Here is a 67151-nt window from a genome sequence, read left to right as displayed (position 1 = left end):
GTCTCTGATCGGAACGCTGAAATTCGAGGGGATTCAAGAGGGTCGTCCCACCTCTGCTCCCGCTGGCTGACCGTGCTGTTGAAAGGTGTAGTGGCGCTTACAATTAATCATGAGCGTGTCCAACCTATTCATGGACGTGTACTAACGTAAGCGTAAAAACTCATGAATTGGCTAAATCAATGAATGGCAGACGCCCGAGACAGACTGACCAACACGGCCACCGTGCACATATTATGACAGACAACGCAATGCGTTGACATATTTTGCAACGCATGGTTAAATTTAGATTGGTTTTAGAATTACGTAATTTGTTCAGTGCATAAGTGATGAATATTATTCACATAGATAAGACAGTAGTATTAGCCTTATTCCTCGGAGAGAAACCAGGAAAGTAGAAGCATAGTTGGGTTGATTTTTCGGAAGCATGTCTTTATCGAAACAATGTATTTACTTCTGCTATTGTTTCGATAAGGGCATATTGCTGAAATATCAACCCAACTTTATCTCCATCCTCCCTTTGTTGTTTTTTAGGAATAAGACCAAAAACCACTGTCTTATTTAAATTGATTTTGCTAAATCATTTTACTAAACGTCATTGTTAAAATCAGCTAAGATTTTTACGTGGGGCTTCTCATCGCATTGGTCGAACCTTTGAAGGCCCGATCAGTGCAATGCAGAAACATGGTTTTGTTTGTGTGATTACTCTTCTAAGTGCAGCGGATGGTGGCTCAACCGTTCAGTGTTGGCGGGTCAACCAGACGCATTATGAATTGAAAATTGGTGAGGACCTTGACAGGCCTGAAACGGAATCAAACAGAATTTAGTGTTTATAATCAATGACTTACTGATCACGCTGTTGGTGACTTTGGCGAAAAATTAAAAATACACATTATTTTTGGCTAATTACTTGAAACCGGTTTTCGCAGCATGAGTTCCACACCTTCAACTAGTTGCCACATTTTTGCGAAATTCGCTTTTGTTGAGTGTGGGAAAAGGCTCATCTTCGAAGGAAAGAATCTGATTCGATTTACACGCATCCTTTTCATTTTGTGTACTTTCCACCAACTCCAGTTTGTTGGCAATGGTGGTGTAACAATGCGCCATGTTTTGTCAATATTCCGTGGCGTTGTCCTTGAAGGGTCTTTGAACTTTGAACTTTGTGAACTTTGCATATGCCCATATCTAAACATAATTACACAGGCATTTAAACATAACCACGAATAGAACAACTTGGCTGTCTTCACCACTGTTCAACCACAGTTCCATGAGTTGAAGCCAGGCGAGTGATGAGTAGTAACACTTTGGGGTGCTCCAGAAAAAAGCATCCGTCATGAAGCTTGTATCTTAAAAGGGGTCAGCCCTGAGGAAAATACTGCGACGGAGATATTTCAAGATAGCAAGTGGGCAGACACCAGACGTGAAAAATATTTTCTATGCCGGTATATTGTTTCACTGAGTGAAACGTGCTAGTGGTGAGACTACCCACTACACTAATGGTTGGTGCAGTTTTTCTCTCAAATATGGTCGGGCCAAAGCGCGTTTTATTCGAAATCACTCTCAGAAACGATGAAGGTTGCCTTTTCGAGGGGACTATTGTAACGCACGGGCGTCGGAAGGTATTAACAACCGTTCTAGATACCCATGTTTTTTAAGTCATTATTTTATCCAATATGAACAAACTGACAGCCTTTCACCATGTGCCTGTGGTCCAAGCGCATTCAAAATGTACCTTAGCATTCCCAAGTCTACTTTATGTGTAACTTGCAAGGTGTGACCCACATGACTTCGGTGGACACACTTTTAGTCGAATAATGGGCATAACTGAGTAAAATAAAATCTAGACCTCTGCTTGGTTTTCAGTCATTTTATTCTTGAGTCTGAGGCAAGAAAACGAATTGTAAATGTTCCGGTCCGAGACTAATTCATTTCCTTGTAGTCTGAGGCCGAGTCTGAGCCAGAGTCATTGTCTTTCGATTCCCTTTTTAGCCGTCCACTTGGAGAGTCGCAGCCTGTGTCTGCCTCGTCTGCGAAATGAGCCAACCCACTTAAGTCAGATCCCCAAATGATCGTCGACTCCGAATTTGGTTGGGGTCAGACCGACGCCTGGCAGTGGCTTCATCTGTACGCCTCGGAGCAGGCCAACATGCGATTGTTAGCGCAAGACGCATAATGTCCCCTGCATAATGCATGAATGGCTGCTACTGCAAGCGCACACCAAGCATGAAGGCCATGGCCGTCAGAGACAGCCATTCTTGGAGGCTGAACATGATACGAGTGAGCCTTCTGGCTTGCCTTTGTGGGATGGAGCGCTGTCATTGCAGTGGGTGCAGTGATACCCATACTTGGCTTCAGGTCGTCAGTGATGGTACAATGGCGCCCAGCAGCCCACCTCTGGCACCTGATCTTGCTTTGTTGTCACGCGGTGTCAGAATAATCCTAACGAACTGTCCTCAACTGTTATTGTTTTTGAAGAAAGACCCTCAGTTCGTGGTTTTTGACAACTTGAGTTCAGAATTATTATGCTGAGTTATCGCGTTCAATATATCGGGGGATAATGGTAAATCGACGTTATAGAGCCAACATTGGTTATTTAACGTCGTTTAGCCAGTGCCGCCTGTCATGACGAGGGTCGATAACTGAACATAACATGTCTGACTTATTACTGTTTTCGATAAAATATGAATGGAAGGTCGCATGCAGTATGTTCAGAAAAACTATAGTGTTTTCAGATCTTAGCTACGCACGATTTATTGCTATGATGGAGATGATGCCGTGGCGGTAAGAGCATGCACCTTGCAAAGGACTCACACAATGTGGGATTTCAAACACGTTTTGACGCCGGTAATGAAAGAACAGCAGCGACTTCCGACACCTACATCATGCTCAGGTGCAATAGAGGGAGAGCGAGAGAGAGAGAGAGAGGAGATAGAGAGAAAGAGAGAGAAGAGAGAGAGAGAGAGAGAGATAGAGAGAGAGAGAGAGAGAGAGAGAGAGAAGAGAGAGAGAGAGAGAGAGAGCGAGAGAGAGAGATAGAGAGAGAGAGCGAGAGAGAGAGATAGAGAGAGAGAGAGAGAGACGAGAGAGAGAGAGAGAGAGCGAGACGATAGATACTGAGAGGAGAGAGGGCAGGGATGCTTCCCTAGTGCAGACGCCACGGTCAACCAGTGGGATCATCTCCAGAGGTCTGAGGAAGTGTTGCGAGCGGCACACGTCCACATTCCGAGACGTCAGAGGCTAAAACATGGCGGCAGAGGAGAGAAGCATACAAAGCACTGCGATAAGCAGAGTCCGGTACATGTCACTTGCCTCCCGCAAGTCCAGACAATGCGCCTGGAACTGACCGCAAATGGATGTACCCAACGTGGGTGTGGGGCGCTCTGACATGGGTGCGGGTGCACCCTGAAAAAGTTGATGGGTGTGCCCTGGCGGGGCGCACCCGCTTGTCTGAGGCGCGCGTTGGGTGCTTCTTCTTCCATACGAAGTGTAAGGGTGACCTGATGGTGGCCGACAATGGCTAGCTTGTAGACACAACCAAAAGAGGTCAGTTAGGTCAGGGACATCTAGTCCATGACATTGCCGGCCTGTGAGGCGCTGCCTGAATTCAACGCTCTTTCTACTAACTTTAGGATGCAGCATCGACCAAAGCAGCAGGGTGTTTGCAAACCGTCGATGGGGAGGGCTATACCCTTATGCACCATTATTAGTGGTGAACGGGATACGCTGCTTTTTTTTGCTGCTGCTGTCTGTACCAGGCTTGATAAACAGACATTTCATGGCCGACTGGCTCCAGCCTGGCATCTTTAAGTAGCGATTTAGTCATACTTAGATCGAGTCGTTTGGCCTCATTCTTGGATATTATCAGTGTGAAGGCTTCCACGAGTTTCGCCAGTTTTCACGCAACCGGTGATTGCAGTGATTGCTGTGATGAGTCATTGATCTGTGCCACTAACTTTCGTAAAAATTATTTGTTTCGGATTCCGAGAGTCGTTTAGAGCACATCTTAGAGAACTTAACATATTTAGAGAACTTACATATTGAACGGTGTCACCGAAGCACACGGAAATGGGTTGAAATGAACAAACGTTGCAGGGAGCGTGCATTTAAACATGCGCACACCAAGCGGTACAACTGAAACATGCAGATTTAAACTTAACCTGTATTTCTAGAGTGGTGCCACTCAAAATACAGCGCAAAGGAGGTGCGACAAGGAAAACCATACGGGCTGTGATGGCAATAGCCTGTCATATTTCCTACAAGGATCAGCTCTGAGTGATTGATGTGCATGTCTTGGTTGTCCATGCATCCGTTATGATCGCATCGAGCTTGTCGCGTGGGCCGTCATCCTGTCACCGACATGGCCTGATCCAGCCAATCGAACGGACTCACCCTCTGCCGTCTTCAGGCGGACCGAGGAGGATTTTACGGGCCGTGCATGCTGTGGAGCGGCGATCCGGCCCAGGCTGGCGGTCTTTGGCTTACCGCCATGAGCTTTTCACGGTATGTGTCCCATGCTAGAGCCAAGCAATGCTTCTCTTGGGGCTGCACAAGTATCGCTGGTTAACCAGTCCGGCACGTTTTCATATTACTCTCCCATAAGGCACCAGCTCTCGTTAGCCGTTGGTATAGTTGTGGATTACTGATCTCAATTGTGGGGTTATTGGCTTTATAACGCGTAGCTGCTACGTTGTCGCGCGAAAGGCAGGTGCATTCGGGGTCAGTGGCTCGCTTTGCTCCTCACTGTAGCACTGCTGTACCCACAGCACTATGTTATCGCCGTTTCCGGTGAATTGATCAATGATCATCAACAGGCCGTGCCCAAGAGCAGGCAAACTTGTATATCACTGGTATGCTGTGATCTAAATCACATATACAAGAAACCATGAAAGGACGAGAAATTATTCAACATCGCGAAGGGATTACGGGCATCGCCGTCGATGCCGACCTGCACCAATGGTAATTATGATGAATTTCATACGGTGAGCTGTAAGGAAAAATACAGATATGTACCGCTGGGAAGTGATGTAAAACCTGCAAAAGCCGCCACTTTCCCTGGAGGCCGATTAAATCGCGACTTACGCGCTCGCTGGTTTCAAGTTTTTTTAAGTGTCGCTTTATTTTTCTTCATGCACACTGGCATGAAGGCTACAAGTCGCACTTACGTTAAGATATAGCCATTAACTGCCCTAAAAAACACCGAACATTTTTGGCAGCACATCATATGTTGCACATTGCCGGTCAGGCCAGTTATCTCCAAACACTGTAAGCTGATTTGGCCAAATTTGGTGACAGGCTGGTCATCGCTTGCATTGCCTACCTGGCAACACTGAGATGTAATAGAAATAGGCTACTTGACTGGCCAGCAGAAGACCACTCACAGGATACAAGATGCAGTTGACAGTGCAGCAGCTCCTACAGCGAAATATAGATAGACCTACATAATGCGTATGACCTCAAGCGTCCCAAACAGACGCAGGTTGGCACACCTGCAAGCACGAGCACTCGAGCAGCAAGAGTACGTCACGTCATGGCGACTGATGACCGTCACGTCACGTCATTGGTGATCGACGTCACGTCGCTGGCGACCGACGTCACATCACTGCCGACCGATGTCACGTCACGGCACGTCACGTCATTGACGACCGACGTCACGCCCGCCATGTCGACCGATGTCACGTCATTGGTGATCGACGTCACGTCGCTGGCGACCGACGTCACATCACTGCCGACCGAGTCACGTCACGTCACTCACGTCATTGACGACCGACGTCCGCACGCCATTGTCGACCGATGTCACGTCATTGGTGACGACGTCATGTGGACCGATGACCGTCACGTCGCGTCATGGATCGACGTCATCGCCGCGTCGCATCACTGCCGACCGATGTCGCGTCACGTCATCACATCACGTACCCACGTCACACGTCACGTCACGTCACTGTCGACCGACGCAGCCACAAGTGGCACCGCCGCTGATGGATCGACTGCGGGCTGACGCTGTCGTGCCGTGCGACGCCGTGCCGTGCCGTGCCGTGCCGTGCCGTGCCGTGCTGTGGCCGGGTCGTGCCGTGCCGTGCCGTGCCGTGCCGTGCCGTGCCGTGGCCAGCAGTATGTCAAGGTCGCACGGACATCGCGGTTCCTCTGCCGGAGACAGCCGGTCCCGGTTCAGCCGGTCTGCGGCGTGGCCGCCGCGGGGACCGGTCCGACGCTCTCTCCCGTTCCTGCTTGCGGTCCGGTCCGGTCCGGTCTGGTCCGGACCCCAGCCACCAGAGCTGCAGAATGTCAGGCTCGCGGTGCCGTCGGTGCCGGGGTGGGGCGCTGACACGCACTGCGCCCCGAGGCTTCGGCAGTGCCAAGAAACGTAGAGCGGTGTTGAACGCATTGATAACTTGCACCATCGCTGCCGCCAGCCAAACTATGCCGGTGTGAGGCAGGCGCTGGTACATCTAGACTGCTGTCGGCATAGTTACACTCGCAAGACCTTCTGATAACAAAGTGCTCCTACGCCCAAAGGGAAATATACGCAGGAGGGTGCTGATAGTGTAGTGATCACCGCGTCTGCGTTTACCAGTAGCCCTCTGGGAAAACAGAGGTACGGAGCCCGATTCCCTGCGTTGCCCGCCCTTCCTGCCAGGGTGAGCGGCAGGCGACACCATGTATAGCCTCAGCAGCTGAGTGCGTCGTAAATCCCCATTGACAACGAAGCGCACGCAGAACAGCGCTGGGCGGCTGCGCGTGCTCGGCGGCGTGCACTGTGCGTCGGGACGCCAGATGCATTCAGGCTGTGATGCAACTTCGGCCGATCTGCATAAGCACGTGTGGACGCCTGCCGACGAGGCTGGCAGCGAAAGTGAATGGCGTCGGCCCATTTGCATAAGTTTCTTTTTTGCAGACTTGCGAGACAGGCACTGGGATTTACGACACCAAACATAGTTGCTATCGTTCGCAGACATATGCTTACTAGAGACCTGGCATGATGCTTGACCTTTCCCACACACGACGCCTGTCTCATCGAGCCACCCCTCCACCGGATAACGAACGACAACTGAGGATGCCGCCCGTGCATTCCCTGTTCTTGATTCAACACCACCTTGCCGAACAAAACGACTTCACTGGCGGTTGCACGACCAGCTTGTGTAGCCTCAATCCCAACAGCAGCGCCTGTTGCCATCGAGAGGCATGTGAAGCTGGCGAGAAGCCGCCGGCTGCGGAAGAGAAGGACCGGTCGGCGCCGTCTGCCGGGGTGATCCAACCGCCGGCTGCAGAGAGGTGGACGGTATCGATTGAATGTTACGGCACGAACCGGTCCGCCCGGTGCTCGCCCGGTGCTGACCACGTGACCAGTCGTGTGTGGGGGGGGGGACCCATTGACCTGGCAAGGGGGCGTTGCAGAGAGTGAAGCTCGTGACGTCCGAAGCACGTGCTGTGTGGTCATACCACAGCGACTTGTGCAACTACACAGAGCGGTTCCGGGCGGGGCTCGAAGGGCGACGTCCTGGTGATGGCAGCGTCGACCAGGTGCTGACTAAAACAGCGATCAAAACTGCTGTAATATGCCCGGAAGTATAATCAGCTCACGTTTTGTAAACTTTTTCACACCTACAAACAGATATTAAAAGCTTGATGTAAAAAATTAACGGCCTCCTTATCGGTACCGCACACCGTAAGTCCATGTCGGTATTTATACCACACCAGGCGCTACTTAGCCTTCCGCCACCAAGTTTGTGCCAATGCTCCCGTTGGGCGCCCTTCGGCGTTATCCGACAAACGCTGTGCTAAATCAATGGCATAACGTGGCCTCCAAAAGTGCCGACGAGAACCGATTGGCTGGTCGCGGACCGCTCTCCGTTTCAGATAGTAGCAGTGAGCTGACGCGGTAGAAAGGCTCCGATGGCGCGCAAGCCTAGTGGAAGGCATCACGCGACACTATTTTTGAAAAGTTAGTTCTTAAGACATTCACAACCAAATGAAAATAACTCGACTTTAAAAAAAAAACCGGATGGTTTCGACATGTCCGGAAACAGTAAGCCACCGACATCAACGTCCCAATAAACGTGGGTAAGTTTTGCCACGTGATACTCGAGCTTGCACGTGAACCGGAACCAGTAGAGCACAGAAGTGACTCGGGTTGTATCCTGAAACTTTCGTCTCAGTGGGATTGGCTAAATTGAAAAAATGGCACATGGCTTAAAGTATGAGTGTCGTGTTTGAGAAAGGCGGAAGAATCAAACCATTTTTAGATATTCTAAAAACAAGGGGAAGCACGCCAGCCTATCAGGGTATTCATCGAAAACGAAGTTCTCCCGAGAGGTCGTTTTGGAGGCTGGGCAGCTGGAAAGGTAGGCGAGCGTCCATTGAGGTCCTGAAAAATTTTGCAGTCACATTTTTCGAGCAGGAATGTAAGACCAGACAAATGCTTGGATATCAATTAGTGGGCACTTTCTACGTAAGAACAGAGACTACGTACCTTAATGCACATGAAAAGGTTTACGGAACTTGAGAGCAGCCGTGGCATGCTGCATTTAGTGTCACGGAGGAACCTTGAGTCATGTCCTTCATGACAAATTCCTATCTGTGCACCAGGATGGGTAATGCTAGCCCTCAGTATAGGCTATAGTACACCAGTCATCTGATCTGATAGCACATTCAGCCTGTTGGGGAATCGGATGCCTTTTGGGAACCTTTCCTTCACGTTATGGCCCTACCGGTCGCACCAAGTCACGTTCATGGAGATAGCGCCGATGCCTATGTGGTGCCTGCACTCGAGCTTGGACGGCGGCCAGCCCGGGACGGTGACGGCACGTGGTGCTCGTGCTTCGCGGGCGGCAACACCGGAAGCAGGCGAGAGTGGCGAGGACGCTCCGCAGCCTGACAGTCTACAGCACCACATCGAGCTGGGCGAGGAAGCTGACATTGCTACAAACACACCGACAGAGCGTGGACTCCACAGCGTACCGCACTTCCACATTTCTGCCGCATTTCTAGCGCCTTCATCCAGACGCCCGATACTCGGCTCGCACAACGCTGAGGGCTGCACGAAATAGCGAAACAGCCAGCGCCCAGCCCGTGTCCTCTCCTCCTGCCAGGATGAGAGACATGTGATGTCAGATAGCCTCACCAGTCGAGCAGGTCATACAGCGCACGTCTCATCTCCCCGCAGCTGCGGCCACGGCGGGTGGAAGGCCGGCCTTACAACGCCGGCACCGAATATGCAGACATGTTTCGAAACGCTGCGGCCTCGACTGCACTGGGAGCAGAGCTGCATACATTGCCGGTGTTTTGAATATCCGAACACCCTGCGGAGGTGCCGGGGAGCGCAGCCCGTTCTTCGAAAGCGCGGAGCGCATCTGGTGCCTAATTTGCATCTCCCCGTCGCCGTTTTTAACGGGATTAGCTCCGCACGTACGCTCCAAACCAGGGCGCTGCTGCAAAGATCCACTCGGGCTCACCGATTTGCATGGGGGCAGTGTAAGATGCTCATTCATATCCAAGTTGTGTATGTGCTACCATGGAGCTCACAATTATATATGCTAACTTAACCCAACCTCACTCCACATCGTTAAATATGCTACTCACTGCTACATATACTATATTGCGCAACAGACAGCACGAGGTCCGTGTCCGCTTCTCCTGCCAGGATGACAGGCATGTGACGTCAGATAGCATCAGCAGTCCAGCACATGATAAAGCGCATGTCGCATCGCCAAATTGAGACCAATGGTACACAGGATGACAGGCATGTGACGTCAGGTAGCCTCAGCGGTCCAGCACATGATAAAGCGCATGTCGCGTCGCCAAATTGAGACCAATGGTACACAGGATGACAGGCATGTGACGTCAGATAGCATCAGCAGTCCAGCACATGATAAAGCGCATGTCGCATCACCAAATTGAGACCAATGGTACACAGGATGACAGGCATGTGACGTCAGATAGCATCAGCAGTCCAGCACATGATAAAGCGCATGTCGCATCGCCAAACTGAGACCAATGGTGCAGCATCTGAGCCAGCTGGACCTGTGCAGTGTTCTGCGGGACAGTCCACCGGCAGCGGCACTGGCTGTCGCCGCCGGGGAGGGAGGGGGGGGGGGCGGACAGGAGGGGTGGGGGGCTGACCCACTGCGGCTCGAGCTTACCCGAGGCCAGGACGGCAAGACGAGGTCGTTGGCATCGAGCAGCCGTTCGAAGCGATGGTGCAACAGAGCTAAGTTGGTCTGGAAGGACGCCCCATTACTGGGAGGTAGCAACTGGTCCGTACGAAGGTGAAGAGATTGCAACACCGATTACAGGATAACGGGAAGACGCTTAGTCACGCTCTGCCCGCACCCACCCCGCTTGCATCCCGCTTTGCTCACCGCCGTCACCGACCCGCACCTAGCAATGTCGGACCCTCCCCCAAGCAGGACCGCGCCGGGGTGCTTATCCGCCGTGCTTGCAGCCCCATTGACCGCAGACGGCAAGTGATGTCCAGGATCGTGCTGGGCGGAGGGCGAATAGGACGTGTGCGAACACAGGCTCAGAACTCCGAGTTCAGTCGGCGCTGTCAGCCAGCGCGCGTCGCATATGTGTCATGAAGTGTGAAGGACCACGTCAATGAAGGACCACGCCAGTGAAGGACCACGCTACGCCGAGAACAAGCAAAAATAAATATGGATCGCGTACAACGATATGGCTTAATGCGCGAAGGAAAGTGCCTTGGCCAGGGGATTCATCTCCATGGACGACCATAATGATACTAACGCCTATCATTTTCACGCAGTATTCAACGCCGCCATATATCAATATATCAACGCCGCTCTATTCACGCAGTCTTGACACGCCAGCTTTTTGGCTGTGCCAGTGGTAGACCCTTGTTACAAGAGGTGACTGAAATTATACTCAGAAGGGTAAAGGTAGGCGGACAAAATTTACTAACAAGCTTAGTGGAAAGCCTAGTAGACATGTCCGGTACGCAGCTGAACGAGTTGTTCTTGGCACCAGGGCAAACCAGCATCGATAGCCCATTGATACGCTAGGTACTGTGCCTATTAGCCTTTTGGGGTCTGTTGGTTTGTTCGCGGCGCGTAGGTACTATCAATGGGGCTGAGACTCGCTCACAAAAAAGGACCACTGCGGCCGTAAATCATGGTAGTACCCGTCGCAGGTTCTGGCTGCGCTTCTGGTTAAAGATTATATGCCGTCTCTGAAGTCACATATACAGACAGAGGAAACCATTCGGTGAAGGGAAAACTCCATTGACAAGTTGCAGGAGGCGGATATCGCGAAGTTTCCATTCACGTGATGTAAACTGAGGGGGGGGGGGGGGATGACAAAGTCCTTTCATTGCAGGCACAAGTGCCCTCTCCCCAATTAACCCATTATTCGAGGTCCTCAGCGTGCAGCCATCACTACTGAGCTACGTTGCTGACCCTGCCTGTTCCTACATGCTCACATCACCCCGCAACTTTGTTTGGAGTGAACTATCTGCTCGCGAGCATCCGGAAAAAGGCGATATGAAATGATTGGGCTACACACCTGTTTGCCGCGCGTGTGACGAACACCTATGATACGCCACTTCCGTTGGCATCCTGGCCGCGGCGATGTTCGGACGCCGTCGCAGATGTGCGGATGCTTGTGAGGTTTGCCAGACATGAATGCAGGCACCAGCTTTCGTGTGATGCAGAACGGACTCACATTTCTGCACCTGCTGTGCCCCGGCACCGGCAGCACGGACAACGGCGACGGAAGGCTCGGTACGGGTGCGTGATGCCTTCGGTGTCGACGCCGCCGTGGCATGCACCTGTCTCCCACACTGTCCTAGTATTCTGGGGTTGATGCAGTACACCATGCTACACTGCTGCACGCCGGGTGAAAAGCTCAAACCTCTCGCATGATTAAATGGCTGTCTTCACACGTGTTTGGGCACGTTTTTAACCGCAAAGTACCGATTTTATTTGACTCGGCACGTGCATCTGACCTGATGCGGTCGGGGGTGACGTCACTGGCTTAACCACAGAGGAGAGAAGGCATGTGGATGCGGTTTTATCTCCTGCACATCGTCTTGGCCTCAATAGCAAAGTAGTTGCATAAGTAGTGAGGCAATGAGTACGCTGTATTCTGGCCGGATATTCCAAATCCGGCAAAGTTTAACCATCAAACGGAGTCTAGTACAGAAAAACAACAATGCATGCGATCGCGAAAACACGAACTGACCGCTGACCAAGTTCAGTCGTAGAATAACCGTCATTGAGGGAGTCTGAGAACTTTTGAACCTTATAAGAGACGCTGAGTCAACCAGCACTCAGGCCATCGCAAAGAGCTGGCTGACCGCACGTTGCTCTGTATGTTCTCGATGGCTCACCGCACGTTACTCTGTATGTTCTCGATGGCTGACCGCACGTTGCTCTGTATGTTCTCGATGGCTGACCGCACGTTTCTCTGTATGTTCTCGATGGCTGACCGCACGTTGCTCTGTATGTTCTCGATGGCTGACCGCACGTTGCTCTGTATGTTCTCGATGGCTCACCGCACGTTACTCTGTATGTTCTCGATGGCTGACCGCACGTTGCTCTGTATGTTCTCGATGGCTGGCCGCACGTTTCTCTGTATGTTCTCGATGGCTGACCGCACGTTGCTCTGTATGTTCTCGATGGCTGGCCGCACGTTGCTCTGTATGTTCTCGATGGCTGACCGCACGTTGCTCTGTATGTTCTCGATGGCTGACCGCACGTTGCTCCGAATATTCTCGATTGCTGACCACACGCCGCTCTGAATGTTCTCGATGGTCGACCGCACGTTGCTTTGTATGTTCCCGATGGTTGACCGCACACCGCTCTATATGCTCTCGATGGTTGACCGCACGTTGCTCTGAATGTTCTCGATGGTTGACCACACGTTGCTCTGTATGTTCTCGATAGAACCGCTATGGTGTCGCATGCCGCACGTAGTTGCCATTGCTACGTGTGAACGTTCTTTGAAGGCTGCGGATGTGCCGATGGCGATGCGCATTTCTAACTGAAGGTGGCAGAAGATCTGAAGTAGAGGTGCAATTTTTAACCCGCCAGCACACCACACCTGAGCTGCAAGAACCCGCGGGCTTTTGGCCGGGCTGTGGGCCAGACTTAGCGGGCTTTCGCGGGCAAAAAAAAATCAAAGACCAAAACACTGATGGTCAGTGACAATACCTAGTATGGTCCAAAATGTCAACGCCTAGTGCATGCAAAACGTTTTAGCCAAACGCGCGGTTTTCCTAAACTCCGTGCTTTCCCACTCCGCTGCCGATTTCACATGGGTACTCATGGATTAACCCAGTCCTTGAAGACCCCCATCAGAAGGCATATCCACGGGATGACGCTTTAAGACGGGCCAAGTGAAAGTGATTGTCAATGCCACTGGAGACCCGTAACGGACTATCCATCGCACATTTTCTTTCGAAATCAGGCCGGTTACTTCTTCGTGGCAGCAGACAGCCAAGCCAAATTTACTCAGCCACATATATCAGCCACTGACTCAGTGATATGCTCAGCCACACTGACACTGACCATTGCTTGCTTGTCGGTCGTTAAGCTACTGTGTCTGCAGTGCTCTCAACCACCACTGGTCCGATTTAAGTTAGGAGACAACGGGTTGTGCTGCATGCGCATTAGTCATAGGTCACCGGTGTGGCAAACAGATTTGAAAGGGCTCGCTCCCCAGGTACATTTTGATGGAGGTTTGCACACCATGGTCGCAAATGTGACCTCAGAAATGTTGGTTTGGAGATGTGCTGGAGTGATCCGACCACTTTCAAGTTTTCGGTTGTCTACTTTTGCACGAAGCTCACAACACCATGGATAGCATAGCCAAGGCAACTTTTGATTGTTCACGGACAGCGCTAGTGTGTTATAAATAGGTTGAAACCGTAACCAACACTTTACCTCACTCCAGCGACTTAGCTTGTTACCAAATGACACCAGCAACTTCCCAATACCAACACTTTGCCTCCATCCTGCAACCGCAGATAATTTTCCAGGCCTCGGAATTTCCCGAATAGTTTTCAGAGCATAAGGAAGACGGAAAATATTTTTCGCCATACATAGCTATAAGCGTTTACTTTGCATGCCATACCCGTGATGAAACCGGCGGATAATTTAGCACCTGCCGAACGTCAATGAAAAATTTCTGTGAACGGCTATTCGAGGGATAATCATTCGTTGACCAAATTCATGCGACCGAACGTGCTCCTCCCTGGATTGCATGAGATATAGTGGGTCGCACCTATGGCAGTATGGTCGCACCTATCGCACCTATGGCACCTATGGCATGAATTTACTTCTATTTATTTGCAAGATATCTATTATGTACTAATAAATCAGAGACAATTTTCGAAGCTTTTGCCACATTTGACTGCTCTTCGAGGAATGTTTTATCGAGCATGCGTGTGAAAGCCGTTTTTACAGTGTTAGGCTTTTGGCCTTGTAGGCATTCCAGCTTATTTTCAATACGCTTTTAAGGTAATTAGGCAAAATTGGTCATCAGTGGGGAGCTCAGTGCATTCCTCATTTAGGTCCATTTGGCCGATAGGATCACGGTTGTACATAATTACTATTTGTTTTAGAAAAATTGGTTTGTTAGGTACGGGATCCGGCCTTGTGGCTTATGATGAATATGCTATACGGGCCAGACAGTCTGGTATCGGCAAATGAAACGTATTGTTATATTTTCTAGTGCCTTAGTTTGCCTGCTTGGGCCCATCACAGTTATCCTTAATGGATTTTCCACGCCCGGGCCTTCAGAACTTTATGTAAAGTGAAAGCTTTTATATGTATCAGCATGTTCTGTTTTGCTAATAAAGGTCATTTTAATCATTTTGATGACATGCTTATTTGGTGCGCCCTTAATAGTAGCACTTATAGTCATGTGTGCATTTGTACAATGGAAGAGTGTTATGAATCTCGAATGTAGGTAAACAGGTGTGATAGATGGGAGCCTCATTTCAGGTGATGGACTGAATGTTTTACACCAGCCTGAGACGACGCAATTTTCTATCAGTCAAGGTACCAGATACTTTTTGAATTATTCTTGTGTTACCGCTACCGCTACCTACCGCTTCGAGCATCAGCAAATATATTTGTTTTGCTCATCCTGGCAGCATTCCCATTTCACATGAAGTACTATGTTGGCATATTTCTGCCAGCTGATTATGCCTTTTTAAAGATTTCATCCGAACGTTTTGAATGGATGGATTTTTGGGATCGGAGCTCACGCTAAGAAGTGCTTGCTTCGCGAGCCATGACCCCCACCATCCGATTGTGCAATACCAGGTCAACGGCAGAATTAGATGGCGGAAATTTAATGTTCAGCCAACGTTCGGCGCGGTCCGTCCTGCCCTCCGACGTCACCTGACGTCACCTGACGTCACCTGGCGTTTAGCACGACCACTGCATACCTGTCGCGGGCAAATACCAAGCGCCTGAGGCGACCCGACTCCACCCCGCCACGGGTGGGTGGATCGGAAGGCAGGCGCTTTAAACAATTGAGCTACCGGGATGAAGTATCATAATACGGTGATGCGTGTTGAAACCAAGGCTCATTTTAACGTCAATGTGCAACCTTCATTAAAAAAAGAAATCAATCTAAATCATCGTGTCGTGTTCGAGATTCATGACAGCAATGTGCAATATTCATAGGATGATGGACGTCTGCCTAATGGAATAATAATCAAAGATATTTTTCAAGAGAAAAGCCAGGTTATATGTGACAAAAATCTTAGCAATTTGGAAACGCTTCGCATACTGGAAGCATGCAATAAGCTCTTTGAGCACTTTTCAATGTCAGTTATATCTAATGTTTGAGTTTGTACAGGCTCATAAAGTTGGCGCAAGACAAGAATACTGTTTTACTATAAAGCAGCCTTAAATTTACAGTCAGCTTAAGCTGGTGGCATGTTTATGCATATCATGTGATCTTATTATGTATTAAAGCTTGACACATGGAGTGCAACTTATACAGCATTTTATTATCTCAGCTCCACGTTCTTAGTTCATTCACCTAGAGAGATCGACAAACAACAGACATGAGTGAGCATTCAGATTCTATTAAGCCCAACACATCTAAAAATTAAACAAAGCATTGCATATATTCATCATATCCACGCCTTAAGCTCTTAATGGTACATATTTGGTTATACTTGTATACTTGCATAGGCTTACCCCAACCGCAGCTGCAGTTCTCACCACTGGTACTGAATGAGGTCCCACAATGTGCAGCTGGTCGTTCGAGTCAAAACACCTTGTACGGCGATAAATGTGCCATGTCCCAGTCAGGCTGATGGCTTTAATGGTGCAGCTTCCGTCAGCATGTCTTGAAAACTGCAGATGTCGACAATCACCGGTGAGCGATGATTTCACAGCCATTCCCTCGGTTTGCTGGCAGCCTTGCTCGCTTAGCTGGAACGCGGTTGTGGTGACGAGGATTTGCAATTTGTTCGGGGTGGCACAGCATTTGGGCCTTGCCCATACCTGGTAGGTAAGAAATGACCCACATTAGTAGTCCAATTGGGCATCTTTTTTGCGGAAATCAAAGTACAGAGATACGCTCGAGCTGCCCAGCTGCAATTCTCTATGTACTGGGCAAGAAGCAGCTTGGACAAACGCTTATACCTGTAACAAAAGGAGGCAGCTATGCATCCATGGCTTTAAAATGAGCATTTACAGAAGTTAAAGTCGGCGTGTTTTGAGCATTCACCTTTCCAGGGTAAAGATGGTAGGCCGGTGTCATCAGTTAAAGACACACTGGCGTGATTGGTTGTCATTGATCCAGATCGCGAGAAGACAGCGATTTCGGACAACGGGTCTGGTTGCAACGGTATGATGTGATTCACCTCTTTTTTAAATTTTGGTCCGTGGGCGACTGAACCTGTCATGGGCAGTGTGTACATGTATAAGCGCTCTCTTTTCACTACCGTCGGCCAGTGTATGAGAGGAGACTGAGTTGTCTGTTTTTGGCTGTGGCGAAAGCACATCATGCTTGTATACCACACATTGCAAACATTGCATTGCAAACATTGAACATCATTGCAAACATTTAACAAACATTGCAAACATTGCAAACGGAAGAAATGCCTCACCCCTTGCGCCGAACAACACATCGTATGAATGGTTTGTGCGTAAGCAGCAAAAAGCAAGCGAACTTCACTGGCAATTCTGCTGATCTCAGCCACCCTGAAGGAAAACAATGCTGTTCTTTGCTCCCTGGAACCTGGTTCCTCTCCCGTGATCCTGTTACGCGTTCATGCGTGCCATCGTGACCACATCGACGGAAAACCTCCTCCGAAAAGCATGGGATTCGTTTCACATAAATAACGTGCTTATGAAACTGCGTAGCACTCCACGGGATCCCCGTGCAGTCCCCATTGGCTTAACAAGGAACCTGTTTGACATGTCTAAGCTGTCGGCCTGCGCTTAACAACTCCTCCCGTCACCATACCCTGACGGTGACTTTGGAATGCTGTTACCAGACGGTCTCTCCCGCCCCGGGAATGAAAGCAGACGGGGAATTATGGTCATGTTGTGAGATTGGCGCTCCGGCACTCAGCAGCTGCGGCGGCAGTGGAGTCACGGACATGCTATGTCTTCAAGCAGACGCATCGCCTTCACGGGCACGGTCTGTCTGAGCCACCGACTCATGTCTGCTCATCGCAGACGCATCTCCTCTGTGCATCGCGGACGCACATCTTCCGTTCATCGCGGATGTATTTCTTCTGTTCATCGCAGACGCATCTCCTCTGTGCATCTCAGACGCACATCCTCTGTTCATCGTGGATGAATCTCTTCTGTTCATCGCAGACGCATCTCCTCTGTGCATCGCAGACCCACATCCTCTGTTCATCGTGGATGAATCTCTTCTGTTCATCGTAAACGCATCTCCTCTGTGCATCGCAGACCCACATCCTCTGTTCATCGTGGATGAATCTCTTCTGTTCATCGTAAACGCATCTCCTCTGTGCATCGCAGACGCACATCCTCTGTTCATAGCGGATGAATCTCTTCTGTTCATCGCAGACGCAGCTCCTCTGTTCATCGCAGACGCACATCCTCTGTTCATTGCGGATGAATCTCTTCTGTTCATCGCAGACGCAGCTCCTGTGTTCATTGCACCCCGATGCCTAACGTAAGCATGCGGATGTCTTGCCAGCAAGCGAGGATCCCTGGAGCCTAAGCCAGCCGGACGCCGACCGAGTCCCAGCCCATGACCTTCGGGAATCCGACTCAAAGGAATCGATTCCTTTCACGGATGGATCGGGAGCGGACTCGAACTTATCATTTGCAACCACCGTGCATTTTTACATCGCGGCCTCGTACTGGAGTGGGTCAGGTTTCGCACAACATGGCGCTGGCACTTTACCTTCGTGAGGGTTTGCCCAGGATACCCATGTCTACCATGGAATAGTCACTTGCGATCTGGCAAGACGTCAGGTATGGGTAAGCTTCGGTATGAGCGTCACTAGGAATCCCGTAAAAAGCTAAAAAGCCGCACTTAAAACTCCAGCATTGGTACACGAACCAACCAGAGCCCATGTCCATCTTTTTGTTTGACAAGAGTATTGTGCTCATGGCAGAGTACGCAGGGTTACCGTCTTGTAGTTTTGGAGCCTGCATGCCTGGAATTGCGTTCACATTGTTCTCGCTGCATCAGGCATTGGGTTTCAGCATTGACCATCGCCCTACTTAAGATGGACGTATAGAAGAACACCAGTGTGTCAGTGATACTTGGCCGACGACATCGGCAGTTAAGACCCGTTTAGCATCTAAGAAAGCGATAAGGATACGAAAACAGTGGCCAGCGACCTACTTAACGTGCAGCTCCGAGGACAGCACAGAGTCCGCAATCGTGCCTAGATGTTTTCCGCTTTCTGAACACCGGAGTGACTTGTCCGCAAACAGGATGTTGGGGAACTCTCGGGTCTGGCTGATACGCCGCCGTCTCCACGACGTAAAAGTCCCGCGTCACAACAGCTAATCATCACTTCATGCCGGATGTGCACGTGCTCTCCAAACCTGTCTCCGAGGGCTGGCTGAAATCTGACAGCTTGCTGTATGATCCAGCGACGGCGATCTGCGTGATATCAGCGTAAGGGGCTGCTGTTTCATGGAAGACGTTGGTTTAATGCGACATAGGACAAATGAACAGCTGTAGTTCGCAAGCGATCGCACAGAAATTCGCCAGCGCTATTGCTAAGTCGACCGGCAACTACACATGTCCCGTTAATCACCAATTTGCTCCGCAAGATGATGAAGCTAACGGAAGCAACACTGCAGACGTTGAAAACTGCGACGGCGGGTTGCTCGCATGCTGACATTTAAGCAGTATGGACATCAGCGGCAGAAGCCTCTTCGGTAGCAGTACGTCAACGGCATGGCCTATGGTGCTGGATCGAGAATTTCTATCCCATGGGGTCTGGCTGGAGATCTGAGGACGCTGTTCAGGCCGACCATTGAACGTTGTTCGTGGGCCGACCATTGTACGTTGTTCGCGGGCCGACCGTAGTACGTTGTTCGCGGGCCGACCATTGCACGTTGTTCGCGGGTCGACCATTGAACGTTGTTCGCGGGTCGACCATTGTACGTTGTACCTGGCGATTGAGGGATACTCGGAAGCGAGACGGTCGTTTTCGAGCATTGTACAGCACAAGTACCCTTCCACGGTCTAGTTCAACACCAAGGCAGGGAGTAAGCTGATTCGTTTTGGTGGCACAAATAACCGATGCAGTTGACATGTTTTTAAAGCTCATGATTATTGCATGCATACATAAATACTCGACTGTATCTAAATCATCATGATGATTGTTGCAGGTTTCGCAGCATTGCCAACACAGCTGGTTGGCCGCTTCAATACGACTTGCTCCTTGGAAAGGTGGGTCAGTTTACCCCAACAACCCCACTCCCTAAAATTTCAAACAGCAAGAGAATAACAAACAAAAAAGTTGCATACAACTATGTCTCTATTTCGTTTTCTAGGGTTTGATCATCGGGTTAACCAAGATCACACAATGCCACTCTTTAAACCAACGTAGAAATGCCCTCAAACCTCTCCACGAAACCAGCTTTACCTAGATAGCGTTTACCAGCAAAAGATCACTCAGAGCAACCTCCAGATCAGTGGCTTCAGCGGATCTTAAAAGGTAAAAACGACAAAACTCTCTCGTGATCAGTTCGATTTGAGAACTCAAACGCGGTGTCATGAGCCACACTGAATTGCATGTTCTGACATTCTGACATTAATAACGAAAAAAGGCGTTACGTCAACGTAAGAGATCTGCCAACGTCTTCGTAAGCGGGGAATTATAAATGAGCTTACAAAAACTACACCCTAAAACAGGTTTTCCAGTTAGCAGCCTGTTTGGCTTTGACTCAGTCTGACTTGTTTAACTATCTCGATATCAGTGAAATTAGCCGCAATTTGAATCTTAATCCTCGTCACCGCCATTCTGGTGCCCGAACTTCACGGTCCTTACCATGTTGGGGGCGCTGTCCAGGAGTACGGCCAGCACCTGCTCCTAACTGTAGGAGAATTCTGTCATCACCTCGAGCATCATGTTGTTGTTGGGCATCATGTTCATGTTGCGCTCAGCCGTAATTCGATCTCCGGAGTGGCACAGCGTCATGGTTCGTCTTGACACACCGCCATCCGCGCCATTTATTGTCTACCCGAAAAAGTCTGCACATCTTCGCGGGTGCGCAGGTCAGAAATTTGAGGGTTTTAGGTCTTAACAAAGCATTGGCCGGGGAGGGGCGTAATCTGCCCCCCCCCCCACTACCGCTCAATATCGACGATAATTCAAGAAAACCTTGAGATATCACTGCGCAGTTTTTAGCAGCTGTAAACTAATGAGTTTTCCGCCTTGTATAAAAAAAATATGAGGTCATATCAGATCAGGCGTGAGTGGCGACATATTGGCGTCATGTTTCCGACTTCTCATAAAAGCGCATAGTTGTAAACAACTTGACAAGCGGCCGAACAAAGACCAAATTTTATATCTATAAGCAGCATGAGCCGATTAGTCCTCATTTAAACTATGCGTCAATGTGCAGATCTGAGAGCCAGGCTTCTTGTGACCTTGGAAATCTTTGTTTCAGGGTCATCTTACAAACCGCTAAAGAATATCATGAACAATCTGCAATGTGGCCTCTTTTTAGGTATAACTTTTGTTTTAGATAACAGCTGTCATGAGCTAGAGCAGGATGGGAGCTGGGAAGAGTTGAGTTTAAAGTAGAAAAGATCCGCGCAAGTGGTTCGGAAGTTATTGTTGTAGCACAAATATTTCCCTCAGTATAGTAACAAGTACATATAGCTGGCAATAACTGCTGTGTAGATACACCTGCTTCTATCTCCAGCTTGCCTCCAGCACCTGTAGACGCAGCAGGTGCAAAACACCGATACATGGTCTCAAAAGTTTTCACACTACCAGTCAACTGAACTCGCCCGTTCCTCTGGCCAAAACGCACATTGCGTCCCATTAGTGTATGCATATTAGGTCCGGTAAACGAGACCGCTTACGTGAGCTCAATCTGGCTTTTTGCAAGCTGCGTCTTAGACGTGACCTCGCTCGTTCCATTTCGGGAGGAATCATCCAGCATGTTAGATCTCCAATGAACAGCTCCCACCGCGGTGAGGTGTGTTTTTGCGCAGTTAGTACCGGGTTGAGCGATAAAGCGATTGTGCTGCTGCGCGCAGACGAAGACCAGCTCCGGGCAGCCGTGGTACGAGAGCAGATATTTTTATTTGAAGCGCCAGCTCACAGCACAAGCGCTGTAATATTGTTGGTCTGGATATGAATCCGGTAGAACGTCCGGTAAAACGTCTGGTACGCAATAGGCGTTATGCGGGTTAGAGGCCGGACGGAGACAAATATTATTGGCCACGTAATTGTAAGTTATGACAACCTCTCCTCGTCCGCATGTCATCATTTTTTCTTGTCAGCTGTTTTCTCCTATCAATGCAGCGCCTTGTCGGGATTTTGTTTCGCGTGTGCCGCAGGCAGGCGATTGCGTAACACGGCGTCAGATAATGAAAGAACTAATGGCCATGGCGTTGACGCCCCTCCAACCGAGAGAAGGACCGCCAAAGTTGACAATATTCTTATTGCCTGCTATTGTGACTGGAAACCTGTTTTTCAGTATAACTCTCTCCTCGCTCCGAGAAAATAGAACTTCGACAATGGCTTCACGAGGCTCAGTTTCTATAAACGTTGCTTTCATCCATTTTGGGCCCGCCATCAGCAACGGTATGAGCCTGTGCCCCTGGAAGTCAGGAATGCTTGCTTAGAGATCCAGCTTCGGGTGTGTTTTAAAAAGAATACGTGAAACTTGACCTGCTACAAGCACGCCGAAAACCTGACCGCAAGGCCTTCAAAAGAACGTGGGAGAGGTCTTTGCACCGAGCGAATGAGCCCGGCTGGAACCGGCCCGGCTGGCCACTTTCTACGGGTTTTCCATTTCGTCGTAAATGTTAAGCACGCGATCAGGCAGAAACGCACCTGGATTAACTGCCTTTCCGCTTTTTACGAGAACCGGCTTATGCCTCCTGTTTCTGGAATTGAATGTGTCCCGAGATCCCGCGAGTACCAGTAGCCAACCTGACACTTTGCCAAAGATCCAGCAAGGCGCTAGATCCAGCAATCAATGTGCACAGAAATTCAGTAAAAGCTAAGAATGAGCTTGGAATTATGCCGAGAGATGTGACATGAGACTTTTTTAGATTTCATTATATTCATAAAAGTGGTACACACATTTTGCACTCCACGCCGAAAGGTAAAACGAATTCTTCGGGCCTGCATTCGTGATGAGCTATCAAACGATCACAAAATCGGCTATTCGGCTAGCTGCCGATCCTGGGTCGGCTAGCCATCGACCCGAAAGCCGGCTAGCTGCAACCAAACGAGCTACAAATACACAAGGTACATTAATGGCCAGGGAGACGCCTTTTGTTGCGTTGAACGACCATGGTGATAACATAGACAGGTGTGACCACTATCACCACGTAGGTGATGCGTATACTTACTCGAAACCCATAAAATTAATGTGAGAATGTTTTTGGAAACCCATAAAATTAATGTGATAATGTTTTTGGAAGCCTATAAAATCAATGTGACAAATGTATTGGATTGCCCATTTCCCTTCAGCTTAGCTGGCAAATAGCTTCTTGCACGCAGCATTCGCCCGCAAATTACAAGTGAAGTTGCTCGTGACTTGACTGGCTGTGATCTTGACTGAGCCTGACAGTCTCACCCGGTGAAACGAACGAACTGTAATCAACGTGAAGCTTTCGAGCACTGTGACAAGACCGCATCCGTCATGGCGCTTCACTCGGATCCCGGACGCTGAGCCGGTTGGGTCACGGCGCCTTGGGTCAGGTCAACGGTCAGTTGGTGCCCGCATTGGCGAGTGAGCAACGTGCACCCTTCTAAGAGAAATGGAAACCATCCCTCTGATGCAGGCCTCTACAATGGAAAATCCTGCGCTACTCATCTGCAAACGTGAGAACTAGCTTTTCTCAAAGTTTCCCTACTCTAGCGTTAGCCACCAACGCCGAGGAACTGCACTCAGGAAGCGTTCTGATCTTGGGCAGAATACCTGCTACTACTTTTGTAACGTTTCTGTATGTGCCACCATGCCTTCATCACGTTAAGTGGGGCGGCAAAATTCAAATCCGTGGATGTCGCTCCAAAAGTTTTCGGGCAATGCGATTTTTTTATCACAGATATTTCACACTTCATCTTACAACTATGTCATATTGTTGTTCTCGAAAAGAAGTCTTCTCACGACACACCCTAGTTATGAGCGGTGGCGCAGAATAAACCGCCAAGGGCATGGGTTGCCGAACTCGGCTGTTGGAGATTCGGAAGTTCGTGTTGGCATAATATTTCCTGCAACAAGCGGGCCATAACATCAGAGCAACCTATCAGGGCCCACATGGTTCAGATATGTGTGCATCAGGTAGCATGGCTTGTCACAATGTCATCAGGATCAACATGGATTGTGCACAAAATCACGGAACACTGTCCTCCGCGTCCGAGAAAGAGAGCTACTGGGTTCAATTCCCCACGGCGCCTGTCCTTCCAGCCGGGGTGAGAGGCAGGCGACGCCACATAGCCTCAGCAGCTGAGTGCGTCGTAAAGCTGCAATGACACACACGCACACGCGCGCACACACACACACACACACACACACACACACGCACACACACACACACACACACCACACACACACACACACACACACACACACACACGCACACACGCACGCACGCACGCACACACACGCATACACATACACACACATACACACACACATACACACACACACACACACACACACACACACACACACACACACACACACATACACACACACACACCGCATACACATACACACACATACACACACACACACACACACACACACACACACACACACACACACGCACGCACGCACGCACGCACGCACACACACGCATACACATACACACACATATACATACACACACATACATACACACACACACACACGCACACACACACACACACACAAAATGCCTTGTAATCAGCGATTAATCGATCACCCTCGCCAACATCAGAAGCGCGGTGCTGCCGCTCGGAAGTCGCGCGGTCCGCGCCGTACGCCGACCGGACGTCTCCTCTGAGATGACCCACCCGACCCGTTAGCCGCGCCGGGCTCAGCGCTTCACGCGGCGAGCCCGGACCGGTTGTCCCCGAACCCACGCCGTCTCCCTGCTCCCCATCCAGCCGCACGATGGGCCATAGCCAACTCGCGCAGAGCAAACAAACGAGTCTCGTTTTTGCGACGCCTGAGCACTGCTTTATGTGCAGCAATGAACGTTGGGACGAACAAATGCTCGATGCTGCTGATCATTTTGTCTTCGACAATATCTTGGTTAAAGTAGGTTACAAAATCAACCAGGGTCGGCGTGTTAATAGCGACCTTCAAACTGTGTCCAACACTAGCAACGTTGATAGCGCTCTATGTCTAAATAATTCATTTGTTTGATTAGGATGTAAGTAGCTCACAGAAAAAAGCCCAATTGCCGAAGCAGCGTCATTTGACAGGAAATAAAAACAAGATACATCACAAACAAAAAAGACCTAACCACACACACGCATGTGCATTACACAGTCACATGTACACCTTTTACGCTCAGACACAACGGTCAGCAAAAGAACGTACGGCGAGCGCCGGCGAACCTAAACAAATCAGTCCGTTGCTGTCCGCTGTCTCGCAGTCCGCTGCTGTCCGCTGACTCACAGTCCGCTCTTGTTGGGTGACTGGCAGTCCACTGCTGTCTGCTTACTCGCAGTCCGCTGCTGTCCTCTGTGTCACAGTCCGCTATTGCGGGCTGACTCTCAGTCCGCTGCTGTAGGCTGACTCGCAGTCCGTCGCGGCCACGATACCTTACCCAGGTGCGATGGGTGACCAATCACTGGGCGGCGTGGTCGGGACAGACGTGACCCGGGATGATTCGCATGATTGAGCAGCAGAGGTACTGCCGTGAGGGTCGTCGTTGCGTAACACGACACGGATCGGATAAGAGGGTCGTGAACTCTCCCGACGGGTGAACTAACTTCCCCTTCGCGGTCAGTTAGTAAGTGAACCGTTGGTTTATGTTGGATGAACATCACAACTGGCAGCTGCGAGTACCTGAAATGGTGACTAGATAGCAATGCAATTGCATAGCAATCCTTCCATGATAATCTTCAGACCAAAGCGACCAGTGCGGAGGTTAGCAATGTCCTGGTGAGAATCCCTGGCGTCAGAAAGGAAAACAACGCCGGTCACTGCAGTAATAGCACGGAAACCGGGCCCGTCTGCGTTACGTCAAGGTGCGGTATGTGCTGGGCCAAGCATTCCACGACTCTCAGCTCAAGATGAACTTTAATATAAATCGATTAAAGGTACTTAATGCTTCACGAAATTCCTGTGATATCTTTGTAAGGTATGGTAGTTATTAAGAGGACTGCTTGATTGTTGCGACATGGATGCTAGCGTTTCGTTGATCATGTGTGATTTCCTCCATCGCAATAATTTCCTCATCGTAAATAAATGGCTATATGTTTCATAATATACACATAAGAACAATTAATGACTGAATGTTTTAAATCAAGGGAAACACAACTAGTGGTATTTAAATACTTTTCATTACACAATACTACGATGAGGCATATTTCAACACAATAGCACCTTTCACCAGATTCGAAAAAGCGTGGCTAAAATCCGGGGACGAAAGTGGGGGATGGGGTCGGCGAGTCATTTTCGTCCCGTTCCCCAAGCTTGAAATCATTCCCGCACCCCTGCACCGTTCCATTCCGCTGTTCCGCTGCATTCCTGTCGGTTTTGAAAGCAACCTTCCCGCTGGGCGTCGGGCCGGTCTGAGATCTGCGGCGGGGGGGGGGGGGGGGGGGGGGAGCCGCTCCGAGTCCGGGCCCGCATCGACGGACATTCTCTCCACCGGCCAGCGGCGACAGTCGTCGGCCGGCGGCGTGTGGCGTCAGTCACGCCATGGAGGCTCTGCGCGACCTCCGGGAGCTGGCCCAGGGCCTGGTGCACCGGCGTGACCCGCGCGTCCGCAACTATGCCATGCAGGCCTCGCCGACGGTCGTGGTCGGCGCGGTCCTCGGCTACATGCTGCTGGTGGGGTACGGGCCGCGCTTCATGAAGAACCGCCAGACGCCGCCTCTTCGGCTCGTCATGTTCCTGTACAACATCGGCCAGGTATGCAGTTGGATAGAACCAGAGCCGCAACCAAGGGGCGGAAGGCTCCGGGGTTGAAGAACCCTCCCCTGCATCCTCATTGATTTGAGAGGCTTACCGAGGCCATACAGGCTCTGGGTCAGGATGTCATTGCGCCATAGAGAAGAAGGAAAATGGCTTTGACGGCCTGGAGACCGTACAAAACATGGGAAAATTTAAGGAACGTTGGCAGCCACAGCAGCATAAATGTGTCAGATCCCTAAACATTTACGCCTCAAGTTGGCGCAACTTGGCAGCGTGCGCACTGCCTCTAAAATATATTTTCGACTTCGAAATATTATAGTTGCTAGACTTACATGATTGCTTATTTATCCATAGTGCAGCGTGTCACCTGAGTTGAACTAGTGTGATAGTCTTGTGTTACCGTTTTTATAATATATTATGCGTTGCCGTGAAAGAAAAAAAAACGCTGCATAGGAATACTTGAAGAGGGCCCCTGCCCAGGGCACAATGGGAAAAATCACAGTCCTGCTCCCCTTCTCCCCCTCAACAAAAAAGTTTTAGTCGTGCGCATTACAACAATATAATATGGCCGCTAAGTTACTCGTGGGCCTGGCAGACAGTTTTCGATATTCTGGGAAGGTCGTGACCAGCCAGACATTAAAATGTTATGCTGCTCGTTTCAGCACTCAAAAGAGTTCTCCACCGACCTTTGGTTTAAGGAGAGACCCCTCCAATGCTGCGCTTTAAGTAAATCTGGAGCGGTGCTATCGATTTGATCGATATCTGACCGAGAAGCGAAAGCTGTGTCAATTATGGCGTACTGTTCGTGAGAAACTCACGCTTCAGTGTTAGATAGAAAAGATTTGAATTGTTTTGAGTACGACAGGCATATTCTTTACACGTATTTTTGTACCAAGCTTGCCAGTTGTTCCCTGCACTTTTCGATTGCGTATTCGAAAAACCTAGTAAGCTTAAAGGCAATCAAATTTTTCTTATCCCTGACGTTCAGCAGCGTATTTGTTTTTTGTTGTCGGTTGGCGTGTTTAACTTCAAAATGGGATGCGTTCAGCAGGAAAATTTAAATTTTAGTAACATTTCAGCGTTTGGTGCCGAATCCATTGCCCGCAAATTTGTTTAATAACACATGCTCGGGTGGGCGGGGTCAACTTGACCCCTCACCCCAAAGGTTTTTCCAGAATAGTTTCCGAACGGGGCGGCGCAGCCATGCAAAATGTTGCATAGCTGTAGACAATTGAATAGCAAATTGTTTGGCAAAGAAGGTAGATGTACTTTATAAGGTCGCTGACCTATGGCAGGTCAAAGTCAGGCCATGGCTTCTGCGAAGTCAATTTCTAGGGAATCATTCAATCTGATGCAACAGCGGAGTGTTAGACGAAGCCATACATCTCTGAAATGCTTTCTTAGGCATTAACACAAATATAAAATGTTAAATGAGCAAATTATGCTGATCTAAGATCAGGTATAAAGGTCAAACTAAGGCTAAAACCAGCATGCTTTATTACCTTAGGGCCTGCTGTATGGGATAGTTTCTGATGCTCATTTCGAATTTATTGATTGCAGGAACCGCACTAAACATCTTCCATAGACTTCTTAGAAGTCAGAATAGGTCATTGACCTGAAATAACCCAGGTCAGCATTTCTTTTAGGGAGATGCTGCCTGGCGTAATCTTTGTCGTTTATTCAAATGCAAAACCCAGAGCAGTCTTGTATGATTTTGGTCGCTATGAAATTCAAGAGGTCAAACAAGGTCACTGACCTTAGCTGAATATGTGATATTTTGCTTACAAACAGTTATCTTGGTTTTCGGGGCACTTCGGAAACCAACGTGGAATTTGACCTTGTTTGACCTTATTTGACCGGAAGGTTATGACCTAGGAAGCTCAAGCGTTGACCTAAGTCAGTTCACATATAGGTCAAGAAACTCTGTAAGTTTGGTATTTCTAGCTCTCTTAGTTCCAGATATCTCAGCGCATTCAAATTTCCCCCCCCCCCCCCCCCGCCACTCGAGCGAAGAATATCTAGCCGGCCACCCGGGCGCGTGTTAAGCATGGGCGGCGGGAGTACAAACAGGTTCTTTACTTTTATTTTATTTCTTTTCAAACAAAACACGTTTGGACAGCAACTTGTTTCTGTATTTGTAGGGTTCAAAGCTGATGGATTTGAAGTCAATGCATCTATTTTATTGGACGGTTTAATCATGGTCGTTAAATGAAAAGGGGCGAAAGTATCAGTTACCCATCACAGGAGTGCTTCTTAGTGTGGGATGGCATACGACGCAATAGATCTTTCAATTGCTGCGTGCGAGAAGCAGGGTGGTTCGCAAGGTTGCGGCAGTAACTTTTTCTGAATGAACGACCAAGGCCGACTAGGTCCGGATGACAAACAACAAGTTGACATTAAGTAATTGTACGGGATGGTTTTGAATTACGACCGTGAATAGGCACGAAGCCTTCGTTTGTACTACCTGTACTACCCTAGCATATTTTACAAATGCGTTGACTGGACTGGCACATGCCACGTGACGTCGCGGGGCTGGTACCATCATAACTATAAGGCCTTGTGGCAATTAATATCTATATCCGCAGTGATTTGTAGTTCATTTGCAGCAACGCAATAGGTAACTTTGGCTCCTAGAGGCCGGTTGGCAAGCCGAACAGCCAGCCATGCCCTGCCTTTTGCGGCATGTCTCAGCGAGGTGAATGCGGAAGTGGGTGTCATCGTGAAGTAGATGATGATATAAGCATGATATTGATAAGGTGAGCTCTCTGCTGGCCGGTCGACAATCAGGTCAGCTGGTCGACCCGGCTAGCTGACCTGGTCGGATTGTAGTTGAACCTGACCTGACCGTTCTTGGGAAGGTTGATAGCCTGTTGAAAAGATATGCGCACGGATCCAAACCGTAAATAGTATCTATTTCGTGAAAAGAAATGCTCCAAATCTATATGGGGTTTTGAATTAAAATTACGTTCTGGAGGACCTTTCGGTGCTGTTCACAATCCTGCCCTTCCTTACACGTAAGCCCCTCTTGTTTCTGAGCTGCACGCCCCCGAAAATGGGGAAAGGTATATCGGGAGAGCATTTCAGTCACCTTGGCTTTCGTGACGTCATAGTATTGACATTCAAATCCTGCCATTCCATAAGTCATGCAGCGATCAAGGCCAAGGAAAATACAATTGTTGAGGCGTTCATATCTGGCGTTCGTGAAAGCGATTTCCAGACATCACGGCTGTCATTGGTCTCTCAATCAATGCTGTATAAGGTACCATGACGTACTCGAACCATGACGCATTGAAGAGCATATTTACGATACAGACAATTTTGTTGTGTAGAGCAGTCTTTTCCGTCTAAAAAGTTTACCAATAGTTTTAAGCGAGGTTGTTCCATCATATCTGATGCTTGCTTCAATACCGTCAAGTGTGGAACCTTTCCCTTAGTCATTCGAGCGCAGTTACGTACTCCAAGCGTGAAATATATTACAACAGGTGACCGGTAGGTCTGTAGGTTTTACGTTGCAACTGCTTTTGTACGTGCAATCCCTGACTCCATCGGAATGTCGTCAGAGCTAACGGGGACTGGTAAAAAAATACAAGAAGCTGCGGAGAGAAAACATTTGATGTGAAGTCTTTTTATGTAGCGTGTACATATATATATATATATATATATATATATATATATATATATATATATATATATATATGGAAACCTAACTATGATCTCTGATGGTAAGCTTTCCAATATTTACTAATTTTGCAGGACGGGGAGATTCTACTCAGCCTTCCTTCTGGCTATCACACCGGATGGCAAGACACTAGGGAATATAAAAAAGTAAAAGGTCTGGCATACCTTGGGAACTAAACCGGGACAGGAAAGCTGCATGCGGTCTTGGGATATTGGGATGCAGCGAAATTAATTTCATGATGTTTAAAATGGTCATGGGAATACATTCTTCTCTCCACACTCAAAAGTGGCGCTAATTATAGAATTCTGCACTGACCAGTGGTCATCAGCTGATCACAAAATCTGCTAGCTGACTACCCAATCCGAAACCGTCTAGCAGCAGCCAGCCTTGAACAGACAGACAATAAATAAATAACCGCAGCAATCGCAATTGCTAGACCAGCTAAACACCTTTTGTGGCGTGGAGCGAGCGGTGTGATAATTAAGCAGCTGTCATCGCCAAGAGAGACCTGTATCGCCCAAGCGGTCTCGGTTTTGACCGTAGTTTGTTTTATTCAAGGTCAGTTCGGGCGAGGTGATATTATCACTTTCCGGTTGCCAGTCTTACCAACGGGTTGCGGTCGACGGCTACTTACAGGTTGGACAGTGCAAAAATCTGTCAGCGGTTTGCATACATTGCGTTTCCCCATATTGTGCAACAGGATTGACCACAAATCTATTGAACTCTTTATCCGTCAATTAAGTGATGCACTTTTGCGTTAACACTTTGACGCTTTCCTTAGCATCGAAAATAAGTAACGGGGTCAGTTATTTCTGCCGAAGCTGTTTTCAACCCAACTGTATATTTTTTTAATTGAGATTCGAAACGTTAAACTCTTCAAAGATGGTGATTGGGCTTTTAGCGTGTGGAGGGTTCACGTGTTTTTTGCCTTGGGGATAAGATTTATGGGAAAGTGATGGTAGACATTCGCAACTCCCATGTTGATGCGCATGGGGGGGGGGGGGGGGTGAGGTGGGAGCTGCCTCCTGGCACGTCCTGGACGAGGTACACCGCTGGAACCAAGATGACTTTAATAACAGTATTTTATCATGAGTGGCGCACCTTCCTGGACAAAATTTAAGTACGCCAATGAGGCCAAGTGAATTGAAATGACAGCATTTTACGACAAGTAACACAAAAAAGACATTTGATGCACAAGGGCTGGTTTAGCCATTGAGCTTGGAAATCATCCCAACTTCAAATACTGTCATCAAAGTTTGAGGCAATCGATTCTCATGCCATGCTCTGCCAACGCCGGAGCTAGCCACCTTCGTGATTGCATTCAATGTTTTTCCACTGCGTTGTTACCTCTTCCTACTATTGGCTTCTGACTCTAGTAATGAGATGTCGACTGCCATGAACGGTGCCTGTTTGCAACCTTCTGTTGGTATCTATATTGGTTGGGTTACGCAAAATCGCGAATTTTCCAACTAAAGCCTGATGGAGACATAACAATGCGAACACCCCGGCAGAGACGCGCGTGGCGGCGATATGAACCCGCTGAAGAGGCGCCTGCCGGGCCCTCAGAACGTCACATCCGGGACGGTGTTTGTCTGATTTGAAGCATGTTAACTGCGACATTTACCTAAGGTTTTATATGCCTATTTTTGCCACCAAAGTCTTCGCTGAACAAAATCTATGATGAGCCCGTTCATATGTCAGTTTTGAACATGTTATATCAATAACGGTGAGGAAGCTGCAGGTGGAATACGGGCGTCGTCCGCAATATTATCAGACGTTTGATGTAGGCCAGAGGGTGCTGGAGTCGCCACGGTGGGAAGCTGTCGAGGAATTGGTATAACAAGTGAGTGTGAAATGGAGCTGAGGGTCCAAATCGCAGGATTCCAATGTGTTCAAACTGATTCGGGTCTTGCGAATGCTCGAATCTCGGAAACAGGATTTCGAGCACTGCAGATCAAAATTCCAATCTTGAAAACCGCCGTTGAAACCTGAAAAACGCGTCATTCAAATATGTAAATAGATGCATTGTAATATGTTATAGGTTCAAAACAGCTTTCAGATATACCTAGGCGTTGTGCGTGTTCTATGCCCCCCCCCCCCCCCCCCCCCCCCCCCCTCCCCCGCATGTTTCGTGTCGCAAGTTCATACCCTGTAAGTTTCGTGTCACTATTCCTGACGGCTTCTGAGGTTTTGGCGTTACTGTGCGGATTTGACGCCCGCTGACTCCGAAATGGGTGCTGTGTTACGTACCGAGAACCTCGAATACGATCGTTTTGAAACCTAGGCCTAGCGAGTGAAAGGTCACCAATAAGAACGGGAGCAGCCGATTTAAACCTGCACTCATGTATGGAAGCATTCCTAGCCAAGGATTGCGTGCCCGGCTCAGCTGTAGGCGTGTTGGTAGGCTATATATATCTGCTGCATACGAAGCATTATTTACGGGAAATTGCGGCACCGTGCCTACCTAGTAATATGCTTTGCTGTAGACTTTTCTACCACATGTGGTGTGGAAAAGTCTATGACTTGGCCCATGCTTATCAAAAACCAAAACTTCCACACCTAGACAGGTTTGCGCCATGCCCCCCTCCAAGTTCGAAATGTACCATTGGCACAAGCGTTGACTCAGTTAACCAATGTTTGTTTAATGGGAATTCTAGGACATTGAAGGTTTGAAAGAAAAAGACTCTTATGTCTTCGAATCTATTTACGTCTATTTGAGTCTTGAATTCGAATGCAAATCCAAGCAGTCAAATTAGGATTAGAAACCGATGTTTTGCAGCGAATCCTGAACTCTAGTTTACGATCCTTCAGCGACAGAGTACGAACTTCAAAGCATGCATGCTCATGCTCAGCGTAAGTCTGACGTTGCGATCATTATACGAAAAGCATGCAATTCAGCCATTTTAACCTTCCGAACAGGTATGAGGGTACAAAGCAGGTACCTACTAGAGCATGAGTTGAAAAGTTAACGGATGGCACGCAACTTTCGTAAACTTCTTAAGCAATTTTACAGATGTGTTCAAACTTAGCCTACGCATTTAACGGTCTGCCTTTAATGGAAGTTAAATATTTTAGTCAACTTTGCCCACCTCTGTCGTGTGGTCGTTATCACGTCTCTACCTGATCTGTGTGCTAGGATTTGGCACCAGACTTTGAAAAAGGGCAGACTCATGGTCCGTGCTCGAGAGCACGTGACCGTTTGCACGCCTCGACCCAAACCTAGCTGCCCGGTCTCTTCTATGTTGGTGTCATGCCAACGCGAAGCTTGGTTGAAAGCGGGACCTAGCTTAGACTTAGTTCCGACCTGACTGTCCTGAGGCTTTTTGCATTTTGACAATTTGGCGCGTCAGGTTACACTCAAATGGGTTAGTCTAGACATTGTTCAAAGTGCAACGTTGCTTGGAAATCACGCCTAGTCGTGCAGCTTGTGAAGAAATGCCTGCAAGTTTGTCCGGCAGGACTTAAAAGACAGTTGTGCTTTTTGTAGCTGGAAGCGGCGTAAAGCTGCGATCGTTGCATGCCAGCTGGACCGCGACAGAAAGCGTGACGGTCGCGCCTGGCTGGTCTGGCCGAACATTGCGCTGGAGTTCGAGTATGACTGGTTCCACCTGCGGCCCCGATCGTAAGCCGTTCATCCAAAGCACACCGATGGGTGCGAATGGTGTAATACGGCTCATTCACTCGGTGTGCAGAGACTCCTCAGCATCGCCTAAGTAACTGTAACCATGCAGCCGATGTCTAAGACTGTGGAAAGAAGATGACATTAGCTCTGATTCCGGCATTTGCCTCTTGTCACCACTGCAGTCGCAGTACTTGCATCAGATAACTTCCGTGTTTTGCATTTAGTCTCTCAATTCGCTGATACATTTGAAAAACGGATTTCAAACATTAAATATTTGTTAAACACCAAACACCACGAACTTACGCACTGTCAGACTACGCTTTGGAGCCTGTGCCACAATGGCCAGCACCATGTTTTTAAGGACTTTGAGAGGGAATCCCAATGATATGACTAATCCTGTAAGCCAACTGTGATTGGGAAGATGATTGGCCAATGGGAGAGCGGGAGAAATTTTGCCCATATGCATGATGTTTTTCCCTACCCTCACACATAACATGCAAAAAAACGCCCCTCGTCCGCGCAGTACAGCAAATAAATTACGAGTTGGAAACATGGACAAAGACATCGGAAACCAAGTATCAGATCAGATGTCTGCATACTAACCCTGTCAGAAATGTCTGCCTTAGTCCGCCTCACTTTTTTGAAGGCCGCAATCCTCGCCCATTGCTCGCAGGTAATGAACGTCAAGGTTTATTCGTCAAAGATGATCATATTTTCCGCGAGGTGGCTAAGCCGCAGTGACGTCACTGCCCAGTCCCTCATTTCCGTGGTGCTCAACGGCGTAAGCGGGCTTTGCTGAAAACAGCCTGTTATAGAGCCAGAGAAATTGTAAGCAACGCCCAGTTGCATGAAATCCGTGGTAAAGATAGGTGTGCATGATTTTTCCTCTCTTGTTGGTTGAACAAGTTGCACCGGGTTTATTTCCACGACCGTAAAAACACAATATTTGCCTGCCATCTGACTAGAGACAACAATGGATGGATTCACACCTCTGCTCTAAACCATTTTACATGGCATGTCAGAAGAGTAGGCGACAATCACGGATGCGGATATTGATTAAGAACTACCTGTCCTACGTGATAAAATTTCAGTCATATTCACGTTATTGAGAAATGGCGGGGATTGGTGACGTTCGCGTCACTCTCATTTGTCTATATCTCATCATGCGCATGAGTTCATAAAATGTAAGCTACACATCTTATATATATATATATATATATATATATATATATATATCCATGGCTGCCTTGTTTGACTTCATACAATTATGCAATTTTGGTTGCTGAGCATGTTCATCTTTCTATATTGTCCAGGGGTATGATTTGGTAACGTAAGGCTGGAGGGAAGAGACTGGCCAGGAAAACTGGCTACGCCCTTCGTCAAAATACATCAAATAACGGGTTTCTTTCCGGCTATGCCCAGTTCAACCTCAACCTAGGCCCCTCCCCTTCCCAAATGAAAAGGAAATTACACCCCTGGTACTGCTCAGCCTTGGGCAATCTCCTTTCCTCATTTCGATGGTCGTCATTATGCCCATGTACTTAACCGCACGCCGCGTCTGAGCACAAAAACACTGTGGAAGACAAATCATCGTTTTTTTTGTTTTTTGTTTTTGTTGCTCTGTATTCTTGCGGGTTTATTTGAGTACTTAAATTCGCTGTGGCGGACGTCCGGATATCTGCTCTGTGTCATCAAGTGTGGTTGAGCGCCTACATGCTGCGGGAATTCTTAGTCTATGAGTTTCTGTTCTGCGCCGCCAGGTGGGGCTGAGTGCCTACATGCTGCGGGAATTCTTGGTCTATGAGTTTCTGTTCTGCGCCGCCAGGTGGGGCTGAGTGCCTACATGCTGCGGGAATTCTTGGTCTGTGAGTGTCTGCTCTGTGCTCCCAGGTGTGGCTGAGTGCCTACATGCTGCGGGAGTTCTGGGTCAGCCGGCCGGCTAATTGGGGCTGCTCACCGGTGGACGTCTCCGAAGACCCCGTGTCACTTCGGCTAGTCAACGCTTGCTACATCTTCCACGTCAGCAAGATCGTCGACTTCCTGGACACGGTGTTCCTGGTATTGAAGAAAGACCACAAGAGGATGACCTACCTGCACGTGTACCACCACGGCTCCATGGTCTCCGGCTGGTGGATCTGCACGCTCTTCATTCCAGGTGATCATCAACCTTGGGTTCTGGCGTGAAGGCGACGTTTTGGGAAGTGAGGCTCGGCGTGCGGTGTGCGAGGCGGGTCTATGTCTAATAAACTTTCGGATTTTCACAAAGATCATCATTTGGCCACCCTCTACGTCAGCAACATCAGCCATCGGCTTGGCGTCGCTGTAAGACGGCTATCACATCGGGCTATTTGACCTCGCATGTAGGGACATTCTCCTACAACTGGCTGGGGGGAGGGGAGGGGGGCTGGTTGTATCTCTCTTGGCAGCCTTTCCACTGATTGCACCGCTTTTAACGGCGATTACAAGCCCAGAAGCCGAGCAATTTCATCGGGCGAGGTGTGAGGAGGAGGTGTAAACATCGCAAATTATGCCGAGCCTTTTATCTCAGAGGAAACCGTGACCATCACTGTTGGTCCAAGGTGTGAGGTTGATAGCAATATAGGGATGAGGCATGAGGCTGGTAGCACTATAAGGATGAGGCATGAGGCTGGTAACACTAAAGGGATGAGAAATGAGGCTGGTAGCAATGTAGGGATGAAGCATGAGGCTGTTAGCACTATAGGGATGAGACATGAGGCTGATAGCACTATAGGGATGAGGCATGAGGCTGGTAGCAATATAGGGATGAGGCATGAGGCTGGTAGCAATATAGGGATGAAGCATGAGGCTGTTAGCACTATAAGGATGAGGCATGAGGCTGGTAGCACTATAGGGATGAGGCATGAGGCTGGTAGCAATATAGGGATGAGGCGTGAGGCTGGTAGCACTTGCTGATATGGCTCGTATTGTTGAAAGTGAGGTATTCGGGCTGTTTCTCGTCTGATTTCTGCATCTGATTAGCATTGACCACACATTTCTGTTTCCCCGACCAGGTGGCTCCTGCTGGATACCAGGCGCAGTGAACAGCTTCGTCCACTGCGTTATGTACAGCTACTATCTGCTGGCTAGTCTGGGCCCCCGAGTGCGGCCCTACCTCTGGTGGAAACGCTACCTCACCCAGCTGCAGCTGGCCCAGTTTGGCTTACTCTTGTTCGCCGCTCTATTTATCCAGGTGAGGCTCGCTCTCAGCATTATCCTTCTATCCTCGCTGCTTAGGCCGTCCCGTTCTCTATTCTCTGTTCTTGTAAGAGACGGTTACACTCTGTGTATGCGCCAATTCACAGTCCTGTTGTTCACGCTTGCATGTTATTCATGCAGGTTTGATCCACAAATTATCAGTTCTCTCCAGCGAACCGTTATCCAGAAATCCTCACAGACCATCGACTGGTCACTTCATCCGTCAAAGCCCGGTAAAAACGGGTGCCGAAACACATTACGTTTGCGTGCTCTCCACACCATGTATCAAGTTAAGCAAACATTTTTTTGGCGTTCCTCAATAAACTGTGTGGTGAAAGGCTCAAACTACATGCATGCCGTCATTAATTTAAGAACCACTGTTTGTCCTTGTTACGGCTCCCCAGTGGGAGCCAGTGAAGTGTACTACTGGACGGTGGTAGGCTGCCCCTGGTTACAATAACGTGACACGGTGCACGCCCGCTCTGCCCACAGGGCCCGGGAATTCGCTGCGGCATGCCTGCCTACAGCTCGGCCATGACCATGAGCTACGTCATCGTCCTGTCCATTCTGTTCGCCAACTTCTACGTGCAGTCGTACTCGCGTGGCGGCAAGGATCGCCGAGATTCGTCCGCCGCCAGCCTGCAAAACGGCAAAGTCAACGGCATGACCAACGGCAAGGCCGACGGCAAAGCCAACGGAAAAATGGACTGCGCTTTGAACGCCTTCGCCAACGGCACTGTCAAGAGCGACATCAACGACAATACGAAGATCTGTCCTAATGGCAACACAAGCCACCAGAGCTTCTTCGACTCGGCTCGGAGGTACCTGCTGAAAAACGGCACCGGGTGCTTCGCTGACCAGGGCTGAGCGCTCCCGCCCGACGACACTCAATACCTCTGACCAGCACATCGCTGCCAGCTCATTGACGAGCCCACGATGGCACCTTGCCGCAGAGCGTGCGAACGAGGTGCCGAGAACGTTGCGGACGAGGTGCCGAGAACGTTGCGGACGCGGGTGCCGAGAATGTTGCGGACGCGGGTGCCGAGAACGTTGCGGACGCGGGTGCACGTGCACGAGCTGCATATGGGTGACTGGGACGCGAGGAGGCGCTGTGGTCGGAAGTGCGTGGGAACTCGATGTGGCGTGATGTGTGTGTGCTTTGCTCCATTCATACGGTTTTTAGCGTGACCTCGGTTGGTGTGGGTCGATACCAGGTTAGTCGCCGTTGGCTTGAGTCGATCGCATTGTAAGGGAACGCCCACAGTAGACCCCTCCGCGACGTTCGGAGAAACTTGGCTCATATCAAAACTATATCGATTTTCTTCATATGCCGCCACGCGAGGCTCTCGGCTTGACTTAGGCGGGGAATGACACTGGGTCCAATGTGAGTTCCGATGTCGGCACCGGTCGACTCACTCCAAGTGCACGCCGGCTCTAGACCCTACATCATCATAAGATCTGCTATGTCAAGTCGCATGCCTTGCATCGCCGCCAATGGAGAAAATATCCGCTCGGGATTTCGGCCGGGATTTGTCTTTCAAGTATCGGGGCACAACCCGTAATGTGGAATTTCCCGCGACACATTGGATCGAGCCAAAACATCAGCGATCGGTAGTTTCCTGTTCATTTTTTTTTTTAAATCGCCGCTTGACGTAAAGGAAGCGATCCTAGAGGTGGTCTACGGCCGGCCACAGTCGCTTGTGAATGCTGCTAGTCTGGGTTTCGGAGAGCGCTGGTGATTGCGCACGATCGAAGCCAAAGTCAGCTTGACGACAACCTCCTACGTACAACCCGTCTTCACGAGCATCGCTTGCCACTGCTACCCGGAAGCCCTGTGTATTGTGCTTTGCGATGTATAACTGTTCTTGCTGAATCGACATTTCGCAAGCAAACTTGTTCTCGGTGACGTGAAGCCTCCGCGTTGGCTAATTGCGTAGTGAAGCCGGAGAACCAGAAGGAACCGGAGGAACGAGTTCGGACAGACGTGAAAACGTGAAAACTATTACTACAGCCGAAGTAGGCCATATGTCTGGCATGCAGTTGAACAGACGAAAATCTCGGTTGACCGGTTTCGGCCCTTTGCTCGATACCTCAGCAGCTCTGTGAAGCGCTGCAGGGCACAACTGGCTAATGGTGAGTCATTACGTCACCGAAGAGAATTATGTTCAGAAGCCTCAACCAAGTCATTATCACAGTTGGTTGTAGATTGTTTTTGCAAACAAAAGAAGTGTAAATGTGACTGGTTTATTACGCAGCCCCTATTACTGAGCGCTGTTGTGAATATGGAGTGTCACATCAATTGGGAAGTAAAGCATGCAACGTGAGCTCTCTACGCATCGTGTCTTAAATAACGGCTGAAACGGCTAACGCGTCATCGCGTGGAGCACTCCGCTAACCGCCACTGCGAAGAGAATTAGACTAGATTAGACTAGATTAGATTAGACTGTCTCACGATCTGTTCATCGAATCGGAAAATTACAATTAATTTCAAGTCAGCGATGGAAAATCTGTCTGTCTTGTTTGTTTTGTTTGCTTGGTTGCGTGACATTCGCGATTTCTCACGTAGTACATATTGTGCTGAAGTGTATCCAGAAGTCGCGCGTCTTTTGTTAAGGAATACTACGACTCGACAGTCTATACGGTGTGTAAGACAGAAGCTGCGATTGAGTCCCTAAAAGAGGAATTAAAATATTTATTCGTGTTTATAAGGTGATAACACAGCAGCCTAAGCATCACACAATCTCACAAACATTATGAGACGTATTGCTCGGTTCAGCACGTATGGGGCTGAGAAAAAAGAAGAGCGGGGAAACACAGCATTTATACCACGGACGAAAACCACTGAAATCACTCGCTTCGTCTGGTTTATACTTTGCACATTTTTCTAGTAAGTGGCCTCACATGACGTCATTTGAGGAGCACGGGTAACGCGGTCGAGCGCGGCTGACCGTGACTGACATGTGGTCAAGTCAGCCTCCGGCTGTGCCAAGCAGAGAAAAGAGGAGGAACTTAGCGTTGATGCATTGCAGACATACGTCACATGCTTGATGACGTCATTACGTCGTGATGCCTTTCCTACCACATACAAGATACAAAGTGCAGAGCAGCGGACAGGGCATCATGACAACGTCCGCCAATTGATGCCCAATGTCCGCTACATATTGAAGGTGATCTTTGATGATTGCACGAAGCCAACGATATTCTATGCTCACGATACGAGCCTGGAAAAAGGCCTCTTCAGTAGTTTATATTGTTTAGTGCAGTTTGGAACATGCTGATTCGGATTTACACAATTCTAGGCGCTGAGGACTAATGCAACTGGTCAAGTTTCGTAAAACAACTGTTATTTTTTCAGTTTTTAGAGCGTTCCATGGCGTTATGACATAATTCTTGAACTTCAACTGCTCGTTGAGTCCGGGCATATCTCATCGCCAGCAACACATTTTGAATTGTGACTTAGATAAACGCATAGTGCACAACACACGCAACAGAAATGCCACTATATTTTGGCAATCAAATACTCGCCTTGTGAATCAGTGTAAATTGTGTGCGTCAACCACGTAATAAATCGCGAAGGTAAGCCAAATTTTATTCATAATTCTGCCAGTTCTTGCTGAAAACCCCTTCCACGATAAAAAAGTGCTGTGTGGATATTCTTTGCACTGGAATAAACACCACTGCAAAATCGCACCATTGTGATGTTCATATCATTTTTTATAGAAGGTTGCTTGCCACTTCACAACATACCAGGCTATCTTTTTGTTCATGGCTGCTTTGACGCTTCCGAATAAGCACTGGCTTTTAAGGGTTATAAGGACATTTTGTTTTGCCACACAATGACATTTTATCTGAAACTGGGAGAATTAATTTTGCAGTCCAACTCAGCGTGATTTTGCCGTTTTGAAGTTCGAAACCATAACTTGATCTACCGTAACGTAAATTATAATCTAAATCTCAATGTGTTTGGTCACCTCAGCCAGAAGCGGGATTGCAAATATTAGGCCCATCACTCGCATAGTTCCCCGCAGACCTCACTGACTGCGTATCGGTTGAACTTGTCATCAAAGTATTGCATACTTTTACTAATAGATTAAAAGGTGATGGATGAAACGGGCTACGCGTTTGAAGTACATATTACACCCCAGGCTCGGATGATAATGCTAGCAGTACTTACTTCGTTCGATTTCGACTAGAGCCACTCCGGCCATTTCAAAGCTATGAGATCAAGCAGCGAATTAGGTAATTGTGCAGGGCCGTGGTCGTCGCGGCAGGCCTCCACTAACAAGCCCAACACCACGCAGAGTACCCTGTTTGCGGCTTGTGCGGGCGCCTCCGAGATCGCTCGTGATGCCCTCCCCCGGCGCGGCCGTGAAGCCGGCTTACGGCTGGTGGCGACACCTGGCCCTGCCGAGACGGGGTGCTGAGAAAACTGGGGCTGGAGCGGTGCCAGTGAGGAAAGCGCGGGCACGACTCGCAAGTCGATATCTGGGCGTCTGTCGCTGCCGTTCAGGTCGTCCATCAAGTCGGAGCACCGGACTTATGTGACCCTGCCTGCGTACAACGCATAAGGGCTGCGCATGCATGCATACCACGGCAGCCTGTTAGGCCCCAGCGAAACAATCCTGCTTGCCGAGTCACCAGAACGAGTCGCGGAGGACCCATGGTTCGAAAAAGGAGTGTGAATGTATGCACGCATGTGTGAATTAATGAATGTCACTAGCTACGTCTCTGCCTTTTCTCTCTCTCTCTCTCTCTCTCTCTCTCTCTCTCTCTCTCTCTCTCTCTCTCTCTCTCTCTTCTCTCTCTCTCTCTTCTCTCTCTCTCTTCTCTCTCTCTCTCTCTCTCTCTCTCTCTCTTCTCTCTCTCTCTCTCCTCTCCTCTCTCTCTCTCCTCTCTCTCTTCCCGTATTATGAACAAATACATTTCGGATCCGAATTCGTGAAAGTTCATCCACCGACAGCGCTACCCGGCTTTTGGAACTAGTAACACAATACTAAATGATTCACAGCATTCGGTGGACAATTAAACATGGTGTGGATATCACTGCAACACAGCAACGCCTCTTACCGACCTCATGACGCACCGTGTTTACTTGATTCAAAGGCCGGGCTGGCCTTCGAGATACGGCCGAAGTCATGAACAATACCAGTGTGCTAACATTAGGGATCCAGCGTTCACGCACACCCTATTCTGTGGCCCTTTGCGTCCTGTTATTGTGCACATCAAAAGTTTCGAACTGCAAAACTCGTCAGGGAAATGGCCAGGAAAAAGCAAAAAAAACGCCTGAGAAAGCAAGGAGTGAACACAGCAGCAACTCTAACGCGAGATCCACCAGGGTGCCTCGTCGGCGACGTCATGCCACCAAACTGCAATGACTGTGGTCTAAAGCGCATTTGCACGTAAATGACAGCCTAAAACAGTGTTAAAAGTATGGGACTTCTTCTCCGGGTGATTTTGCCTTTCACTTTTGTTTTCATTTCGCCACATTGCCAGTTTATCCGAGTGACACAAGCCATTCATGAATTTCCCTGCATTATGGTACGCTTAACTTTTTTGGATTGTCTCACTGACATCCTAGTTAAGAAGCTTACGCAAGTTATTCAGTGCATTTGTAGTTAGAAGCTCTTATCTATGTGGTTAAGCTCTTGAAATCGGAAAGGATGTCATGATGAAAATCACTCCCTGCTTTTTAGTAGAATTTATACCGCACCTTTACACATCGAAATCTGAACGTCCAAGGTTCGATTTGGCTTCTGAGATCGCATCCCAAGCGCTAGCCTTGTTTACACCAGCTGGACTGGACCCGTAGGTTGTTGATGCTCACGGACCGGACCGGTAACTTGTTTACACTGACATGCCGGACCGGTTAGCACGAGGGTTTGTTCCGATCTACGTCGCTCATCAGCTCGACACCCGTACTGGGAGCGGACTCCCCTATCTTTGAGTGGCCTGCATTGAGACAAGGTGTTGACACGGAGAACATGGCTGGAGTTCCCTCCACACACACTTTCGCCGTCGGAAAGTGTGTTTGGGAGAAAGGGGGGGGGAAGTCCAGGATTCAGCCATTGCTGGCTGAATCGGCATTGGCTGGAGATCGCTCTCGGAAAGTGTGGGGGAGGGGAAGAGTCCAGGATCCGGTCATTGCTGACTGAATCGGCATTGGCTGGAGATCGCTCCCGGAAAGAGTGCGGGTGGGGTGGGGGGGGGGGGGGGAGTCCGGGTTTAAGTTATTGGGGCCAAGTTCGGCACAACAGAACCTACTCCCGCTCTTCATTCAGAACACACCGATTTCAGGCTAATTCGTTTCGAAAGACAACCTCTGATCAACAGGTCAAACATATTTTGTTAAAAAGTAGCACGCAAAGCAAGTGACCACTGCGCGTTTCTTACACATGGTCGCGGGCTGAAGGTGCTCGAAAACGCATTTATCACCGTTAGTACAACAACTGACCTGATGGTGCCTCAGCGTTTTGGGTTGGGATTTTTTTTTCGGACAATAACTGATGTTACGTAAACCAGGGGCGCTATTTAAGCGACGTTATCAAGAAAGCATTAGCTATATTGGCAAAGGCGTTTCGAAGCAGCAAAAGTAGTCGTTCGATGCATGGTGCAGGTCATCGACGTTAACTCACCCGGAGCGCTGGCTGCGGTGGGCAAGGACCTCTCTCCTGGCCCCTTCGGTGCAACCAGCGTGGAGCAATTCGTCAGTGGTATTTGCGACCGCTGACATTCCATCGAGATTTCTAAGCGAGAACACGTACGTTCAAACACAGAGCTGGTGGCGATGGGCGATGTATGGGCTTATCAGAGTTGGGAAACTTTTCAAGGCTCTCGATCATTCTCAGGATGTCGGAATGTCTTGGCATCAGTTTGATGCCTCGAGGGCCGGTTTATGATGGGAAGGACTGAACGGCCGACCAGTCCTGTTGACGACGCCACGCTTCGAGATATGGGATTGATCAACACCAAAACTTTGTCATTTGATCCTGTTCGATAACCCGCACTATCCAAAATATGGTGAGCTTGGGTCAGGTCAAAGGTCACACCAAAAATACCAAAACCCGGAAAAACGGGGTTGCAGACAACCCATGACCCGAGCCTATGGGATCGATCAGCATAAAACCTTCAGCAATCAATGTGTCGTAGCCGATATCCTCTCTTTTCCAGAACATGGTGACATCGAATCTGGTCAAAAGTCACAAAAAAACGCACAAAACCGTTTGATGCCACAACTGCGGGCGCTTTTGGTGACTTTGACCGGACCCAAGGCCACCTTAATGTAAGCGGGATAGGTTACCAAGTGGCACTAAATGGGGAAGGTTTGGTGTCGATCGGTGTCATGGGCTTGGAGCATGAAGTTGTCAGCAGGTTTGATCCGCCGTGTATTCCCTCCTCTTTGTATCTAAAGCCAACAAATCGCTGGGACTTTTAGCACCAGGATGACCCCTATCACCTCCAGCGGGAAGGGATATACCTTTCAGTCATCCTTGGCTACGCTACTTCATATGACGTCGCTTGCAAATTCCTTACAAATATCGAATGTTAGAAATGTTTCGAATAATTCAAGTGTTTGGGTGAGGTGTGAAGGGAATCTGGGTCCAGATCATATACAAATATGCCAGCTCATAATGCTTGATACAAAGTATTACGCATCCTTTCCAATCGCGTTACGCGTCGCGGTGCATGGTATCATAGGGGACGAGTTGACACGCGCGATGCGGGGTTGGAGTGGGTTGGCGCTTCGCTGTTTTGACTTATTTGCTTTCTGAACTATTCCTCGCCTAACAGTTGCGGTGAGTCTTTTACCCCGTGGCCCTATCAGTTGGAGTGTCTTCCTACCAAGCCACTTGTGGTGTGGCGAATTTTCAAGTCGTTATGCGCTTTCGCTTTTTGCGTCTTGCCCTGGACACGTGACGGCCTGCATTGCCATTGGCACTGGATAGCCTATGGCAGATAGCATTGTCCGCTCGGGATCACCAGGGGGTGGGGCATGCCATGCCAAACATTATGACATGCTAATTTTTTTAGCACACCATTCCACAGCTTTCAATTTAGGGTAGCTCATTAAAATATGTGGGCATAAATATCTTACCAACTGCATGCTTAGCTTATAAGAACATCAAATACTGAACCATTCAAGGGGAATAGAAGCACATTAGGTGGCTGGTGTGCAATTGTCCCCATGCATTGCTATTTTTGGCATGGTAGACACCAATGTTTGCTTTAAAGTAGAATTATGGTTCAGCTGGACTGTGCTGCTACAATTACATTTGTATGGTCCTCATAGTTATGTTGGCCCTTCATATTTGACTTCACAATGGGACTCAGGACCAAATAAAGTTGTACATATATTGCTAGACACCAGGGTAATTATAAGTGTTGATTTATCAGCTGGCCCACTCTGTCCTTCTGCAGGTAGTCAATTGGTATCAGTTTTTGATATACTCATTTCTAGCCTAAGGAGAGTAGGCAATATAACAACCATGTTTAAGTAGTGGTCACAATGCCATCCCACTGCCTTCCCATTACATAGAGCTAATTGGTTTCATCTACTACAAGTATTGACTTAAGCTCCAGGTTAAACTTCTTTTTTAAACATCTTGACCAATGTTAGAGTGAAAAATTGGCTTAATTGCATGTGGAAATCAAAAATGACCAGAAGCAGCTACTACTGAATACTTGGGGTGTCATGTGGTGATCTGATGCATCAAATCATCACACATTCAAATGTGCCCACACACACATTTTATAATTTTATCTGTAGGCATCATGTGAAAATGGCAGGTATGGAAAGAATGACTGTCCAGCCATCTGTGTACCTGTCAGCGCATCTTGTAGGTAGTTGGCTATTTTCATAGGTTTGTATTAAACATAGCATTTGTAAAGTCTTATGAGCTTGCTCAGGAGCACAACTGGGTTTTGCACCATTTTAGGCTGTGTGATTTGGCTGGGCACCTACCAGGGCCTGTCTAGTCTAAGCAACATTCTTGAGTGACAATGAGTTCAGCTGTGAGAATCTGCCATTGATGATGATGAGACCCCCACACTCCACACCATTCCATTCTCCCCCACAGCCCTGCGGACCTCCGGTGCTACGCCATGCCGTGCACAGTGAGCACCGAGTACATCTCAGCTGCCTGCAGCTGCACACCAGGCGCGCTGGACTGGGGCCACGGTGGCCGGCTGTGCTTCGGCTCGTGCCAGGCGCTGGCGGTGGCGGAGCCGCTGCCCGGCGGCGACACTGGCTTCCGGCTCACCAACACGCTGCACCACCACGCCGGCGATGTCATCGCGTGCCGCTGGGCGCGCGAGCTGCCGTCCGACGCAGCGCTGCCGCTGGCGGTGACCGGCTCACGCGACCATGCGGCAGCGCTCTGGGACATGGCGTCAGAGCCGCCGGCCGTGGCGGCGCGGCTCGTGGGCCACGGCGGCCCCGTAACGCTGGTTGACGCCGCGTGCTGGGAGGACGCCGCAGGGCGGCGCGTCATCACCTGCGCCACCGCCGCCGCCGACTTCTCGGTGCGGCTGTGGGAGGGCGTGATGGCCGACGCTGTGGCGCCGCGCCAGACGCTGGCGCTCGGCGCCGGCCAGGCGTCGGCGCAGCACCTGGCGCTGGCGCTGCGTCTGGCGCTGCCGCCGGCCGCTGCCGCACCCTGGCTGCTGGTCGGCTCGGACGACGCCGCCATCGTGGTGTTCGCGCCCGGCGAGGACGGCGCGTACGCTGCGGCGCTGCGCCTAGTCGGCCACGAGGACTGGGTGCGCTGCCTAGATGTCGCGGTCGTCGGCGGCGACCTGCTGCTCGCCTCTGGGGGCCAGGACGCCACGATCCGCGTGTGGACGGTGCGCGAGGCCGACGACGCGGCGGAGCAGCCCGACCTGCTCCGCCTGCACAGCCAGACGATAGCGGCGCGCGACCGCTGCGGCCGGCCGCTGCTGCTCACCGTCACGCTCGAGTCGGTGCTCTCCGGCCACGAGGGCCGCGTGTACGGGCTGCGCTGGCGGCCGCGTGCCGCGCGCGCCACCGCCGCGCCGCCGCTGGCGTCAGCGGCCATGGACGGCGCGCTGCTCGTGTGGGAGCGCGACGCCGCCACCGGCGTCTGGGTGGAGGCGGCGCGGCTCGGCGCCGTCGGCGGCAGCGGCTTGGGCTTGCTCGGCTGCGCGTGGAGCCCGCGTGGCGACCGGCTGGCGGCGCAGGGCCAGCGCGGCGCGCTGCACGTCTGGGCCGAGGCCGAGCCGGGCCTGTGGCGACCGGCCGTGCCGTGCGGGGGCCACGCCGGCCCCGTCAGTGACCTCGCCTGGGCACCCGGCGGCGGGTACCTGCTGACCTGCGGCCGCGACCAGACGACGCGCCTGCACGGCCGCTGGGCGTCGGCCGGCTCGTGGCACGAGATGGGCCGGCCACAGGTGCACGGTCACGACCTGGACTGCCTGGCCGCCGTCTCCGACGCGCGCTTCGCATCCGGGGCGGAGGAGAAGGTAGCGCGCGCGTTCGCCATGCCGGTGGCAGTGCGCGAGACGCTGGCGACGCTGTGCGGCCCGGACGCCGCGCCGCCGCCGGAGGAGGCACTGCCCGATGGCGCCGCCGTGCCCTCGCTCGGGCTCAGCAACAAGCCCGTGTTCGCCACCGAGGAGACGGCGCAGCCGATGGCGCGCCGCGACCAGCCGGCGGACGCATGCTTCGTGCGGCCGCAGCTGCGGGCGCCGCCCACCGAGGAGACGCTCCTGCAGGACACGCTCTGGCCCGAGCTGCGCAAGCTCTACGGCCACGGCTTCGAGCTGCTGGCGATGGCGGCCAGCGGCGACGGCCGGCTGCTGGCCACGGCGTGCCGCGCTGCGCACCCGGAGCACGCCGCCGTCCTGCTCTGGGAGACGGCCGACTGGCGGCAGGTCGGTGCGCTCGGCGGCGTGCACCAGCTGTCCGTGGTGCAGCTGGCTTTCTCGCCCGACGACCGCCGCCTGCTGACCGTGTCGCGGGACCGCACCTGGTCCGTGTTCGAGCGCGTGGAGTCCGAGCCGCCGGCGGAAGGGTCGGAACGGGTGGCGCCGCTGTACAGGCTGGCCGCGCGCGGCGTGCGCGCGCACTCGCGCATCATCTGGTGCTGCGCCTGGCTGCCGGACGGCGGTGGTTTCGTGACCGGCTCGCGCGACGGTCAGCTGCTGCGCTGGCGCCCCGGTGGCGCCGCCGGCTGGGAGCGCGAGGGCGCGCCGTACCGGCCCGGAGCGGCGGTCACCGCCGTCGCCGCCGCGCCATCCGGCCTGTTTGCCGTAGGCCTGGAGACGGGCTGCGTCCGGCTGCTGAACTGGAGCGCCGCGGGCGGCTGGGTGGAGCAGGCGGCGCTCGACACCAGCGCCGCCCACCACAGCGCGGTGAAGAGGCTGCAGTTCCGGCCCGGCCCGCAGGAGGGCGCCACTGACCTGCTGGCGTCGTGCGCGGCGGATCACGCCGTCAAGCTGCACCGGATCAAGTGGGGCGAGAACGGGTGCGGGTCGGAGGACACTGAGCGACGTCCCTCGGTGAACTGTGATGATCGGGGTACTGGGGTTCCGGGTGAACACGCAGCACCGGCCAACACGAGTGGCGTGAATTAGCTATTTGCGATGAATACATAACGATTATTTGCAATGACCGTGTTTTTGCACCAATCTCCGAGTAGCAAAAACACCTGCAGCTAATGCATGCACGTGTACGCTGCTGCATAAAAGCAAGCCGCGCGATCAAACAGGTAATCCGGGATTCCCGCGGTCCATTCCAGGTCCATCCGGGTCCGTGGTTCGCTAGCATACGCAGGGAAGGTGGAGGCAATCGGGTACCCTTTCTCTCCCTTAAGTTCGAATTTTTCTTGTTTTTGACCACAGATGTCATCAGAAAGAAATGTGAAAATCCGCATGATGCACGCCTCGTCGAGCCCCGCCGCCGCTCCCTCCCCCCCCCCCCCCCCTTCCAAAGAAAATCCTGGCTGCAACGCTGCTAGAACATTCAAGTTAATCCGATCAGCGCATACAGAGATTATGCGGTGCGTGGAAAAATTTGGCTAACCTGTCCCAGAACAGCTATATTCCACTTTTTAGCAAGCGGGTCTGCTGCACCACCGAAAGTTTTGCCCGGGATGGATTCAGCGCCAGACCTTGGAAAGTGCGAGTCAACCTGGGTGACAATAACCTGGGTTTGGTGCCATTACACTAAATGAAGTTAAATTAGAGCAACTATTGCTGTTTTTCAAAGGCTAAGGGGAAGCAATAACATCTTATCCCCTTCACGGATTCGCTATTAGCGTAATCCGCATCCGACAATCAAAAGAATCGCTACTGTGACCTTGAAATTTTAACAAAGCATTGGTCACTCGTTCGTTATCAACACGAACTATGACGTAACAAGTTCCATTTTGGGAGGATATTCCTTCGTATGCTTTTGAAACTTTGCAACGCTCATGATAGGCAGCCTGATTGTCCACTGTGCTTTACTTTCCAGCGAAGTGATTTTAAACCCCGTGAAAGGGCAAACTTTAAGCTATTTGAAGGTGATTTATTTCTCGCAAAGTGGTGCCTATACACAGGCCCAGAGGTAGTGACGACGACAGATCTTCTTCACCACAATCCATGAAATATGTCTCCAGCTTTTCATAGTTTTTCCAGACACCTTTGGTGCTTTTTGAATTGAGGCTTTTCACTAAATTGCCGATGTAGCAACAGTACACGTCCATCGTTACGTAGGTTATAAGTGGCCCGATGGGATTGCGTTGAACGCGTTTCCCGCTTGATTTCGTGCAACTTCAAGGTGTACATTTTTAATTGTTTCAGAGAGTAAGGTTAACCGGGAGTACCTACCAAGCCCTCCTCCTCCTTGCTTCCTACGGCTTCATCATTCAGTCGTGCATGTTCCCAGCTTAGTGCTGTTAGAGGGTTCATTTATGAACGATCTAGGCGTAACCGGCGTGAAGCCCAAGGCCCAAAGCAACCACCGCAATCCCCGGCCCTTGATCCCGGGCCCATGAATCCCATGCAAGGCCGAGTCCGTGGGCAGTTTTGATCCAATAGACATTTGGAGGTAGTGATATGTAAGTATGGAGAACAGAGGTCCAATGAGGATATTCGATAAGTTGGCTGTTAGTAATCAGCACGTGATTTTAGTGGGCTTGCATTGTATCGGGTTAACGAGATGTCACTCGCATAAAACGTGATACGTTGCTGGTGCCCGCCTTGGCACGATTCCAACGTGCCACGGCGAGGTTACGTTATGGTTTATTTTATCATTATGGTCTTGGCGATTCTTCGAAACAAAGCATATTATGGTGTCAATGCTCGGAAATTCAATAATCAGTTTGCTGCCAGAGCACGATGAGCTATGACGTTACCCAGGTGTCAGCGAATCTTTTGTTTACAGTGGGTGACATAGTAGGTAGGTGGGCGGGCACCCAGGTGGAACACTATGACATTTTAGGAAATAGCTCTAGTAGTTCATTTGAAATTGTAACTCACTATTCCAGGCTTTAACATGAAAGCCTATCATGAGGATTTTGTCATGGGATGTGTGAGGATTATACCTATCTGCATGGTTGCTGGTGCTATCATATTGTGGTGCTTTTGACTTAGCTTGAAGTCGAGCCTCACAATTTTTGGGAAAATCTGGTACCTGGCTCACAGGGGTATATGATGAGAAGGCACTGAGTGTTCTTGAGTCCCCCTTGGGCAAGCTCCCATGCACTTGGATATCTGATGCTGAAAGTGTTTATTTTTATTTGGGATGCCAGAGGTGCTAAGTTGCTCATGCTAGCAGGCAGCTATTGAAATGTGTAATGAAAATGTCAAATATTTCCAGCTATGGAACCTGGTTTTTGACCAATGTGATCAAGTATAATGTAGGCTATCTGCAAGAATTTCTACTTCATTGTTATATTTTGTTCTGGTCTGGTTTGTTCTGGTCTCAGCATATATAGCAAAGTAAATAATCATGTTTATATATATATATATATATATATATATATATATATATATATATATATATATATATTATTTATATATATACATCATGTTTTTTAACATGCATCATTATAATGTAATTATATTTTTTAATAAATAAAAACCATAGTTTTAACTTGAGGTCATTGTAACTGATGGAAGACCCATTACAAAGTTACATGTCTGTCTTGCATGCTCTGTTGTCCCAGACTAAGCAGGGAGCACATACTGAGAAGACATGCCATTTTTATTTTTATTTTAGTGGTATGCAGGCCATTGCTTCACGTTGTTTTGTTATAGTGTTGTATTGTGTTCTGGTGTAAGGGATGCATGGAGCATTGAACTCTCATGAAATTGTATTCTTTTTCTCTGTATTTCAGACAAAAGGCAAACTCACTTAAACTGATGGAGTGTCCACATCTGGAAGAAAATGTGAAGATCAAGAGAGACCAAGTCTTGCAGCATTCCAAGTTGTGGAAATGTGAAGGTAGCAGACTGATTTGTTGCAATTCTTTATGCATAATGTATACCAAATATATTATAGTTTGTATAGTTTATGTTGTTTTTGCTTTATGATACCAGAGCTGCATTTATCAGTTATCTGTGTGCTGTCATATGTGAAATGTGCAAACACCCCTATAACATATTTCACATCCACTATAAAATTGCAGCTTGTTGCACCTCACCATATACCATAATGAAGTCATTCACTTGAAATTTCCTGATATAATGGTGGGGTCAGGGTTAGCACAACACACACTGCTTAGCATGAATGCTGATCCCTGAAATCCATTAAGTAAAAATGTTTGTATTGAATATATATATATATATATATATATATATATATATATATATATTGAAAGCTACCTTTTGTGAATAGAAATATTCCACTTCTGCATACTGTGACAATGTTTCTGCTGTAACTGCATGAGATCAGGATGTATTAGTCCATGGTAGAACTAGGTAAAACAAGTTGTGGGGCTGCGTGGATGGCATAACATGGATATTCTGGTGCTTGGTTTAATATATATGTGCTTGGCTGTCAGCAGCCTGTGTACTCCTCCTGATTGGCAGGCATTGGTGGTTGCTATTACCATTGGTTCTACTGTGCACTATTAGCACCAGTTGCCACAGGCTATTGTGTGTTGTTATATGCTGTTATACATATTTATATGCTATATGTGCCATAAATGCCTTTCTGATGTGAATTACTTGTCTGCTAAGGCCAAAGACATGCCTGATATCTATGCCATTCTACTATTCTATTTTTCTATTCAATTCTAAATTCTTTTTTCTATTATCTAAATTTTATTATCTAAATTCTATTCAATTCTAAAAGATGTCTTCAAATAAAAGTGGCACTTGAAAAAGTGAGCTGGGGGAATGTTCCCCTCACACTGTGCTGCTGGGTTGTCATGATGAGCATGTTATACCAGACTTCATAGTATGTCTTTAGGTGTAACCTCTCTTTATGCACAATGGAACCCATTAGTTGGGAGCATTTTGCATCATGGCCTAGTGAGCCAGAAGATGCCTTAGTGTGCCATACCACTAGCTGTGACATAACCGTGTGTGCCTCAGTGTGCCACCACTGACTGTGACATGACCAGTGCCTCAGCATCATGCACTGCTGACTGTGACATGACCTGTGCCTCAGTGTGCCACACCACTGACTCTGACATGACCTGTGCCTCAGTGTCATGCACTGCTGACTGTGACATGACTGTGCCTCAGTGTGCCACACCACTGACTCTGACTGACCTGTGCCTCAGTGTCATGCACTGCTGACTGTGACATGACCTGTGCCTCAGTTTCATGCACTGCTCACTGTGACGTGACCTGTGCCTCAGTGTGCCGCACCACCGACTCGCCCTGGCTGTGCCTGCACTGCGGCTCGTCGGCTGCGGGCGGTACGTGTCGGGCCATGCTAAGCGCCACCATGAGCAGCGCGACAGCCACGCCGTCTGCATCGAGTGCCGGCAGCTGTCGGTCTTCTGGTGAGAACGCCACACACCTCCTCCGTGCATCCCCCCCCCTCCCCTCTCCTTTAGATGACCGGTCGTAGGAATACGGGTGATGCTCTCGGCTGGCGGTGCGCGTTCGACGGCATTGTTATTCTATTGGTGGTGTCGATGTGAGCAGTGTTGGCAGCAAATGAGGTTTTGGTCCAGGATGGTAAACGCTTAGCATGTAAGCTGAAATGGCAAGGACACGCGCTAGAAAATAGCATTGGTATGTGCGAGGTTTTGTTTGGCTGGTTCCTGGTAAGACTAACGGTTTCGCTTGACTGGGCACGATTTTTCCACCCAGATCGGCTCATTATTATCCTGGTCAGACCACTTCAAACAGCGGTCGGTCGGTATTTCACTGGCAATGTTGTAAACATGGCATTAAAAGCCACCATCTGCCCACCCTCAATAACCGCCTGCAATGCTGGGTACCCGTGTTAAGCAGACTGTCCTAGTGAGCCTGGTCAGGCACCGGATTCCTGTTCATGGACGTTCTCAAGGACACCAAGGTTGTTATCGGAAAGCTTACAAGAGGACCAGTTCTCGTCGGCCGAGCTTGGTCGCCGGTTCAGAGACCTTTTACGGAGCATCGGGCATGTTTAAAATGCCGTAAGGCGAAGCTGACAGAGTCGTATTCAGGACTGGTACAGGTCGGGACGGTACGTATTTGTCCAAACCACCACTTCCTCGCAAATAAGCCCGTGACGTTACATGATGGTACATGCGGCCCGTTACATCCCTTCAGTGCGTGTTTTTCGCACTTACGCGTGCGCCTATTACCGAACAACCTATATTTGCAGCTATGAATGCGACGACTTCGTCTTCAACGACACGGGCGGTGGCGCCATAGACCGGGTGCGGGGCGCACTGTCCGCCGTCCACTCGGCCGAGGCCAATGGTGACGTCATCGTGCGGCCACCTAGCGGTCGAAAACGGAAAAGAAACCGGTGAGTCTGCCGCCGTGCGGCGCCACCGGTTTGTTGGTCGTGTGAGCGCGCCCGGGCAAAGCTGACGACAGCTATGGGTGATGGAAAGGTGTTCATACGTTTTGCTCAGCGCGGAGCGAACACAGAGACAAGTGTGTGATTCTGCGGAGAAGGATTAGTTTCTACCGTCTGCTGTATGAGCACTGATCAGCTTATGCGACCAAACATGCTGACAGGTGATGAATAGGCCAGTTGGCTGTGCAACGGACGCGATAGATTCTTGACGATTGATGGAAGCATGGGGCGGTGGCGATAGGCCTGAACAATCTGCTCGGCTTGTCATTTCAATGTGCGGCCCGATATGGATGACTTTGATGCATGAAGAGAATGGTAGACATGGATTTGGGCCTGGACTCATTCATAAAATGACACTCTTTGTGGCATGAGGCACCATTTCGTGATGAATTTTGTGTCACTAGGTGTGTGACTGTTGACAGCCCCTTCTTTTCGTCGGCAGAGATTGGCATAAGCAGACCACGGGGCCTCAACTCATGTAGCTGAAAATTGCTGCTGACCCCAACTTTAAAAAAAAACTGCTTTCTGTTCTCCTTTTTTCTTTCGGTCAGAAAACCGAGTTTTTGTTCATTTTTCCCATTTTTCGTTCTTGCTTTTCTTTCATCTCCACCTTTGTAGTGTTCATCGTGGTATATACCGTTGGTGGTGGGTCGGCATATGCCTAATTTGTGCTGGTTTGGGGTCCAGGTCGTCCAAATGTGTATTGACGATTAGGATGACGACAGCATCTTGGTCAGCGTGATGTTCGTTATCATTCGGCATTAGCACCCTATTGCACATGACCTCCCGCTCACTGCATGTGGGCACCTGCCTTGCTCATTGTGGTGGACTCAAAAGCTTCTCCAATCCGTATTTTGGATGAGCTTCTGAAAGTCGCTTCACTTCGAAGGCATTTTTTTCGGACACCAAGCAGGCACCCCTCACGCGGTACATCAGTGTCCGCGCGTCCGGAAACAGCTGACTTGACGCACCCCTGACTTCGCTGACCTGACGCACTCCTGACCTCACTGACCTCACGTGCCGCTGACCTCGCTGACCTCACGCACCCCTGACCTCGCTGACCTTAGTGCCCCTGACCTCTCTGACCTCACGTGCCCCTGACGTCACTGACCTCACGTGCTTCTGACTGGCCGCCTCGTCGCCAGGCTGGTGGTCTCTGAGAGCGAGGGCGAGGCCGAGAACCGCGTGGGTAAGCGGCCGGCGCGGCGCCGGGGCCGCTCGGCCGACCCCCAGGGTGCGCAGCGGCCCGGCTGCTCCGCCGGCCTGCGCAACCTCGGCAACACCTGCTTCATGAACGCCGTCCTGCAGTCGCTCAAGTGAGACGTGCTGACGCGGCTGATGCTGCCCGCTTCCTGAGGTTGGAGAGGGACAGGCGGCCGCATGGGGCGCAGAACGGCTTGTGAGGATGGCTGATGTTGGGATGACTGGCCGGTGATAGTCGGAGTTGGAACCGATAGATCTAGCTGTTATGGGTGACGCTGACATCTAATACCCTTTATGGCGCTCCTGAACGGGAGTTTCCACATTTGTATAGGGTTTTGAACTGGAAGAGCCATTTTGAAGACCATTCGATGCTGTTCACAATCATGCCCTTCTTAAGACGTAAGCCCTTCTAGTTTCTGAGCCACTTGTCCGCAAAATGGGGAAAGGTATATCGGAAGGGTATTCTAGTCACCCTGGTTTTCAATCACGTCATATTAACGTCATTCAAATCCTGCCATTCCGTAAGCCATGGTTCGATCAATGCGAATTACAGTATGATTGTCGTGGCGTTCATATCTGGCGTTCATGAGCGCGATTTTCAAATATAACGGTCGTCAACTAGCCAGTTGACGATGGCGTAATCGAACCATGATGCATTGAGCAGCATATTAAACAAATAATTATGCCGTCTAGAACAGTTTTTCCACTTAAAAAGTATATTAAAAGTTATAAGTGAGCTTGTTCCATCACATCTGATACTTGCCTCAATGTGTTCAACTGTGATACATCCCCTTTAACGTGACCCACTAATGATCTGTTTACTTTTACATGGCGAATAGAAAACATATAATGCCGGGAATTTCTTTCGTCATTTTGATTGCCCTTCACTGTACACGTACTCGCATAGCAATGTAGCTATTTTTTGATAAGTACGATAATTTTTTGATAAGTTTTTATGTCATTGGTGCAGTCTAGGTTAAGTCGGCTTGGAGCAGTTAGTTATCTATTGACGCCATATTAACTGAAGCCTGATGGATTGCCGCGTAGCTTTGTCGGTTGAGGCCGCGCAGAAGGTAACCGCCCGTAACCAGTGGCGTATTAAAGGGAAGGGGCGCCGGGGGTCACGTTTCCGTCTCATACTAGCTTCGCTTGCAACCATGGTCAAATGAATGCATTTCGACACTTGAAAGTGGCAGTAGACGCGCAAAAATAAGCTGCGCGAGAACATCATTTATTGTCCTACGCTGCGTAGGAAACTCCGCGATTGTAGCGCAGTTTGACGATTTTATGAATGAGACGTTTTTTGCTGTGCCGGTCGTCATTTGTGAAATCCTGCCGATGCCGCTGACTCGAGCGAACGGACCAGCTGCACGTATAATCGAATAGTCGGAGGCATTGTGGCTTCAGATCCTCACCCCTGCTACTTGCAACACGCTCGTAGTTTGAATCACAATCAGATCAATCCGAACTATCGCGCAACGCACTGAGACTAAAGCAAACAAGCTCCATTGTGTTGTCTGAAATTGCGTTAAACTTGCCAGCACTACTCCGTTTACAAATGCCGCCGAGAGTGACACTGCCAGTCAGTCGGCTTGCGGGAAACAAGGCGGTGCGGCCCGCGAGTCTGCGCTGCTGCCTCGCCCTGGACGGAACTGACACGATGTGCGGCCTATTCGCTTTCTCTGATACATGACAGTGGGGTGGGGCTGGTAAGGTCCACAGCGTTTCGCACCACGTTGCGACACGCTCACGGGGTGTGACTTATAGATGTGTTTCGACGTTTGGATAGTGCTGTAATTCGCGTGATGCCAAACGTTGTCATTAATGGTTCTGGTTCGCGTGAACACACCTGGTTATCATGAGGGTTTTTGGATCGCGTGAACAAGCTGCATTTGCCGAAACATCAAACGCAAGTTCGTCAATTCGCAATACCGTAGGGCCACAGTAAAACGGCTCAAATAGTACGCCAGGCATTGATTACTGCCCAGCGGTTTGAATTATTCATTCACTCTATATTGCCACCGGCTCGCCGTCATTCTCGAAGGTAACGTGTTGCGGCGGCGCTCTCGCCTGTGCAGCTGGAATCAGACAGAGGCTAATGCAGGGACGCGGCCTGCGCCCCACCGTCCTCTGCCGCGGCCTGGCCCGCGCTCCGTCACATGTCGTGGTGTCGCCTCCCCGGGGGGCGAGCGGCGGTGCCCATCTGCCAACCCTTCCGCGTGCCATCTGTCAAAGGCTGACGACCGGCGGCTGCGTGTCGGCCGTGGTGTTGGTTTGCGGCCCGTGTCCCGCCCAGCTGGTGGCGGCCGTTGTCGCTCATGCTTGCCCATCACCCTCGGTCGCGCCTCCATCACCCCCCAGGCCCGCTTTCATCATCCCCGAGATCCCGCTCCCATCACCCCGATCCCGCTCCCATCACCCCGGTCCCGCTTCCATCGTCCCTGGTCCCGCTGCCATCATCCCCGGTCCCGCTCCCATCCCCCCCGGTCCCGCTCCCATCATTCCCGACCCGCTTTCGTCACCTCCGGTCTCGCTGCCATCACCCCCGATCCCGCCTTCATCACCCCCGGTCCCGCTCCCATCACCCCCGGTCCTGCTCCCATCACCCCCGGAACCGCTTCTGAATCACCCCCGCCCGCTTCCTCATCCCCGGTCCCGCTCCCATCATTACTGATCTCGGTTTCCATCATCCCCTGGTCCCGCTTTCATCACCCACTGATCCCAGTCCATCAGCTCACAGGCCCGGCGGCAGCCGTGTTCTCCCGTCGTTTACAGTACCAACCGCAGCTGCCACCTCTAGTGTGAGTTCTCGCCTCCGACCCGCTACTTTCAGCCCTCCCGCCCCACTCCCCCGACTCGTCGCAAATTCCTCGTCCAGTCACAACCTCAGGGGTGCCGGTAGTTTAGTGGTTAAGGTGTCTGCGTTAACCACTGCGCGTCTGGGAAACCAGAGGTACGGGGTTCGATTCCCCGCGATGCTCGCCCTTCCTGCCATGGTGAGAGGCAGGCGACGCCACATAGCCTCAGCAGCTGAGTGCGTGGTAAAGCCCCAATGACATGATATGACGCACAGTCACAACCCCACCCGCTCTCCCCCCGTCCCCCCTCCCCGTTTTTCAACCCCGTCCGCCCCTCCCCCGCCCGCTTACACCCCTCAAGCCACCTTCACTGATGTCGCGCCTTCGTCTTCGCCACAGCAACATCCAGGAGTTCCGTAGCTACATGAAGGAGCTGCCCGACCTGGCCGACATCATCAAGGTGCGCGTGCAGAACGGCAGGAGCAAGATGCCCGGCCAGGTGAGATGACGTAGGGTGCGGGTGGTGGTTAGGTGATGGGAGCGAGGATGTCCCCTCCCCAGGCTGCCGGGCTTTCGGCACGACAGTGGCGACGTGCAGCAGCAGTTGCACGCGGCACACAAGGTCGGGCGGCTTGTCAGGGGCCGGCTGTTCGGCTGGCGATTCTTGACTGAAGCCAGGAAGGCGTGGATTCAGGTTGGCCGGCGTGGGCGAGCCCGAATCTTCACACTTTGTATATGCCGCTTTCGGGGCGTGAGTTACCGCGTCGTTCCTAACATGAATGCGCTGGCCGGTCAGTAGTGTTCCGCGACCTTAAACCAATGACCATGCGCTGCATTGTCCCTGGAGCTTTCATCAAAATTTGCTGCGACTTATTGTAGGTTGCGCCCGGTGCGTTTGTCTGCGTCCGGCTACGAGAATCTATTAGAAGCATCGCGATTGAGTCGTTTTTTTTTTTGCAAGTGCACGCGCTGCGATAAAGGGCGAGACAAAAAGAGGCGGCATTTAGTTCGAGCGGTTTGGACTCGGCGTTTTCCATCTCGGCCGATAGCTGCGTTGTAGTTCTTCCAAGGAGAACGTAGCATGCGGCATGGATGGTTGAAAAGAGACATTTCTCGAGATGAAGGACAACAAGAGAACGTGAAATGTGCTTGGAAGCGTAGTTAATTTTGCTTTCCTTGCACAACGATGACGTCCAGCGTTTGCTGAAAGCCGGTTATTAGTAAGCCCTTGTGATATCCGCTTCTTTTGTGCCGCCGCGTTGCCTGAACCCCTTGCAATTAAGCCTGACCATCAAAGGTCTCGCTAGCGCACATGGACATTGTGGTCTATACGCAGTGGAAGTCGTGGAATGTCTGCTCTCGGTTTTTGAATTGGTCCATTTACCGGCTCGCGATTCACATCTATAGAGCTGACACTCGCGTGTGGCCAATTCCTTCATGTACTTTTCATTGTGACCGAAACAGCTTATGATGGGGGATACAACAGAGCGCCGGTGCTGGCTCCTGCTTGCGTGGGCTCGAGATGCTTCAGAGCTGACTTAAGAGTGTAGCGCTGAGGATCGAAGCCGAGATGAGCGTGGAACAACCGCGCTTTCCCAGTTGTTCGGTGAGGTCCTGTGTCTATTACCCATCAGGAGAGCAGGAGGGCGCTTCGTATTGGGACGCTTTTCAATGCACGGTTGTGTGCGAGATGTCTGTTTTCATTGGGCAAAGATATGATTTCCAGCATATAAGGATTGTGAGCGCAGGGAAGGATTGTAAGCGCAGGGAAGCCAAATGTTACAAACTGCCTCTCGGTGTTCAGGTCTTCCGTTCGCTTCCTCCTGGACGTGCTTCCGCTGCATCCGTTGGTCGCGTTATGCAAACTCATGTGGCGTTAATGCAATGACCACCATGGAGACCAATGGTGCAGAAAACGGGTTGAGATCGGGATAGAAGCTCTTTAGATAGCCCGCCGCTCGATGTTCTCACAACGGCAGAATGGCAACAGCTGTCGGCGCGGACCGCTCCCTCGACCCACCAAGCATTCACCTGCACAGATTTTCATAGAGTCTGGCAAAGCTGAGATCGCTCTCGTGTTGAGGCTGACGATCGCGGCGACGATAAATCGACGTGACCTAACGGGTATTATGTTGTGGTCAACCGACTTCAGGTGTATTCGCGCGGGGTCAGCGTAAGCAGATCTTCAGCCGAACTATCCGTAGCGGACCTAGTCCCGTTAACGCGAATGTTATCTGAGCAGTGGCCAGGTGGCGCCCGCTCGATCAGTCGCCGGTAGCGGGTCCAGTCACCAGTCCTCATGTGGCGGGTGCTCTGTAGCAGAGCTGATGGTTTTGGATTGGTTTTGGTACTGGAACGTTCGGCCAGGTGTATGTGTACGGTCGCGGGCGGCGGGCGGGGTCTGAAGATGAGCCTCGTTCCGGCGGCCGGCATCGCGCCGCGGTGTCGGAGGCCGGCAGATGGCGCCTGGCTTGGTGAGCTCGACCTCCCACGAAACACTTCAGAGTGGAGACGGCGGGGGTGTCGGAAGCGCGTGCCGCTTTTATGTGACGAGATGCGGTGCAGCGATTTGGCCGGAGACGGCGCACAGAGTGGAAGCCCAGGTCTTCTGATAAGTGGGTCACGACCTGTTCGCATGGCAAGCTTCTGGACATCCCGTGTGTAGGTGGTGCCACGTGGAATCTGAGGAAAATCGGGAATGGGAACCATTGGAGATCGGATGGAAAACAATTGTCAAAGTCACGTGTTGTTTGATGGTCGCTCGGTGCAATGCTGGGGTGTCTCGCGGTGCGTCGCTGAGGCGTAGCATGCCGTGGTAATGCCTTTTTTGCATGCCATGACTAATGTGCCGACATCATTGTAAGTAATTTCATGAATGAAGTCTGCTAACATGCGCTCCATGGTGTGAACTTTTTCGCCACATAGGTTGTCACGGAAGTAGTTTTTACACGTCACGCGCTGGTAGCGTTCTGAAAATGAAAATGGGGAGCACGCTTAGCAGGGATGAGCCATGCCCTCGTGTATGTCCTCATGTGGCGGGTGCTCTGTAGCAGAGCTGATGGTTTTGGATTGGTTTTGGTACTGGAACATTCGGTCAAGTGTATATGCACTGGGCTACACTGGTCTCGAATTGTAGCGGATTGGGAGAATGTGGGCTTGGGTAAAAGGCGGGTGTCGAAGGTCGGCATAGGAAATCTGTCACGCGGCACTTCATGTGTGGATAAGGCAAGTTAATAAGCAGTTATATGAATAAGCAATAAGGCACCAGACACGAAGGCGGAGCAGGGCAAAGCATAGTATACATTGACCAACGTGGGTAATTTTATCCTAAATGTAACGAAATATATCGTATCGCGAGTCTTTCGATTTTAGCGTTGCAATAGTTGCATTCAGTATTGTTTTCCAAGGTGTACTGTTCATAAAGCCCAAGACCGACACCGAGTGTATCATAAAATTGTCTACGTTTTTTCACAGGCACTCGGATGATCGTGATTATCCGAATGCTCAGTCCTGTCATGTGGACAGTGGTTACTTTTCGCAACACGATTTCGGAGACGAATCGCCGACTATCGTGATCTCATTCAGTAGGCAGAGCTCAGGTTTGTGCCTCCTAACCTGGAGCAGCGTCCAGCTTAGTGCGCAATACCGTAAACGTGGTGCTAATCACAGGGTGGCGGTGCGTTGTCCGGGCGCCTTTGAAACGTTCACGGCGCACATTAAACGCGGCTCCAACGCCGCCCTTGCGACGCGCATCGCCGACGTCTGCCTCACGCTCACTGTCAGCGCCCGACGGGGCGGATGACGTCATTCCTGTCGTGTTCACGCTCCGTGTGAGGAGCGCCGCGCCGCGTTCGGCACGGCTGGCGGGTACGCTCGTGCGGCGGCGCCGACCGGCCGCGCGGCGCTCTCGTGTGGAGCGGGGCGCGCCGCCTCCGCCGGGGCCGATGACGGATGCCCCCCCCCCCGCCCCCTCCCCCCCCGCTTCGTCACGCCCGCCTGGGAGTACAGACGCGGCCGTGCGGCTGTGGACGTGTGAGGGAGGGGGGGGGGGGGGGCGGCGAAGGGGGGACTGAGCGGCCGGTGGCGTGTGTCGGACGGGACCCGCGGCGTCCTCCGGTGGGGGTTCCCCGCAAACCGGGCGGCCGGCGTCGAGTTACGTCATTAATGAGAGAGCCTGTTGCGCGTCGCCGGGCGGACCCGAATATGTCTCATTCCCGGGCCCGCAGGAGCCCGTCTCGAAACCAAACTCCAGTCGTTATCACGCAGGGCGTGGTCCCGGTGTGTGTGCCTGTGAAGCATTCACGTTTTGGGGATTGGCGACGCCGGAAACAGATCCGGCTGGCGGTTCGTGTATTATTTATCATGTCATCCGGACTTGAATTTGACGAGGTCACCCATGTAGACGCTGATCGTATCAAAACGTTTGTAAAAGGAAAATGGAGCTCTGAGCTATGTGCCGCACATGTCGTGTCGCGAAGGAAAGGCGCGTGTTATATTCATCAAAGGTGGGAAGGAGAACAATATGAATAATAAGATCTGGCTGAAAAGTTCTGTTCCGGCATAGTGAGTGGTAAACGCGGCGTAAACCACATATGCACGCCCAGCCAATCGCAGTACCAAAGAAAAGTTGTGAACATTTGATCAGAAAAGCACAGCTGACCGTTTGCGCCATTTAGCCTGGTGTACTCAGGCGTTGATGGAAAGAAGAGGCGGCGGACACACATGTTTTGCGTCGGTTCCACATCACGCGTCAGGCGACGTGCAATGAATGCCAGTTGAACCCAAAACACCGGGTGCCGATAGTGCAGTTTATGGTTAACCCCTGCATGTCCGGGAAACCAGGTGTACGGGGGCTCGATTCCCCGCCGCGATGGCGCTCTTCCCACCAGAGAAGCAGGAGACGTCATGTAGCCTCAGCAGCTGAGTGCGTCGAAAGCGCCAACGCCAGCGACCAAACCTGAAACAGCTGGTCACGCGCGCACCACCCGGCCTCGGTCGACCGATGAGGCTGAGGCGTTGCTATTTTTTAGCCATGTATACGCGTAGGTAGTCATTTAGCTGTTATGGGCGCAAAATGACCTCAGTAGTCGGTGCGCCCTAAAACTCTTAATCAACTACAGCCACGCCCGGCTGACGAGTGGGGAGAGTGGCACTCGGTGACCTGTCGCCGTTCCGCCCGCATTGGCGATACCCTCTCACGTGCATCGCCCAGCCTCTGCCGGCCGGTGAGGCCGAGGCGTCGCTGACCATGCCCGGCTGGCGGGGGGGAGGGCGGCGCGTGGTGACCTGTCGCCGTTCCGCCCGCATTGGCGATACCCTCTCACGTGCATCGCCCAGCCTCTGCCGGCCGGTGAGGCCGAGGCGTCGCTGACCATGCCCGGCTGACGGGTGGGGAGGGCGGCGCGTGGTGACCTGTCGCCGTTCCGCCCGCATTGGCGATACCCTCTCACGGGCATCGCCCAGCCTCTGCCGGCCGGTGAGGTCGAGGCGTCGCTGACCATGCCCGGGCTGACGGGTGGGGGAGGGCGGCGCGTGGTGACCTGTCGCCGTTCCGCCCGCATTGGCGATACCCTCTCACGGGCATCGCCCAGCCTCTGCGGCCGGTGAGGTCGAGGCGTCGCTGACCATGCCCGGCTGACGAGCGGGGGGGGGGGGGCGGTGACCTGCCGCCGTTCCACCCGCATCGGCGCGCCTGCCTGCCACTGCGTAATGCTGACTCGCCGCCGACCCGGCCCGGGATTAGGAGCCCATCTCTGGAAATGGCGCGCACGGAAATAGCGCGCCGGCGGCGCAAGTCGCGCTCGGCCGACGTCGCCGCGACGGACGGCGCGGACACCTGTTGCGGGATGGTGGTCAGGTGTTGGGGATTGAGTGGCCACATGGGAGGCTGAGAGGTCAAGGCACAGAGCTGAAGACTACGGGGTAGATTGCGTTCGATTCCCGCCGCGGGAATTTTCACCGGCCCAGTTCGCACCGTGATGTAGCGATGTCTGTGGTCATGATGTTTACGTGCGTTGGTGACTTGCCTATCACCTACTAAGGATAAGATAGAATCATGGAAAGCTGCGTGCGTCCGGAAGCGGCACTCGTCTCCTCGGCATCCACCCAGCATTTGTTGACTTCTGTCAGACCGCGCCTTCTCGCTCGCGGCGGGCCGACGAAATGCCGGCTGGCACGCTGTCCGTGCCCGGCGTAGGATCTAATTATGAAAAAGCTGACAGAATGACGGAGCTTCGGCCTTCGACGCGTCATCACCAAGTAAATTGCATTACGCTGGCGAGCCATACGTCAGCGGAGGTTATCTGAACAGCATTGGACCGGCCCAGATAAGAATAGTGTGGCGAAATGCCGCCGCGTGCTCAACGCTGTACGCAGCAGCGTAGTGCACGCAGTGCACGTAAATGATGCTGCGTGCACTACGCAATGATCCGTGCGGACCCCCGTGTTAGTGCCTCGCCGCGACTGGCGAGCGACGTTTTCTGGGTCAACGGCGTCCTGAAGTCGCTGCCGTGGCGTCTCGGGAGATAATGTCACGTGGGTTTGTACGGGCCGCGTGGTTTTGGCTGCGCGGGACGTCCCATGCGGCTTGGGGGCGGCTCTGGGCAAGGAGATCTAGGGGCTGACCTTATTTTATCTAAGGCTGATCAAAGTCCCAGCGCCGTTCGAGACGAAGTCATTTCCAGTGGCCGACAGCGCAAATCTGCCGGCGACTGGTGACGTCACGGGTCGCGACCAATCATATTTCGACGCCACTCAGCGAGCGTGCCGGTCCGATCGGCTACGGCAGCCGTTTAGATCAGGTCCCGGCGAGGCTTGCGTGGGCGGTGATGGTACGAGCCTCGCGCCGGCGCGGCGGGCCGCCGCCGCCGCCGCCCCCACCGCCGCCCCCGCGGTCGGCCTCGCGACCGTACGCCGGCCGCGCCGACGTACGGTCGGGTCCCCCTTAGCGCTCCTGTCAAGCGGGGGCACGCGGCGGCGCACGGCCGGGTTCCGAGCCGGCTGGCACGTGACCTGCCTGACGGCTCAGCGGCACGTGACCGATTCCAGCCGATATTGCAGGGAGAAGCTTCAACCTCGTAGCGCTCTGTTCACGTCATTGCGCCCCATTGCACCAATGGCAACGCACGAGATGCCACCGACTAGTGGCGACGTCCCGTAATGGGTTGTGTTACGCGCTGCAAGGTTCGGTGTTACGTAATTAAATCGTAAAAATGTAAAATATAACACGTAATATATATATATATATATATATATATGTATATAACATAAATATGTAAATATATACGTCATAAAAGAACATAACACGTAAAAATCACGACACGCACATCACCACCCGTCGCCGGCTGGTGATGTGCGTCGGGCCGCTGCACGGTTCACGGTCGGCCCCGTTGGCTCCTGCGGCGTCATCCATACCGTCTCCCGTCCCCCCCCCCTCCCCCGGTAGGGATGACCCGGACGTTGCCCATTAGAAACCAAAAACGGTGACCTATTCTGACCTGCTGCGGCCGGCCGCCGCGCCCTCAGTCCCAACTTCGGCCCATCTGGAGCGCCAGTGAGGCGGCGTGCTCGTGCGAGTCTTACCGGGGGTCTCCCCCTGTCTTCATGTGACTCCTCCCTTCCCTTTCATGAGACGACCCTGAACCCACCTGACCGGGGGTACATCTACGCTGTCCGCTGAGCTCGTCGTACGTCGCGGGTCGGGTTTGGTCCGCGTTACATCTTGCCGTTGAGTGACCTTGACCTTGCCTCAGTTGGTATCTTAGAATCCGCCGCCACGGCGCCCCCCCCCCCCTTCCATCCACCCACGGCGTCTGAAGAGGCCCGGCTGTGACCCTCGCGACCCCGCCGGTGACCATGACCCCTGGCATATGTGCTCGCCGCGCCCGCCTGACCCCTGACCTGACACTGACCCGGCGCGCCAGGTGACGCGCAGCACCCGCGACCTGAACGGCGAGCTGATGACGGAGGAGCTGCGCAAGGTGCTGGTAGAGCTGAGCACCGCCTCCGGCGCCATCTCGCCCGAGGCGCTCTTCTCGGTGATCTGGAAGGTCGTGCCGCGCTTCAGGTTAGTGGTGCAGGGCAGAGCGGCCGCTGCTGAGGTCGGCGGTGAGCCGGATCAGGTGAGTGGTGGGGTGGGGGGGGGGGAGGTCAAAGGCGGACCGCTGCGTATTGACATTGAGTGCGCAGGAACGCTGCTAAGGTGCTGACGAGGATCGCTGCTGAGATCAAAGTCGGGGTTCAAATCGCTGGTGTCGGGTGTGAAGTCTTGGAAGTGGGCAAGTTCCTGAATGCAGCGACACCTTCCCGAAACCCTACCTGAAACTGAACAAGTTACTGCTTTTTGGCCGTCTGGGAGCTGGAGGGAGAGGGAAGGGCGGGGGGACGGACGTAAACTCGTTGATCCCTTTTGATTGAATCCTGTGGACGCCTTGACCCAGTCACGCAGGGGCTGTCAAGATGAGTCGCCCTGTTTGGTGTCCTTTGGCATTTGTGACCCAGTCCCAGTTACGTTACGCACCCGTCGAGTCAGTGTTCCGTGCTCAGGCTCAGACCGCCGGTACCTCGGTCCAAATCTGTGGTGTTTTGTTCCGGCCAGTGATGGCCCGGTTAAGGCCAGTAGTTCGGCCAGTGGTCCCAGTCCGGCGGGTGGTCCTAGTTCGGTCATTGGTCCTAGTCCTGCCAGTGATCCCAGCTCAGGGCAGTTGTCTCAGTCCCGGCAGTGGTCCCAGCTCAGGCCAGTGGTCCGATTTCGGGCCGGTGGTCTCAGTCCAGCTAGCGGTCCCAGTTAAGGACAGTCGTCCAGTCCGACCAATGGTCCCAGTCCGGCCAGTGGTCCCAGTTAAGATCAGCAGTCCCAGTTCGACCATTGGTCCTAGTCCGGCCTGTGGTCTCAGCTCAGGCCAGTGGGTCCCAGTCCGGCCAG

General features: G+C 51.2%; 2 protein-coding genes, 1 long non-coding RNA gene and 1 pseudogene across 3 annotated transcripts; all 4 read left to right on the top strand.

Annotated features, from left to right (window-relative positions):
* Positions 1-7869, top strand: part of LOC119095028 (NADH dehydrogenase [ubiquinone] flavoprotein 1, mitochondrial-like) — a 17823-nt pseudogene extending 9954 nt beyond the window's left edge.
* An 18659-nt stretch (positions 7870-26528) lies between these two features.
* On the top strand, positions 26529-38351 carry LOC119095026 (elongation of very long chain fatty acids protein 1). The gene is made up of 4 exons (XM_037217931.1): positions 26529-26741; positions 35936-36200; positions 37078-37256; positions 37754-38351. Exons 1-4 carry the CDS (start codon positions 26529-26531, stop codon positions 38126-38128), a joined length of 1032 nt encoding a protein of 343 aa, XP_037073826.1. The 3' UTR covers positions 38129-38351.
* Positions 38352-44938: 6587 nt separating this feature from the next.
* On the top strand, positions 44939-48884 carry LOC119095025 (putative elongator complex protein 2). Its single transcript, XM_037217930.1, has 4 exons — positions 44939-45054; positions 46336-46696; positions 46913-48424; positions 48455-48884. The coding sequence occupies exons 2-4, from the start codon at positions 46361-46363 to the stop codon at positions 48848-48850; spliced, it is 2244 nt and encodes a 747-aa protein (XP_037073825.1). The 5' UTR covers positions 44939-45054; positions 46336-46360; the 3' UTR covers positions 48851-48884.
* Positions 48885-50208: 1324 nt separating this feature from the next.
* Positions 50209-53111, top strand: LOC119095990 (uncharacterized). The gene is made up of 3 exons (XR_005093965.1): positions 50209-50316; positions 51598-51704; positions 53068-53111. It is a non-coding gene; the product is annotated as an uncharacterized LOC119095990 (long non-coding RNA).
* Positions 53112-67151: the final 14040 nt, after the last annotated feature.

Source organism: Pollicipes pollicipes, unplaced genomic scaffold (genome assembly GCF_011947565.3).
Source record: "Pollicipes pollicipes isolate AB1234 unplaced genomic scaffold, Ppol_2.1 Scaffold_4219;HRSCAF=4965_pilon_pilon_pilon, whole genome shotgun sequence".
NCBI classification, from domain to species: domain Eukaryota; kingdom Metazoa; phylum Arthropoda; class Thecostraca; order Pollicipedomorpha; family Pollicipedidae; genus Pollicipes; species Pollicipes pollicipes.
This window is presented reverse-complemented; position numbering and strand designations above follow the sequence as displayed.

Bases quoted from the DNA above. Each gene is read 5' to 3' on its own strand.
- LOC119095026 (XM_037217931.1), top strand. From the start codon at position 26,529: ATGGAGGCTCTGCGCGACCTCCGGGAGCTGGCCCAGGGCCTGGTGCAC. The intron at 26,742-35,935 runs GTATGCAGTTGG...CTGTGCTCCCAG, and splicing joins TCCTGTACAACATCGGCCAG to GTGTGGCTGAGTGCCTACAT. The intron at 37,257-37,753 runs GTGAGGCTCGCT...CTCTGCCCACAG, and splicing joins TCGCCGCTCTATTTATCCAG to GGCCCGGGAATTCGCTGCGG.
- LOC119095025 (XM_037217930.1), top strand. From the start codon at position 46,361: ATGCCGTGCACAGTGAGCACCGAGTACATCTCAGCTGCCTGCAGCTGC. The intron at 46,697-46,912 runs GTAACGCTGGTT...GCCGCTGCCGCA, and splicing joins TCGTGGGCCACGGCGGCCCC to CCCTGGCTGCTGGTCGGCTC. The intron at 48,425-48,454 runs TGGCGCCCCGGT...GCCGGCTGGGAG, and splicing joins GCGACGGTCAGCTGCTGCGC to CGCGAGGGCGCGCCGTACCG.